Source organism: Anopheles moucheti, chromosome 2 (genome assembly GCF_943734755.1).
Source record: "Anopheles moucheti chromosome 2, idAnoMoucSN_F20_07, whole genome shotgun sequence".
Classification (NCBI taxonomy): domain Eukaryota; kingdom Metazoa; phylum Arthropoda; class Insecta; order Diptera; family Culicidae; genus Anopheles; species Anopheles moucheti.
In genome coordinates this window covers 59,685,520-59,757,608 of record NC_069140.1, presented here as the reverse complement: position 1 = coordinate 59,757,608, position 72,089 = coordinate 59,685,520, and the positions used below count along the sequence as shown (strand labels likewise).

Sequence of the window (72,089 nt, the reverse complement as noted above, 5' to 3'; positions counted from 1 at the left end):
GCATTTTCTGTTGTTTGGTTTGGTGCATGGTTGGATAAGTAACCAGAAAGTTGACCATTGCTAAAAGTATTGATTTGGATTCGAACTACGACCCACAATAAATTAGACCGAGCTCTTTGCACGGTGTGTTTGCATTGGAATGAAGACGAAAATTGCACTATAAAACCAACAACAAAAAACAGACACTCTGACTAAAAACTTATGATAGTTTTCATAACGATTAACAGCAAAGAGAATGATCAATTCAAATTTCTACAGATGGGAGCAATTCTAGAGTCGTTACTGTTTAACAACCAGACTAAGTATTAAATTTATTTCTTTGCTTTCCTTGCTAAGCTCCTGCAAGTGTGTTGAGATTTGCATTTATGTAAAGTACCATTTTCAGTTTCAACAGTAGACTCTTTGGATTTTATTCCACTTAAGCGTGCTTTTGCAATATTATTCACCTTTAGCAGCAGTGAAAACGTTGCTCGGACATCTCTCTGCATTAACTACATGAATCTCTAGTTGTAGTGAAAATACAGATGCAGTTTAAAAATATTCATCATTCGATCTCACAAAGGAGTGACGATAACGATGTCGACATCATCATTTAACGTGCCGAGCAAAAAAAAAAAAAACAGATACCAAGCGCATGATAAAGATTTTTGTCGCACGTTGACAATGTTCAACTTCCGTCGCATTTATGCATCTGAGTATCAACCATTCGCTTGCGCTTTCAAACAACTATTCAGCAATGCAAAGGTGAAGCATCTTGAAACACAGTATCTTGAGGGTAAGTTGGGACATGTGGACTCAAAGACTTGCTTGTTTGTACTTAATTAACTATTATTATCGAGTGAACTTTTAATTGAGCGCGAGAAGTGGAGAAAAAAGAAACCGTAACCATTTAATTTACAATTATTACGAACAATTTGAAAACATGTATTAACCTGCAATCGAGCAATCTGATTCTTATGCCAAATATTCGCGAAATGTTTCATGAGGTGGATGATATTATTGATTATTCTAAAACTTTAATAAAAACGCTGAAATTTGTTCGGTCGCACAGCGTGTCACACATCCACTGTCTATACTGTAGGTTTCCCCAGCGAAAGAATGGTAAGGCCAACGAGCGATTGAATGACCCGCCCATTTTCTGTCGGTTTAATAGGCAGCCATGATTGTAAACACTGTAATTTATTCGTTCCACGAAAGCCTGTGCACAGGCAGTAGCGAGAGAACACGTTCCGAGAGAGCCGTAGCGAAACAGTGAGAGAAATTCCCGCACATTAACATTTGCTTAATCGCATCGATAGGCAGACGCAGAGTATGCGCAGGAAAGCCCTTCTATTTATAAACTATATTGTCATGAATTTATTCAAAACCCCGGAAACACGACGCACTGTTTGCAAAAGTGAGGCAGCAGCATGGCTTTTATAGCTCCATTTATGTAAGCACAAATGGGACAGTTATAGCGATTTTTATTACACACACTGTGATAGTGTGAGTGCTCAGTTTGGTTGTTTCGTGCTAGAAACGTATTTGAGGAGGCTCGTGGCATTGTTATGCTCTCACAGTTTTACGGATTTTACGACTCTTTTATGCGAGATAGAATGGGACATAAAATCACGGGAAGTTTTCATTTGATAGTGGGATCGTGCAGCTTCCTTTTCGACCGAACGACCTTATAGGATCGTCCTCCGGTTGCGAAGGAAATCCAAAAGGCGAATAGCCCAAGAAAGTGAGCAAAAGAGAGCGTAGAAACGGTTCTACACCATGTTTCTAACTGCTTGTGCGCATTTTCTATCCGAACTCGGTCTCTCTGTCGTTCCAATGGGTGGTTACCAATGCGACGAGCCGAGTCACCCACCTTGCTAGCGAGCTCGGACATAACCGAACCTCGATTACTGAAGAGTGTCTGTTTTATTGAGTGTGAAAGAGTCGAGAATTGCCCATTTGCGCGATAAAAATGATGATCACACACTGCCTTAGACTGCCTCCGACAAACGGCTCCAAGCGACTCACTCAACCTCGAGCCTTCTTTTCCTGCGATGAACGCTTCTTTCCACTGCGTGCACGGTGAAAGATTCTGGGACTGTTTTGCTGCCTGCAACGACTTTACTGAACCAACGACCGTAACGAGCGTTAGTGGGATCGAACAAAGGATGAAATAACCTTCCGACGGCACTGAGCACACATTCTTCATTCACTGCCATTTCTCTTTGTCCAATTTTATATAACCGAGCGCGGAGGGGTTCTTTCCGTTCGCTCTGGCTGTTGCAAATGAATTAGAATGGGAATTTTCTATTTGAGATAAGTTTTATTACAAGTGCTTAAAATAATTAATTTCTGTTTCTGTTTACCCGTTTCACTTTCTTGATTATAATCAAGAGGAATCATGAATTAGGTTTCAAACTAAATAACACTCGATTACAGTAATTTTTGCATTCATTACATTTAAAATTTTCAACCAAACCTGTGCCATTTTATTCTAATATTGTTACTACAAGCTTATTCCAGCTGATTAGCAAGAGATATATCTGCTTAGAAACTATTTTTGTTTCTTGCTGCATGAATTGTTGTGTTTTAATGTAGTGAAGGTTGCTTGGATTTGTTTTTTTTTTAATTTACGTGAAATACATTTTTGTTTAATTCGAACATTTTGTGTTACGTTATTCACGCTTTATTCACTTATTCTTCTGACTTATTCACTTCTATTCTTTGATGGTATTATATTTTCGTATAGCGCCTATGAACTATTTACATTAATTATTTTGACAGAATATACAAATCGGTTTGCATTGTTTTCTCTTTTTAATGTTCTATCGCTTGATATTGTTACTGCTTCAGAATACCTTATGTGCTTTGTCGAAGATTAAGCAACAACAGGAATTTTGAGCACGCTAAACAAACATAGTTGTATCAAAACTCTATTAACAAAGTGACATTATCGTTACTGTCGTAATTTTGTAAGTTATTCTAAAATTCTTATTATCCATCATAAGAGTGTCTGTTTGATCAAACTTCATAAATTTGGGTGCATTTTGTTTTCAACCTTGCTTTTCAACTTTTTCTGTTATATAAGATCTAATATCTTCTTGTTGAACCAAACTTACTGTGTCATTTTGGCATGCTTTAACTATTAGAGTTAAAACTATTTGCTTAGCTTCAAACGCTTCAAACATTAAATTCTCGATGTGTCACGTATAGGTGGTTTTAAAATAAGATACGAAAGCAACAACACATGGTTTCCGTTTTAGATTCATTCACCCGTATGCTAAAGTTATGGGTAAATTGTTACCGGATGCACCATTTTCCAAACTTTTTATGTTGGTTTAGTCGTTTTGTACTGCATGACACGAAGTGCTATATTTGTATGCGTGCCAAATGTCTCTGCAGAATCTGGTATGCTGCAAGAGCAGCAGCCTCGTCGGAATAATTTATGAGTGATGATATCATGCGTTATTTAAACACAACTTCTCCTTCTCTGGAAAATTTTACATTTCTCTGCTTTTGTTTGAAAATTGCTTGCATTCTTGCTCAATGAAATGCCAATTGACTTCACTGAAGTATTATGTTTTTGAGGCTAGATCGTGAATTGCTGTATGCTAGTCGATAAATGAATTTTAGTCGATAAATGACAAGATACAACATTGACATTTTCCATTTTGATGCACTTCATATGGAAACAACTTTTCATTATTTGTCGAATTGGCTTCATACTAAAAGTTTAATCACACACCCATATCCTCAAGGTGAGCGAAAATGAGCAGTTTTTTTCTTTTAATTTGGTATCAAATTATAGTACCAATGCAACCAATAAGTATAAAGTTCTTACATTCAAAATAAACCAAGAAATAGAGCACGTATAATCGAAACATTCAACCAAATTGGAATCAATTGACTCAAATAATGCCATCAAGGCAAACAACATTAGGCCAATAAACACGTTTGTCGTAAAGATCATTCGGTCACTGGGACAAATGGGAAGCATACTGATACAAATACAGGACATTGTGCTGAATACGCACAGCAACAGATGAGACTGGCTCGTATATGTTTATTTTTCAGACAAGTGATTAATATTTTAAACAATAATCTTTATCGCATAAATATAAATGAATATAAATGACCCAAAGGTACAGGAGCAAGAATGTTAGTCATCTGTCATGGACTGTTGCAGAGACCAACATTGGGGATTATGCAGTAAAGTAACAAACATGAAAGGTATAGAACTTCTAATGTGCGGATAACATCAAGGGAAATCAAAATTAAACGCAAAGCCGAAAGAGGAACGATGTGCTATACATTGCATGCATTCTTCACCTACGAACTGTTCACTACTTGCTGTTAATTGCATAATCCTTCTTTGTCTGCAATTCAGAATTGACTGTGCAAGACATAGTATACTATTGCAATTCCTATACTATTCTTGAACTTGATTAGATGGTCACAAATAAAAATCATTAAAATCTAAAAATCCATATTTTTAATCGACTAAGATAGTTAAGACTGGTATTTCAAGAGGATTTGATGACTACGTTTCATGAATTAAAGCGGTTTCCTACATCCATGAGGCTTGTAGAATTGCACAATCAATTGGTAGATTAGTTGAGAAGAGCAGAATATAATAACAAAATCATTGTGTAAGAAATGAAAAGCCGAAAAGGGAAATTAAGTACGATAACCTAAACCATCAGCAATGAGTTAACAATTTTGACGTTTCAGTATAATAACAGTTTAATGTTTTCGTGTTATTATATTTTTTTCTTTATTAATCTCATAAAAAATCAAAACATTTTAAATATTGTCGTGGAGGATTATTGTCGCTAAAAGCGTCATACTTACCAAAAAATCGCAAATTGATAACTTTTTCCCACAAGAGTCTGTAACACAGTAAGTCACACATCCTTACATATGAAACTTTATTGTAACACAGTTCGATATAGTTTTTCCGTGACGAAAGGACTGCATTTCTTAGACATACGTTTAATTTGAATTGAGGCATACGTTAAGAAATAGAATTCCACCGTAAATTAGCAAATTTGCACATAGTAAATTAGTAAACGAGCGAACTAAACTCCGCGAACGAGGAAACGTTCAATGTACTCGATGTATTTTGTACAAAATGTATGTAGAAAATGTACAAAATAAATTAAACTTCCACGGGAAATCATGAATTGTAAATCAATTTCTAATTTCAACATTGGGCGGATTCTAAGGCGGATTTTTAGCCTCTGACTCGTCGACAGAAGAAAGTTAGAGTGTTAAAGTGTTTGTAGTCGCCTCTGCGTATGCGTATGAGAAATGGGAGAGAAAGGGGGGCTTTAAGATCGAACTACGATCGCACACTACGATCAGGCCGTCAAGGAGTTGAATGCACCATAGTTGCTATGAAATACGGGTAATTCGTTACGTTATTTTTTGTAAACGCTTTTTCGCCGTAATGTCAAAATCACGTTCAATGGAAACTAGATCTGGGCTATGCATACAAGCTTTGTAAAACATAAAACATTAAAACAAATGTATTGCATTCAACTAGAAGACCATATCGACTATTTTGTACCTCCGTTATTGAAGTTTGTGTTACAAAATAATTCAGCTATGAAGTTTAAAAAACCGCGCATCTCCGAATTCGCACATAAAAGATATCGTTTATATCACGGTATAGTTATTTGAGAAGGTTGTGTATATATGTAGCTAGGTCAGCATAATTTTCAATCGAAAGGAGATATACAAATCAACAAAAATTAAACAAACTACACGTAGCTTTGATGTGTAAATTCCAGCATGCAGTACAGTCAATTCCTTACGGCGTTATCAAGACTGTAATTTTCATGTTTAAAAAGTTTAATGGCCAACAGCTATGGTTTGTAACTGTATATATATTTATTTTTTGACAGTTCCAGTGTTTTACATTTCATGCCATATTTATACTTATTGCCGACAGCGTTTTAAAGAGCTGTTTTTAGAAGCACACACAACAATTCAAAATTTAGACTTAGACACTGCTTCATGTGTAGAACACATTTAATACCTATCTATTTAACTTTGTATTTTTAACAAAAAAACAAGTGGTTGAATCATTGTGTATTTCACATTAATATGGGTTAGGCAGTAGACTAAAAGACCAAATATAATTGATTTCAACGTTAATTTCTATAACGCGAGGAACAATATCGAACGTATATTGTATAGCTCAGTATAGCTCTAAAGCGGTTTGTGGATTGATGCATAGTTTTCTACCAAAAACCGTTGTGAATTAGTCAAAAAGCGGTAGGCGAGTGCTGAACTACACTTTGTCGACCGTTGGTGTAGTTGGTTATGGACCCGATCCGAACCAATCAGTTCATTTTTAACTGCAACGCTCTGCACTAGGCTTGGGACAAGATACTAGAATTTTACAAGCAATGGGTATAGCAATCCACAATCTTATAATAAATTTATAATGTTATTTAAAGCTAAACAGTCGTTAGATATGATATTCGAAAATCAAAATGGATGTTGATGTTAGGTTCAGTAGTTGGGAAGAAAAAATTGGTTCACTCTAATTTATAAACGTTGTATGTAATTGTCCGGTCCGGGGCGGTCCAGTCTCATGATGGTAACGGCGCCGGTTTTCACACGAACGGGCCGGACCAAAACGCTATCCCGACCAATCCCCCGGACGCAAGATTGAATATCCGGCTACATGTAAATAAAGTCACAGAAAGCCAGAAATGGCAGGCCTAGACCTCTTGAGGTTGTTGTGCCCATAAAAAAGAAGAAGGAATATGTAATTGTCCAATGGTCGTGATTCTTACTACAGTCACACAGAGCTGTTGATAAGGACAGGGCAAATTGCTTTCTATCTTATTAAGGGTATAATTAAAAAACATGTGTAACGGATTTTAAACGCCGACCAAATCGTACTATGTGGAATGCATTGTTTTAAATAATATTATTTAGCAATACGGTCGGGAAATGTATATGATATGGTTATTTGATGTTTATTGCAGTCTTAAGTAACTTGAACGTCATGAGGAAATTGAATATATTGTCTGTCATCACAAGAATAATCGAACAATTATTTCAGTTACTTAGATTTTAGTTTAGTACTCAACTAAATAGCACTAAACTAAGTACAGTCTACTACAGCATTTCCAATTCTACTACACTTACCTAATTCGTAATTCCAAACGTAAGAGACCCAATTGTGGGTATAATATGTCAAGAAAGAAATTCAAAACTTCATACAGGGTATTATTGAGTGATGCTATACGTTGTTTGGAAGTCTGAACACGATATGTCTGTAGAACACGAATATATTTTTAGTTCAGTGATTGTTGATGAGAATCCTGAAAATTGCTAGTAATAATTGCTTTTTTTACCATAAGTATTTTTATTACGACTGTACTCTGTTTTCAAGACATTAAAAAAATATTCGTATTGTACTGTGAACATAGATGGCTTTCAGAATTGTACAGTTTCAAGCCAAGTAACGTATGAAGCACATCCAAACTTCGCACACTGCTTGAATTGGATCGCCGAAGTTCAGTTGTAGCAATTATGGACATGAGTAAAAAGTGCCCTTCTTCGAAAAATAGAGAAATTTGTATGTTAAGGGGAATAGATTGTACTTTACCTGTAATAATGGTAAAATGGTTGAAAAACGTTTATATTGAACTGTGGTGTTTGAAAGCAAATTGTTAAGAAATGATATTTTTTAAAATTATTTTACAAATGTTATGAAAAAACTTTATAAGCCTTTAATAAATGTAAATATGACCAATTTTCGTTTTTGGCGAATAAAGCCTGCTATAGCAATAATTAGGAAGCTTTCCCCTAATTATTGTCTATAATAATTTAATTGATTTACAGGATGTGGTAGTGATATAACGTACGTATTTGTCTTGACGGATTGTCAAATGAGAGCATCATGCAAATTCTTGACCAACTATGTAGTATTCCAATACAGGCAGTCCCCGATTTGCGCAAAAACGAAAACAAATAATTGGACATGCTTTCCCTTATCAGATAAACCATTTGTTTTTATTTTATGTAGATCTTCTCTACAAAAAAAAAGATCTTCTATTCTTCCAAAAAAATCAACCAAAACACAGAGTAAATAAAGAACAGAGAAGAAAGTCGACTCTGTAACTTTGAAGTAGAAACAAAATGATTGTGGCAAATGCATCTGTCAATTAGAATATTGCCTTGATGACAGGAAGACAACCTAAAATTCTACCATCCAAGTTAAAAAAAAAGAAATGTAAAAAAATAAAGGTGAACATTGAAATGCTTTCAAATATCCACTTTAATCTTCTGTGGATTACGTAAATGAAACGGTCCTTACACGAAGCTATTGCTGCAGCATCTGCCTTGTTTATGCAGATCTAACGAAAAAAAACTTTGATAAATATCATAAAGTTACATTCACCCTAAACTTGCATATTATTTTATGCCTGATTATTTTCTTGGATTATTAATTCAAAATCAATTATATTGAATTAAAATAAAAACTTAGCATATCCAGTCTTAAATGAACTAAAAATATACTATTCATACATGTCAAATATTGGTTTCAAATTTTTTGGTTACCACTTGCTTGATTAAGTGAATTTTGCATTTTACTTTTTTTCTTTAGTAGTATCAAAAATTCTTATTCTTAACCCCGACAAAATGTGCAACATGCCAATGATGATCGATGTTGCCGTGCTGAAGATAGGAAATAATGGGAAATAAAGAAAAGGTATTAATTTCACGTTTTCTTCAACATCGCCTAATGTCTCAATTGTTGTGTGTGGAGTATCTAAAACCAACACAAAATGTTCGATTGCACATTTTCGATGGGAAAATTAAGGTACGGAGCATTAACACCACATTTGTGTGCTGCACGAACTCTAAACCTAACGGCCACGACGAATCCATGACAGTGAAAAGAGCACTGATGGCCGGCCGCCATCGTCATGAGACACAAGACGCACATGGGTGGGACAGCATGCATGCGATCCGTAATTCCCTAAGTCGACCCTATTTCTTCCGACCGAAAGCGTTGCTTCATTTGCTAGGGTTAATAAATCATTGCTCATGCAAGGAAGGCAAGGGACGGCCATGATGGTTTCCAAAATGCTCAGCAAGCATGCTTCGAAATACTCCATTACACTGCGGTGACGTAAAGCAGAGTGTATGACAGTACATTTACCCGTTCCAAATGCCGAAGATAAAAGGGAATATATCAGTAGAATACGATTTGGATAAAAATGAACCGCTGTCTTCAAAAGGTAGAAAAATACACAAAGGTGCTGGGTCACAATTTTCTTGAAGCAATTTATGGTTTGAGGATGAAAGAAAGACATTGAATTGATTTATTCGGTGCTTTTCTGTACTTTCTTGTCCCACCTTTTTTCTGATTCTTGCTTTATAAATACTCTCCGAGCTTGGATGCCATAGCGGGTACAGATTAAGAATCTTTTAGACAATATTTTATCTTACGTTTCTAATATGGGTCCGGTTTGTTTTGTGCGTCTGTTTTTTTAACTTGAATTTAATATTCCTGTCGGTGGGGATGCTTGTCGTATTTAAATTCACTATTTTGCATTAGTTTGAAAGTAAAATGAAGTTATAGATTGCTGGGTAGTGTTTGATATTTATTTATTTTTCTACATTATAGTTTAGTGTTATATTATTCGCTTACACGTATTTTCAAAAGCTGTCAGGAAAGTGTTGATTACTGCTCAATTTAAAACAGTAATATTATTTGATCGGTTTGATTTGTAATGTTTCTTTTCAATGTTTCTAAACGTGCTTACAGTGCTTCCAGTACTTTATCACATATATATATATGTGTTTACTCGGTACTTGAACTTTCCAATATTTTAACTTTGAACAGTTATTATAACCATAACCTAGCTTTTGAAAATCATTTAAATTGTTTATCAAAGCACAAATCAATGCTGTACATCTTCTTTACACGATTTTTTTTGTTCTCATTAACGTGAACCTTATTGTAATGAAGATGAACTATTTCGGCGGAGTATTATATTTATGTAAGCCTGTCTAGATCGTTCTGAGCAATTACTAATATGCAAGCTGCACCACATATGTTTTAAAAATATGTGTGGGGCTTTTCATGTGTAGGCTACATGTTTATTTTCAATACGGTGTTTTGTTGTTTTCCTATTGTATGAAAGCATTTGTAGAATATGAATATGCTCTATGCTGTAGCCAATAAATATTTGTATAATCACTGGGTATAAATAGCAAACAACTTACAGCAAAGAAGTCATGATTGTCGATTCTGTTAATGAATGACTGCGGTGTCAACTTTATTGCATCAATAGTTAAGATGGTTTTTGGAAATGTTATCGTAATGTAATATAACCTACACTGTGTACTTTGATTGCTATATCATATTTATTATGCATATTATTGAATACAATGGTTTATGATTGGTCCAGATATAATTAAAACGTAACAATGCTAAACAATTATTTATCGATAATAAGCATAGGGGATACAACATCTTCAAAGAACTCAAACAACTTCCTTATTCAGTTTCTTTTTATGGCATAGCTTCATTCATTCATATATAGATGTCTCTACCGTACACAATCCCACGAAGCCAGGTGAACGTATACGCCAATATTGGAAAAGACGAGTATATGAATGGGTGTGTGTTCTTCAAAGGGAAATCGTTTTAACGAATATGGGAGTGTGTGCGTGTTTTGAAGTGTGAAGTTGTTCGGTTGTGTGAGCATACTGGACAATCGGTGTACAAGAGCAGTATCGTTCTTAGTTAGGTTTGTGTCAACACTGTTATGGGTTTATGGCAATATTAAAAAGCCATAAACATTTTAACGATAATCAAAAGCGATATGTGTGCCTGTTATTCACAACAAAGTAGTTGCTGTTTATTTTACCGAACGATTCATAACAGCAGAACTGTAAACTTTTAGTGATTTTATTTTTGTTACTTTTTAATTAAATGTACCGTCCAGGCATCACTTCACTTTACTAGTGCCTAAGAAAATATGTTACGGTTTTATTCGTTATGTTGTGTTATTGTTTAAAATTTGTCTATGCCTTCAATGCAAAGGAGGCACGCGTAGGTGTTGTTTACTTGCACGCACTGCCCAGTATGCACTATGAAACGATCAATGAATGAATGGTTGAGGAAGCGATACAAAACGAAAGACAATAATAAAACAGTTACGAATCATGAATGAAAGTAAAACTGTAGAAAAAAAACAATTTCATTCGTTCAGACTGCCTGAAGACACATCTCTTGGCCCTGCGAGGTTGATTTCCCACATAAAATTAAGCGGTCATAAAAACAAAACTTGCCATAAAACAGTCGTAAAAACGAAATAAAACTCACAGCTAACTGCAACCCATTCGCTGCGCATGATGGTGAAGTGGTGATGTCTTAGCACATTGTTTTGAAGGATCTCTTCACTAAAGGAAATAATTTAAGAAATTGTTACAATGGCACAGATTCATTCAAATTGAATAAGAACCAATTGTCATTGAAAGAAATTGAATGGTTTAGAATGAGATAGGGTGACACTTTTGAGTATTTGAGTAATAACATACCAGTACAAATGAAACTTAGGTTTTAAACAAACGTAAGCGAAACTCTTCTAACTAGCTGTTTATGCTTGAAAAAATGTTTTCCTGAGTATGAAATTTAAGAGTATGTATAATACAATGTAACTATCAATATGCATTAATTACATTCATGCCCTTTGATACTTCGATCGAAGTTTGGGTTAAAGAAGACCTGATGCTTGTTGTACAGATGGTAGCGCAGATGAGTGAGTTTATGATGTGCATCGTTAATAATGTTAGACTAGCAATTAGGGAGGTTTACTTAAATTGGATCATAAAATGGCAATAAAACAACCACCAAGCATCAACCTTGACAGCCGACGAGCGCACCGTTCCATCCTCATTTAAGTACCCTAGAGTTGAGTTTTGTTTGACGACTTTCGGTTCACGAGTTTTATGACTTTTTGGCAGCTCCCGGTGCCAACGATTGTGTTTTTATTTTACGGATCGCTTAAGTGTGACAATAAACGTAGCAGCGGTTTACTGTTACATTGGTCACTCGCGGACATTCTTCCATAAATCGCTGTGAACGAACGCTTTTTTAATGACTCGATAACAAAATTAGTGTCTTTATAGCTCAAACTGCCTGTAAACACTTGTAAATTTGATTTATTGCCTTTCAAAGAAATTCTTGCGGCCACGGGGTTATGGTTATGTGATTTATGGTGGCTTTTGCGGTGCAATAGATAATGTCGGATTTTATGTTAGGCTAGAGATTCCACCACGGTGTAACAACTTCAAGTGGATTGCTCGTTTTTATGCAAATGCATTTGTTGCATTGAATGGTCTATATTTGGAGTTAAAAAATATTGCGAACAAGATTGAACGAAAGAATGTTGGACCTTCGTTTTCAAACATGTATAGATAACGTGAATGGATTGTTTTAAATAAAAAGTTTAAAATATTCAACATTTCCCATTCATACCTCGACATACGAAGCAAAATTGGACACATAACTGAAATTTGGACTGGGTAATAAAGATGCCCTAGTATCATCAATATGGTCAACATTTAAAATGAAAGCTTTGATAAAGAATATTTATTCCAACTTTTCTTTCGTTCGTTGCACTAAGACTGTTGCACTTAGTTCGTATATGTCATGTTTGGTTTTAATTACAACTAAACACATTCTTGATAGTAGTTATGAATATCATTCGGGTTGTATAAACAAAAATCTCCATAATTGTATATTTTGATTCATCCGCACGATTACATGTGTATTGAGTCGAATAGAAAGCGCATAAAAAGTATCAAGTTGAATTGTAGATTTGCTAGGTTGCATAATGGCTCAAGCTGCGTAAAAAGTTTAGCTTAACATGTTGAATCTGTAAACTGGATACTGAAATTGAGTAAAAGTGCGATTCCGTCTATCGCCCAATCGTTTCTTGCATCTAGTGAAACGATATAATACGCTTTGTCAGAATGCTAGATGTCGTCTAAATAATGATGTCGTCGCGTTGTGACGAAGGTAATAAAGCGATTAACTCATGCTTGGCAAGGAAGAGTGCAAATATGAACATCATTCGGCAGCCTAGAGCATCCTAGTGTGTCGTTTACACAACGGTTTGCTAAAGCGATCTAACGACTCCGTCATTTTTAATTGTCGAGGGGCCAAGTGTCGAGTACGCCAGGAGAACCTTACGAAAAAGGGTGCCTATTTTCAACGTTGTCCAGAAAGCGTCCAACCAGTGCAAGTGCGTACGAAACCAGCACGGGAACTCATTTTCTATGTATGACCATTTTATGTAAATTTTCCTGGACAACCCCTAACGGTAAACTACGTCCACTAGCAGTCCGCTGGCAGTCGGGTTGAACCGAACAAACCTGGCGAACAATCGGAACGAATGGACGATAATAATTTTATGATTCGTAATAATAGCAATGGTCACCGTAATAACAATAATATAACAATTATAATCTCACTTCACCGTGCGAGTTTCCACTTTTACTACAGTGTTAAATCTGAGTTATTTGTTACTTCGAGTACGTTAAGGCGATACGTTCGAGACTGCGTTTGGCGATTTTAGTAAGAAAAATGTTATTTCGGATGATTTATCTGTGTCTGCTCTGAGAATATAGGGCAGTGCTGTTTGGTTTTTTTTTCCAAAAAATGATGTGTTGTTACAAGCTTTATGTTTTCATGCATTATTATTTTTTGATAAATGTTTTAATAACTATTTCTTTTATAAAAAATGTAAAAGTAATTTATACAACATTTACATACAACAATATATATGCAATACAAACTGTAATCATCCTGTAACGATGTGAGCGCAATAAAACACCCACTGCACGTTTTGTCAATAAGATAATTTGTAACAACACGACCTAGCTGTTCTTCTGTTCGTTTCGACTGTATATTGAGCAAATCACAGTAGTAATTTAATTTACACATGATAATTTTCTAATAAGTAGGTCGGAGTTAAGGTCGCATTTTCATTCAAGCGGAAAATTTTGCACCTAGAAACATAAAGTTATGAACACTTTCTATTAGTATTAAATGTTGAGCATACGTGAATAAACCTCTCATAAAAGGAACATATCTCATCTTTAATTATTCGTACGTTAATTCGCCAATAATGCAATAGTTGCGAAACATGATAGAGGATTACAGCAGTATCAGCTGTGACCGAACCGTTGTGACTAGTGTGATGAATTGCCAGATTTTTTATGTGATGGTGAAAAAAAACGATTAATATTTCACGCCTTATCACTGTCGACCAGGGAACCAAACAAAACTCCTTTTACACCACAAAGTTGGTTGTATTGCTTGTACACGAGGCATTATTTAGAAACCATACCTAAGTCCAGTAAGCGGAACATCTCTACCAAATGAAGAAAAGGTAATTCATAAATCATATTTCGATTTTTCACCTCATAACTTTTCGTGCAGCATTGCTTTTGTTCTTCTACCGTCTTGCTCAAACTCTGAAGCAAATGCATCTGTGCGCTCTTTTTTATTGGTAGCATTGACTCGTCGCCGTAAAACAGACATGGCAAAACAAAATACATGAGGGCTTTTAGGTAAAGCTAGCTGGCCGGAATCATCCAAGCTGCAATAAATCAAATTTATCAGTGTTTCAAAGCTATAGACGGGCAATACAAGCGCACCGAGAACATCTCGGGAGGCTTGTTACGTAAGATCGGGCATCGTAAAATCACCGGTTGCTGCCGGAACAAGCAAAAGAGAAAGTTTTGAGTCCTTTCTTCTGGATGTGGTGGAAAGACTTCAGCCTTTTGCTGCCAGAGTCCTTAACCGTTTAAGCCCGCCTGGACAGCGTCAACTGGGCAACAGTAATGGGCTTAAAATTGCAAAGATTTTACTCAACACATTCATCGAAACTGTCCATGACGACCTTGCACTTCACTGTAGTGATCACGAGTTTCAATGGAAAACCGATGATGAAGCAGAGACTTATGTAATATTCAGAGCCAGCCATTCAGGTAATTAAAGCCTTCGGTTGAACGCTTCATTGTCGCTCAGGGATGATAATGCAACTCTTTGGTTACCACTTTTCCGTTGCAATGGTAATTGTTTGCTGGTACTTTCCGGAGGGGCAGCGATGGGGTTTGGCACGAAAGTTTGCTACGATTTTTCGAGCATTTCACACGAATCCATTATTGCACACTTTTTTTGGGTTCTGGTCACTACGATGTGCGGAAGCCAAACAGTAATCCAATCGTAAAAGAATGGCAAAGGTTTGTGCGTGTAGTATCGTTTGAAAAAACTTTCGAACACTATTTACAGTGAAGTGGCAAGGAAGTCAGAAAAATGTTCCTATGCGCTCTTAGCCTACGTCTCCCGCCGTCGTCGTCAAAACGTAGTCACCAAAAGATGGATTTTCGTTGAGTTCGGTCAGCAATGGAAATAAACATGAAGAGCATTTTGCCCCCCTCTAACGTTCATTTAGCAAGCGCGCTCTCGCTCTTGCGCTCGTTGTACATCCCGCTTCATGGCACCGAAGTCGACTTCGGCTCTTAACGAAGATAGCACGAACGTTGTTGGGAGAACCGCAGCCATTTGTCTCTTTTTCTCCTGGAATGGCTTTTTAACGAAGATTACCACAAACAAAATGAATCTTGACGGCAAGACAAAATTTTATTCGAATTCGTCGAAAGCGGTTCATTCGAAAAATTTCACCCGTTGAAACAAGGCGCGCTTTTATGTTTATTGTTATTGATATTATTATTGCGTGTTCCCGCGAATTCGTATTGTGGGGGACGTGTGTGATCTCGGGATGGTAAATTTGCCATGATCGATGTGTGTAGCTCAACTCAGTGGAAAATTGTGTAATTTCGTTTAATGCAAACTGACATCATCTGGAAAAGTGGTTAATAGAACGTGCAAAAACAAATATCTTTTTGTGCGATTCGTGAGGCATACTCTCTGACAGTGCAACACATGCCATCGGTTTTTGATAGCCGGATTGAAAGATAGTGATCCTAAAACACACACAATTTACTGCTGCTATACCAGCTCACTAGCGTATACTAGTGCTGGATGTGTTCCGATAGGTTTTATGTATGGTGCAAGTGCATTGCGATAGCATCGAATTAAAACACCCAGTTGCATTGAGCAATTTGCATTAGATCGTACAAAGTATTTACGTCCTATAGGTTGTTACTCGTACATAATACATCGTGGAGAAAGACGTGAAAACAGTATAGATTTCGTTAGTGACAAAGTGCCAATTGTTTTTACGAATAAGAAAAAAACACAAATATCAGATCGTTTGCCTTGTTCTACCGGCGAGATGGTGCATCAACTGGAAAAAAGTGTGTTGTAAAACACGGAACGTAGCGAGTGTATGGAAGCCTGGTTGTAGGAAATCATATTCTTCCGTTGTGGTGAACATTAGGAAAAAGACTCATCTGTTGTAGCAAAAATCGAAGACGACTCCCAGATCGTCTAGCGACGTAGTTTGGGATTTGCATTGGTTTAAACGCACAAGTCTGTCAGTGAACCAACACAACCATGAATTCATACTTCGAACAGACTGGGTTCTATGGACATCCGCACCAGGCAGCGGCCGGTATGATGACGACGACAGGGACACATCACGACCAAACAACGGCTGCAGCGGCAGCGGCATACCGAGGTTTTCCGCTATCGCTCGGAATGTCCCCGTACACGAACCATCACCTGCACCAAACGCGCACGGCCCAAGAGTCACCGTATGATGCCAGCATACAGGCCGCGTGTAAACAGATTTACGAGGGCTCCTACAGTTCCAAAGACTGTGGCACAAAAGGTGGTAGCGGAAATAACGGCACGGACGCAACCAACGGCTACAAAGATGTGTGGAACGCAAACAGTGGCGCAGCTAATGGTGCGGCCACCGGTGCCACCGGTGGTAACGTACCTTCCCAACAAAACAATTCTGTTCCGGTGCGACCTTCGGCATGTACGCCTGATTCACGAGTTGGGGGCTACATCGACGCATCTGGAGGAAGCCCTGTGAGTCGGACTGGTTCGGCTGCTGCCGCAGCTGGTGTAGCCGGATCGTGGAATACCAACCAATGTTCACTAACTGGGTCAACCGGTGGCCAAACTGCTCCTACTACTGGACTACACCAGTCCAATCATACTTTTTATCCCTGGATGGCTATTGCAGGTAAGCTGGAAACATTTTGACGATTGCAGCACTTTTCGTGATGCTGACCATGGATGATTAGTATCGAAACGATATAAATGCAGAAAAAGCAATTGAGGTGTTTTAGTTAGCTTCAAGTTCAATGCACGGGTGCCGGTACTCTCATTAAGCGAGTGACTCTATATGTAGTTAATTAGAACGTACGCTATGAAATATAACAATGTCTTAGAAGAGTTTCCAAAATAAGAGAAAGGTTTTTTGAATTAGCATAAAATACGATAACATTGCTTAAATTGTATGTCATCAGTGATGTTGCTCACTGCAACTTCATTCCTGTGTTTTTATGTGTACTTGTTTAATTAACATCTTTTATATGCAACATATGCATATTTTTGTGTCAAAAAAAAAGATGAATTGTTCAAACAAAATTGTGCGATCAACACTCAAAACAGGCATGAAGCATTATATTCAAATTACAAAGTTTCATGCACAAACTGGGGAAATCGGTTCTGGCTAATCCTTGAAAAAGCCCTAGTGCCCTGTTTTTCATACACATATAATTGGACCCGTTATTAGCTACGATAAACAGTTCAATTTACAAGAACTTAACAAGCTTCACAATCATGGTTAGACGCGTCACACAAATACAGATATCGCGTGAACGCAATGGTTATACGTTTGTGTGCTACAACCACCGCAGCGTGTGCGTAATAAAATAAAGAAGTTTTCTGACATTCTTTGGAGATCGAGCGGCAAAACTTCATCGTGCGAAAGATCGTGTGCGATCTTGTATTCCTTTGCACATCTCGTTCAACCCCCATAGCATTGCACCATAATTTAAGCGTAAATTTATGATCGTGTTGCCAAGTGTTTCGGTGGTATGGTGTTTTGTTCTTGTTGTTGTTTTGGTTTTGGTTTTCCACTGTTATTCAACTATAAATAGTTCAACATCGATGATGGTAATTTTATCAGCAGAAGTCGAACGATGCCGTTAATCAGAATCCAACAACACTTGCAAAATCGCTTGTCATTTACTAACTTAAAACATAAAAATTCCTGCAACATTCACATGCTCAACATTGTTACAAAAACATTTGAGTATTTTTTTAAACATGTAGCTGTAGTAGATGTAGTAACTACTAGCATTATTTTGTAAGTAGTTGGAATTAAATCCCTTAATCTCGAATAAAAGGATAGCTTTGATGATATTGAAAATTTAAAATCTTCAATTAATTATTAAAAGGTAAATTATGTCACCTCTTACCTAAGTTCAAACATTACAAAAGCATTTTAACCTTAATAATACTTCCCGAGTAAGGTTCAAGGCTGACGGTAATGCAATCATTCATTCAAAACCAGAACCAGACAATATACACCAAAACCTTTTCAACCAAATAAAAGTTGGAAGTATCTATGTTCATTAAGAACATGCAAAAAAGTTTTATAAAAATGTCACGAAAAAGCGTTACAACTAATAGGAAGCTGTGCGAATGTTTCCCGAAGATAATGTGCATCATTGCTGGTGGCCTTCGTTATGGTGTGCAAAAATTATAGTGTATATTCTTCAGGCAACACCTAAAGAATGAACCAACAAATTCATGCCTTTTTCTCTTTTGAGGTCTACGAAAAAGAATTGACCGCGTTCGTTCCTCCCGCGTCTTAACCGTGATCGAAGAAAGCGTAAAAACCGTACACACACACACACACAAATTCCCATTGCAGGCGTGAGACATGCAATCTCTGCTTTTAAGAGTCCATCGAGGTTGGTCTTTCATCCGCTGGCATGGGTTGATTGTAATTGACGTAGTTTAATCGCTTAAAGACGTGATTAAATTTTATTAATTTCAAGCTGCGCCGGGTGCCTTGGATTCTTCCACGGGCGAAAGTGTGCATGGTAGGGTTCATTGAAGCGGTTTTCATTCGGTCAGTAGAAAAAGAAAATTGAGCTGTTCCTTGCGATTGAATCGCCGGTTTTGTCTTAGCGGGTCCCTACTCTCTTCACAAGTGTTTCGTTTCAGTTTTGTATGTGTTCATTAATTTGCTTTCGCTTTCGCTTGTACGCATTATTTGAGCAGTATCTTCTCCAAACATACACTACGTTGTATCTTCTTTTCATCATCAGCAAGTTAGTTAGTAGTTAGAATTGGTGAGATACTGTTATCAAGACGTGCAGTTTTATTCCTACACAGTTTCGTTCGGCATTTCAAGTGATGATATTTTTGTCTTAATTGCACAGCCGCCCTGCACAGCGAGAATTCCCCCGTATGTTTGTTTTGTATCTCTGTACATTTGTCGTACGCGTCATCATTAAGAATATTGTTCTCTGTTCTCTGTAGTATCGTGTTTCAAGAACATGTTGGTATATGAGCGGAAGGAAAGAGCATGCGTTCAAATGGATTCATACATTACAACTGAAAGCAGAAGTGAGAGGAAAGCGTCATATGTTAGAAACAACTAACAAAAAAAAAAAAACATCGAGAAGAGAAAACTTCTTTCTCTAACTGGCTACCAATGGTAGATCTGATCGAAAAAGGGAAGAATGGTTGTTCCATCTTCAATCATTTACAGTCTATATGAAAGAAGAAAAAAAACTCTTCAAGCAAATGCGTCGGCGTTAGTGTGTCAAATGAGTGGTGGCGAGCCCTAGAAACGGATACATCACTCGACAGCATTTTATGTACTACTGCTGCAACGAATGCACTCTGTGTGGACCGTAACAGATCTTGCTCGAGATGGAAGTTTTATTTTTCGTTGGTACGTTTTATCGCATCCTTCGTTCTTTGGTTTTGAGAGCAGCTACGGACGACGTTGTAAGAGGCTGCGGGGAAGAGTTGGAAAGCTACTCTTCTTACGCAGCCTGTTATAATAGGAAGAGATAAATTCTAGCAGGATTTCAATCTTCTCTTTTTACAAAGGGGAAAACGGTATCTGCCCTCCTTCTAGGCGCTGTTTGGTAGTTGGAATATAAGAAGCAGGGGCATGGGAGACAAAAAGCCAATGTAGCGATGCAGGAAAACTCATGACGTAAGGTTATGTATGAGTATCTATAAGTTTTCCTTTTTATGATGAAATACAAAATTATGATATTTAGCATCTAAACTGTTTGAGTGAACAAGATGTGATTAGGATTAAAAAAATGTGAAACATTGAAGTTTCGTAATACAGGATTTTTTTGCGAAAAAAGTTCTAGTCTGGATTTCTTAACGTAGAATTATTAACTACATATTGAAGTTCAAATTTTAAAATGGTTTCAACACATTGTCCGAAGGCTTACGGAAAAAACCATTTGAAACTAGGTGCATTGTGAAAAATCTAAATGAAAAAAAAATTGGAAAATAATTCTTATAAGATTTGGCAGATAGTTTAGGTGAGATTTTTCTGATTTGGGTGAGCTGTAGTAAGAAATCGTCATTATAACAGTTTGGTAATCCAATTTAAAACGTGTTTAGTTTTTTATTTTACAAATATCTACTTTACAAATTATTTGCAAAATAATTTGAATTATGCACGATAATTGTAAAACAGTAATAAAAACCATAGCCATAAATACTAAATACTGAATTCCGGAACATTTCGCCCGATGTACTAAAGTGTACTACTATTACAAAAATAAAAATTTCAAAATGTACTGTCATAAAATCAAGCAGTTCTTTTTCAATAAGTCAATAAGTCTTTCATTCCGTTCCAGCTTTCAAATCTTTGTGCGAAATGCTTCATGCTTACATGAAAAATGAAATAATCCGTTTCACAGTGGAAACAATCTTAATTTAGAATGCGTAAAATTTTATGATCAAGTCGATAACACAAAATAATTATTAAAACTATTCTCGCTTTTGGTGCGGGTTCCCGTCTAAAATCCTATCCGGACAAATTCTTGGTACCCAGGACTGACTATCCGGCTACGGGTAAATGTAGTAAAAAATGCCAGAAATGACAGACCTTCTCAAATTGTTGTGCTGATAAAGAAGCCGAAGACTCTCGCATTCTTGATCATTGCAATGAAGTTGTTTTCATGCTGATCAAATGGTAATGTTTATCTTATTGCTTTAATATTTAACAAACATGATTTCTGCATTTTAAGAAAGCTTTTTTCATTTGAGTGGGGATTTGTTTTGACCCTTTTCGCTAGGCATCAGTAACTACAGAAGTTGCTTGAAGTTATCCTAGTAGAAATCATAGTTGTTTTCTTTTTTTAGTTGGCACACAATACAATTAACTTTATAGTAGTCTAAACAACAAAGTTTGGCCATTTTACTACCAAAATATATGACTTCATGTCAGAGTTCTTAATAGCTTATATTTTGCTGTTAGGCGTTTGTTTTGATAACTTTTTTCTCATTATTAAGTGATATACTACATATTTGATAGTTCTAATTTGTGTAAAGCGTAAATGTACAGTAAAACACACCCTTTTTTAAACTTTATGTCAAGATTGCTTTCGTTCATGCTGTAGTTCATAGTTTACGAAGAATAGTATAAAAACATCAGCAGTTGTGGAGCTTTAGTTTAGCTGGCGTTCAACAATAATTAATATTCATAACATGCGTAATCTTCCTCAAAATATCTCAAAACTCTCGCTCGAACATTCCCCATACTTGACAACAATAGAATTCATGTCCCATATACACCGCTCAGATAACGTATGCTTCGGTTTTAACAATACCCTGTTTTAAACCAACATAGGCCTTTTTTCATAACAAAAAAACATACATCATCATTGATCACTTATGAAAACTTAAGTAAACAGAAGAAAAGTATTATTTTTTCAACTTTCATACACGTTTTGGTAAACAAGCAACACATTCATTCACTGGTAGTTTGCTAAACGGAAAACATCTCTCATAATTTAATATAGTTTTTGCCGCACCAAAACAACCGTACGATCTACTTTGCAGTAAAGGAATAGGGGAGCACATGTTCACGAGCAACTTGTTTTTTTACCCTCAGTAGTTTCTCTGCGTGATGGATATGGAAAAATTAATTTCATGAATGAATATTCATGGCACCATTTAAACTTTATAATTGTTTTTGTAACACATAAGCCTAACGCCATCAGTTTCTTCGGTTCGGGACGATTGCTAAGAACCATGAAAATGGCAATATGCCTTTGCAGGTAGCATGAAGCATTGGTTGTCATTTTGTTTGTTCTTTCATTCGACTTCGGTTTTTGGTTGTCTAAGATGCCTGATTGACTTTTATAATGTATGCTTCAACTTTCTTTAGGTATAAATTATCATTGCAAAGTGCATAACATTCTGTCAGTATTTACAGTTTAACATTGTTGTTAAACTCAAGATGAAAATGAACAAACTCAACATAAAAATAATCAATCATGGCTGTGGCGATCATTAGCAAGATGATGATGATGGAGGTGTGTTGCCTTACTGAATTGTGAAGGTGTGATAGGCTCGCAAAAGGGCACTATGATTGGTGTTATTGGAACATGGTTTTAAGATCATGCAGGCTTGCCTCCTCCGATCAGTGCTATACTTTATTCCAATCTCTCGCTCTATCTAAATCACACGCGATATGGCTGTAAAAGTTTGCAATAACGATCAAAACTGAAAGGTACTGCTTAACACATATAACAACCCTAAATTCACATTCACAAGCCTTGTTTCATTTAGAGGTCGGTTTACTCGATGATGACGAATCGGCTCTGAATTAATTGCCCTAATGAATCCACGGGTGGGCGCACTGCGGTATATTGTTGTTACGGTGAGTTTTATGAGACCCCAGGACTTTGTTCTCAACAGCCACTCGACCAAGTCGGATTGAAGGGTGCTGTTATCCAGATACCGTAGCAGCAAAAGAAAACGGTCGCAAAAATGATGCAATAAATCATACCACCAAAAACGGCCACCTTCACGATACGAAACATAGAAGCGGAGAACAGTGCTTCTCTTTTCTTCATCTTTTGCACCCATCGTTTACAGTATTTCAATAAGAGAGAAACACAACTCATTGCTGAACACAATACGCAGACGCATGCATTCCTTTGCATGCAAGATCGAAAATTCCAACAGTCAGGTGGTAAAAACTTTCCTGCACTAGTGAACTATATTTAACGGCTTCCGGTTAAAGGATCGCCTGGCATGCGCAAAGCGCCGATTCGTCCTTGAACAGATAAGGAATTGAATGTGGAGTGAATAGAAACCGGAAAAGGAAGCTCTATTCAGAGGGAATACAAGGAATATTTTGAAGGACAGACGAGGATCCAGCAGTGGTGCCGTGGTACGAATACAAATACTATCACAAAGCACGCAACAGAAATTCGAAATCCGTGCGCACGAGTATAATCATAATCATCTGCACACAAAAAATGTTTTCACGCTTGTGCCATGTGGGAATGCCGAACGGAGCGGAGGGTTTGATGATGGATTGTAACAGAAAGATAACAACACATCATAAAACTTCAAATCGGGAGTTAGCTCTTAACGTTGGTCGCAAGTAAGCAAGAAAAAGATAAAGCAGACAAAGAGATCGAAGGTAAAACATCCTGTTCAACAGCTTTTTAATCGCGCAAAGAAACGAACTTTTTTGCAACGGTTGAATCCTGCTGTTGCAAGATGTGTTCGTGGGATGTTGGAGGTTTGGATGGTGTTGGCGATGCCAATAACAAACTCACACACACTACCAGCGTTTTCACGAAAGCTTCATAATCATTTTGATGCATATAGGCATAACAATCGAGACCAAACCGACTACTGCAACAGACTTCTTGGTTAAGTTTTAAGGTAACCTCGCTCTCTCGCTCTCCTGGCTATTTCTAATCGATCTACCACGCTATTCTTCTTTTACGTCTGTTTAATACCTCGTTCTACAAGATATGGTATTTTGATTTACGATTTGTTTTCATTCAACATTTGCATGCTGTTATGCGCGCGACTGTAGCTTCAACGGTATGTTTGGACATTTGTGTACTTCTATGTTGAAGTTCTTTGTGAAGTGTGCCGGGTGCCAAGATTCGCAACAATATTTCATTTTCGTAATGGAAAGCGTTCACCACGGTTTAACAAAAGTTTAATGATTTCGATGTAATTAAATTAGAAATGCTACTCAATGCTATTCAGCAAAACAATTGAGCAAAACCTGAGCTAAAATGTATTTTGATAAATTCAAGCAAACCTTTTTGCAAAATTTGGCAGTTGTTTCTACTTCAATGTGTAAAGCTTCGATTAAACTGAATAAAATAAACTTAATATTAACTATTAAAAATTGAATTGAAGATTGTTTGTAGGAAACGTAGAAAACATCGGTAAAGTTATCGTATACCTCAATGAGCATTCAAACTAAGAATTAATACTATACTGAAATATTCTCCTCATTCTAAGGTGGCCAATTTGCGAGATAATACTCCAAGCTTATAGGTCACGTGATTGCTAAGCATCATAGAGTATTATCAATTTTATCGGTCTATTACTTCGCGTTTTGTAACCTTGCGCAATCAACCAAAGCCCTTGGTTGGTTGCCGTGCGTTTTCATGTTTAAGAGATGGATAGGAAAATACACGATTCATAGCGACGGAAACAATCGAGGAGAAATTTGTGGAATAATAGTGATGGTAAATAATTCAAGAATGGCTTACAATCATAGTTGCTGTGCAGTTTCAATTATTATAATCTGTATTATAATGCAACATTTCGAGCGTCGTTTTGCAGTCTCTTTAAGGCCGATTTTTAGTTACCTATGAAATTGTCGCTCTCTCTCTCTCTCTCTCTCTCTCTCTCTCTCTCTCTCATATTCTGCCTCTATCTCCGATCACTTTTGCTCTCTTCATGTATCTCCTTCTTACCTTTACACCTTCCCTCTACTTCTTCTCTTTATATCTCTAGCGCTTTAACTCTTATTTCGTTAATATTCACGGTTCTTATGTTGTTTTGTTGAAAGATTACTGCTGATTGAAACACTGCTTCAACTGCTACGCTTATTTCGGAATTAAAACAAGCTAATATTTCTTTTATTGCATTTCAATCGGTATCCTTTTTCAAAGCGTTTATCATTGCCAACCAATCACCCTGCTATACTTTGAAAAAGCATTTATATATCCTACAACAACATTATTATTGAAGGGTGAATAAACGCGAATCACCAGGAAATTATTACATATGTGTAACATGTTGAGACAGTTGTTGACAATGACAAAACATTTCTTTTTATTTGGTGAAAAGCGGTCCAGCCAAATTACAATATTTTTTCATGCATCATAAATTTTCTCCACCAACCTCGAAATGGTATTCGTTTCGTACAAGATGACAGAAAATCGATATGAAATGATATACATGTGAAGATTAATGTCTAAGGCATACCGATTATCGGTTTATTAACATTTGCACATCAATCAATAAAAATGTTTATCAGCAACCATCCAGCGTGCTTGGTACGGTTCTGTGAATGCAACAAAATATGCCAAAATACATCTGAATCAATTAAATTTAGAGATAGAAAGGACACACAATAATACGAGTCTCAAAATCATGAATACAATTGAACTCTGTATTCTTTTCAGATATATAATTGCAAAGTAAAAATCAAACTTTGGAAACAATTATATGGTTTCAGTTGATAGTAATCGATGATATGCATTACACACGTCTTAGCAGATGTCAGTTTCCCAAAACAAAGTGGTAAAATCAGCAGAAGTTTGAAAGAAACGGCATAAATATTAAAAATTCTCACATTAATAAAACTGTGTTCCAATAAATTTCCATCACAACCGCTGATCAGTGACGTGACCACGCTCCACAACGAAGCGTTTGTTGGCGCAAAAAAGAGTTGCCAAAGCGTGCATGAGAGGTGTCAGACTTACAGACAGAAAGAGAACAAAACAGTGGACGAGGGTGCAGCATATGCGAATAAGGGACAGTGTTGCGGCTCGTGCATAATTTTATCCCGGTGATCGGGTGTGGAGCAAGCATTCCTCAACGATGATGGTGTGTAAAAAAAGTAAAGAACAGCAAGGCAAAACTGGTGTATCGGGTAGAGTATGGTTGAGTAATGTATATGTGTGTATAAAGTAAGACACGGTTTCGATCGGAAGCAGCCCAGATAGGGCATTTGCATGGACTGCACACGTTTTTGATTGAAATACATACAGTTTTGTTACGATAGTAAAGGGTGTAATGGAAACAAACTTTTACCAAACAAAATATTGGCTGTGATCAAACCCTCATGTAACTCGTACTATTTACATGTATGGAACATTTAATTTATGGATATATTTACGGATGAAGCTGAGATTCAGATTTGTTTTAAATTTAAAACTTTATTACTAAGCCCGTAACGTAAATTGCCTCAGTCTGGATGTCGAACCCTATCGGTCAATAATCATATGACAAATTAATATTGATTTCACATCAGTTTGTTAATATTGTTCTACCAACTGGTAACGTCCTTGTAGAGAGTTTTTGTGAAACGTAATGGTAATTTGTTTGGTTTTCAATGAGTATTTTTGTGATATGAGCGAAGTACATTAACGGCTTCAATAGTTAAAGCATTTTAGCATATTATGGCAGGTGTTGATGGTGGACTGGTATCAATTCAGCGTACTGTGAATGATGATGATGATAGAGATGATCGCAACTTGTTCCTCGATAAGCCACACAACCAGGGCAATACCAAACAATCTGAAGTATCCTTGTTCGTGTTGTAGGTTTTGACTAATTTTATCTCTTCGTTCATTTGTTATTTTGGACGAGATGTTGCGGTTATTCGCTCTTAGCCGTTCGTTGGGCTTAACTTAGTTTGTTGGATATGAGCCGGTGCTGGCTGATCAGAACCGAAATGTGTAATAGCAACACATCCGATGAGCAGAATGACGAAGAAAAATGTGAAACGGAACACACAGGAGATAAATCAAGAAATATCCATTTGCAAACCAATTCATCCTTCTCAGTTTGATCCCGGATATTTTTCTCTTGCCGGTACTGGCTTTGCCCTGTTCTCTGCGCTTTTTTAAAACCATATTCTGCTACCGCTCCTTCCATCGAACATGCCGTGTTTGCCACGACCGATCGCGAAGCTTGTTTGGGTTGAAAACGAGACCTAAAAAATTTCAGAATATCAAAGAATTGAACATTGATAACCTAACCTCTCGCCAGTGTAAAAAGGAATGAAAATCAAGGAGAGAATCAATACCCAAAGGAAAAAGAAGAGAAAAAAGCTCACAAGTTCTCAGACGTAAACGAGAAGAATCGAGCAAACAGGGTCAAACACGAAGGCGGAAGGAACATACATTTGGAAGGGTGAAGCGTATTCAGCCGGTGATACCATGGGATCAAAACTGTAATTGCTAGTCTGGTATGATTATGATGGCTATGGTGGCAGTTGTACAGTGTTGCCAGTTCGGTAGCATGTGATTCTATAACAATCTTTAAAGATCTATGTGAACGAATGGAAATCTCGCTTATCTCGTTTATTTAGTAAAGCTTAAATAGCTTGAAGTACACTCATCTAATATAATCTAATGCTAGTAAGTTAAATAATGTTATTCAATACTCAGTGCAAATTGCGACTGGGTGTGTTTGTGTCTGTGATTGTGTGTGTCAATACATTTCAGACATTTTTATTCTACTTCTATTGCTTTTTATTTGTTAAAGTCGCCTTTAAATTTTACTTCATGAATTGACAAGATTTTTTTTAAGCAAACAAATTGTATTTATCAATTATGAGTCATTATTTGCAACTTGCTAAATGCATTTTGTTGATTGCCGGTCACATCTTTAATTTCTCATTGGCTAGAGAGGGTCATGTTTTAGAAGTTCCCTATAGTTCATTGCCCATCAAACACCCTAAGAATAATTGCAGTAAGTTCGAGTAATGAATGAGAAGAATTTTTGTCTTCTTATTCTTATTTAATGAAATTAAAGAAACAATTTAACAAAAACAATTTTAGTTGGGAAGATTAAGAAAACAGTATGTTTCAGAACAAAATTGTAAAAATATGTTTAAAAAAACCTTCAACCATACATTGGGTAAAGTTCAAAGAAAGCAGGGTACATAAGACACAAGAATAGAGAGTAACATCGAACAATGGCAAGCTTCAGCTTAGAGATCAATCATATTTATACTTTATGACACTGCGAACGTGTATGTGTGACGGTCAGATAAAACGAAGGTGTGGTATAAGAAAAAGATGCCTACTTTTTATGGGTTTCTTACGTGACAATACAATTAGAGTTTTTTGTTTTCTCTCTTTAAACTATCCTTTTTCCAACACGCATTAGACTCGCTTGGAAGGAATCTCAGTGTGATCTATTGGATGCATTTGCTTAATTACATTATTACCATCACACTCAGGGCACTTTTGTTTTTCATTCTCTTTGAAGGCCAAGCATATTTGTTCACACATTGCGTTAATGGTTGCTTCTATCCTTGACAGTTCGGTCCAATACCATATTGTATGATAATAATAACTGCTACAACTTTTGAGGCTTTACTTAGATTGCTTTATAATGAAGTATTACGCAGATAAATAAAAAAATCTTAATTTAGCATCGAGATTCATGCTAGTCATTCACTCTCTCTCCTTCACTCTCTCGCGAGCGAGTTTTTTCAATATATTATTAGATACTGGTAATAATGCTACACCATTATTTTCTAAAAATATACGCCTTGACTTGGAGCAAGAGATAGAATCTTGCTTTATGAGAAATGAATAGGATTCGTAATTTTTATGAACGGTATTCGTACCATGCTTGCGTTGTTCAATGATTTGGTTGAATTTTTGTCTTCTGCAGCAAGATATTGAAGAGCCATGTTATAATTACAATCTCTTTTCGTGCATGTTCTTCATGACGTGTTTAACCATCAACTTCACGCAATGTTCAACAGTAAATACTAATTATCACATTATCCGGCCGACCGAGCATACAATGAGTTGTAAATCCACCCACATTTTGTAAATTGTTGAGCCACTGAAGCAGTAGTTGTGCGGCAGGTGGGTAGGTAGGTAGATACTACCAGCTCGTAATTTATCATCGATAATACATCGTAATAAACACTTCATTGTGGCTCTACGGTATGAGTATGAGTACATAAACAATTGTATGATACGGTGTTGTGGAGGCAATCTTTTCGACATCTTAGCTCATACTGTCCAGTTTGGTTGGTAAACGCCAATCTTCGTATCCAACCAACACAGACATCTATCATCTCTATGTTTAAACCATGCCCTTGAAAACCCTTGCGGATAAAAAAGCACTCCATGCGAGATGCTTCAGTGACTTCACTATACCTCATGTAAAGCCTTAAATAAACAAATAAACACGAACCTCGTGTCATAGCTCAGCGCATATTCCATTAGAATACCGGGCTGGCAATTGTTGGCGTGCTTCTAAAGGCGTAACTGAATCTGTTGGTCAACCGACCGTCGGAAGATGAGCGTTAATCCGATAAGGCTTATTTATGAATAATTACAACCGGGGTGATGGGTAATCGGCATAATCGTTTTTGGTACTTCCGTTCATAAAACCAACGGCCGTACGATTTACCGTCGGCAAATTTACAACTCTTCTGAGCCCCGACCTCATCATCGTATTCAACAGTGTCCAATAAAGTGCAGTACGTTTGAGCATTTCGGTAATTTTTCCCGCAAGTAATTACGATTTTTTACACGCAAAGCATCCACTGCAAGTGTGCACTTGTTTTCACTATTTAAACGCTATTTTCACTGATATATTTTGCACAGGTTTACTGCCGGTGAACCGAGGGAATGGTAAATAGGGAGAACGGTTTACAACGGCACCGTTTTATTAGGCGTTCGATGATGTGAAGAAATGGTTGGGCTGGTTTGGGAATGGTTTTGCACAGAAATAAATCGAATTGTTTTGAACGAAATGTGCCACAATTGCCTAACGGTTGCTGATGGATATGGTGCGCCCTATTTGGTAGGTTGTAATAAGATGGTAGTTTGCTAAGCTCTAAATCGAAAACCTACGTAAACTAGCCGTGTTCCTGATTGTTCACCTGTAGAGGTAAAAGAGATCGTTCTCTCTTTCACATTCTTGCTTCTCTGTCTGTCGTTGTTTCTAAGTCTCGTTCTTTCATTCGTGGACAACGTTCTGGATGAACAACCATCGGATGGCTTGCGATGTTTTGCGGTAGAGTTTTTGTACTGCTGCTGTTCACACTATTTCATTTTTATTGCACCTTTTCGCTTTCATTCGCTTAGGTTATGTTTTGGGATCGTTATCACTCATTCACACGCAGCAACAGCACCCGCAAAAATCTCCTGGAGATGTTCTCTCAGTGCTGTAGCGTTATTAGAGATGATGGGAAACATTGAGCTGAGCACGTTTGCCTGATGGTATGCGAAATGAGTGCCCTCTGTGTGGCATTTATATACCTGAACAAACAACGTGAAGATTTTAGATCATTTAGATCGGTGTGCAAGATTTATTAGGTAAGCGAAGTTCTTAAACCAATTGAGATAAACAAGTGACAAAATGCGATTACTTTCATTTCTTCTTCACTTTCCTATCACAGCGTTCTTAAAACAAATGAAAATATTATATGACTATAGGAAACAAGTTACCAAAGGCTTTAGAAAGCTTTCGTAAATAATCACTTTGGTTGACCCATAAATGTGTTGTGAATTTGTTGAACACAATTCAAATTAGATCAAGATTAGTAGAGAAATTTGATGTGTGGTGTTTTGCTACTGGGATTTGAATTAGCGTTTTTTTCACTTTCACAATTTGTATGAGAATGTTTCAAACCATGTTTGCGTGTAGGTGGAAAGTAAAACAATCCTAAACCTTTGGGCGACGCAAACAAACTGAGCTAAATTAAAAACTAACGTCATCGTGCTACGAACAAATTACATTAGCACTGTTTTTGTGCGCCTCTACTTCCTGTGTGTCGTTCGCCGTTGATTCGCATAGCACTTTCTGATCATCTAAGGTTTTATTAGATAGCACGGCGCAGAGCTGGGTGCAGTTTTTGTACGTATCACTTGCTTTGGTGGGTTATTCTTTCGTGAAAGAACGACATTGTGTGTACAGAGGTAATAAATAGCGTTGTCTAGGATAATAATTTCTAGCAGCATCCAGCATGCTTCAAGAAGAACCACGCTGCGCTTTAGATGAGGTATGAAAGAAGAGGATATCACGAGCGAGTGCGAATCTATGAAAAGTAGCGGGAAGAGAAAATCAGTAGAAAAGAGCAAAGAACAGTTTTCAGCGGTTCATTTTTTATGAGTCGGAAGTGGAGAATGCTAACACCATTTAACAACACTAAATGATTTAATAACCATGATAGAACACGTGTATAATTTTCTCACATCGTTTACAATTGCCGTGCTGTGGTGGCAAGAATGCAGCGTGCAGAATAAATAGTTGCCGTGCACATTTTCCACGATGCTTTAGAAATAGTTTTTAAACGTACGGCGTCTGTTTGTCGATTATATCGAACGTTGTAAAATAGAAATCTACTAATAATAATTTCATGTTCATATTTCATATTTTCAACGCAAACTTGCAATGACAGATTGGGGTAATAATGATGATGATTTTCAATTTCATTGCAATAAAAATATATTTGAACTGTGTTCTGAGGATAACGTTCCACCTCTTGCTGCAACATGGGGCTGAGCTATCTATTTTCAAATTAGCAAAAGTCATTAGTTATATATCATGAGTCATGAGTTATATATATTATTTATATATATCGATGTAGCCAGTTGGGGACTCGTTTGCTGTCTCAGATTTTTTAAATAAGCCAATTTGTGAATATTTGCAAGCGATCAGCCGTTTCCATATCGATTTGCTAAACTTAAAACAATAATCTTTTAATTAAAACCATAAAATTTTAAGTTTTGAAAATCGCAGGGCATCCGTTTGTTCTGATTGTAGATCTTCATTTTAATATGAAAATATTCGTTCAACCAGATCTATCTGACCACATCGAATTTGGATTGGTTGTATTATTGGAAACAAAACAAAAATCTGTAAATACTACTGCAAAAATGGAATATTCGTTGCAACTAATTTCAAAACAAAACGCAACTGAAACTGAGACAGCTGTAAAGATTGTTCCTAAAACATCGGTACACAATTAGTTGAACACAATTCTTTGCACACAGCAGGGTATTACACTAGAGTGAATCTACTTCCGATCGCCACGGAACTACCCATCAGACAGACATCGTATGGCGACCGGTATGGCGTGAAAGTTGTGAACGGCGCCGAGCTAGTGCCGACAACGCGGTCAATTACAATGCAGCGTAGAAAACATTTTCCATGCGCCTGCTCTCCCGAATATTCTTTTCCATAGGTCTTTCCACTTTAGTTCTCCTTTGATCGTCGCACATTTTCTAGCATGTCTTTTTTTTCTAGTAAACACATGGGTGATTTAGCTGCACCCAACACGGATGTTATGAAAACAGTGAGCTCTCGAGTGTCGCTGTGTGGCGGCATTTCCAATTTGTGTTGAACTTGAGCACTACCACACGGTGCAGCAGCCTCGTGCTAGAAGCACCAGAACGTGGAGGGAAACTTGCATGTTCCTACTCTTCGTTCATTTCATTCGCTTGGAGTAATACCGGTGGCGCCACACTCAATAGTAGAGGTAGCTGGTTCGTGCCACCCTAAAATCCACCCTGGGGAACAACCGTTTCGTACGGGAGAGGTGCTGGGAATGAAATGAAACACGATGAAAAAACAGACAGGGAAACAGTACGTGGTACAGGTGTGGAAAGGTTTGTTTTATTTCCTCCCCAATAAAAGAGGTAACACAGAGAGCCATTCGTTTGATGTAAAATGAAGAACAACAATTAATCCAATTCAGAAAAACGTTTCTGCTGAAGCACTGAGAATCAATTTGATTATAAGTTGACCATAAAAACATATAGCTAATAACATTTTTACGACCACCATAAGCTGTGACGAATGTCCCGGGTTTGTTAGAGTAGACAACAAAAAAAGGAAAAAATTAAAATTCATTCATTCCCCCGAAGTACTGGAAAGGGTGTGCTATGAACAGAGATGTGCGTCGATGTCGGACGGTCGACGTGCGTCATCAAAATGTTTGCTCCATTGTTGTTTGGGCGATTGGGTTAATAGTAGTAGTAACGGACCACATGTACGTAGTAGCTACTGTATGTGGTGACTGCACTCCAGTGTAGCCAGCATCAAGTGCTGACTGGCGAATCGACCAGGTCCGTGGCACGACACATATTCCCACTCCACCTGAGCACAAATTTCTAAGCTGGCATAGAGATGCGGCGAGTAAACAATGTGTGTAGAGCTTCTCAACCGTCAGAATCAAGGGCTCTCAAAACTTGTTTTACACACACTGAAACAAACCAATATAATGTATGCTTCGGTCCCTTCTTTCCTTGAATCATCGCGTTCAACAAGCAAATCATCACGATCATTGGGTCACTCAGTGCCACACTTGATGATGCTGAGAATATAAAATGAGAGCTCTCTTTCGCCCAGCTGATTCTCTCAGAGTTCATCAGCTGATATTCGTGAGTGTAACCATGGATGAAGGACGATGGACTTTCGAACCATGCGGTAATTTAATAGCTGGTATGGCCAATGTTGTTGCTAGAGCTGGAGCCGATTTTTCTCTCATAAACTAGTGTATGGAATGATAAGCTACGAATATGTTACAGCCATCCCTCACTGGTTGAGTTTGTTTTAGTTGGGTTTCAGTTCATATTTTATAGTTCGTACTTCACTAGTTGGGTTACAAGAAATATCATGTTTAATAGGCTATATTAATTGAAATCACATCTTCAAACGTTGGGAATGCAACCCAACTGTTAAGGTACCAACTATCTCGAAACCTAACGAAAACAAACCCAACCAGTAAGGGATGACTGTAGCTAGATTTGCAGACAATTAAAAAAAGTGCATATCATTATCACGAAGCTTAAGAATGAAGCTAAACACATGAAAAATACACGAAGCAAATGCTTTTCGGAAATCGCTAATGAAATAAAAAAAAAATCACAAAGCAAATTTGAAAAATAAAAATTCAGCATACATAACAAAAAAATTGAACTATTTTATGGTATGTTATTCGTTATACATTTAATTTATACGGTTATGTACGTTTCGTAGGCTATTATTATTATTTTTTTTTATGAATCTACAAATGTGCTTAAAGCCACAACAGAGCTAAACATGAGACGCTTTAAATCATAAATACATGACACGACAATGATGTCAAGCGCAATAAGGCGTTTTATCCGATTACATTCATACAATCTTTTGTATATTCCGGTTTCTTAAGCTCCTTTAAAAAATTCAACTTCAGTGTGACATTCGATTTTTCTTGAGATTCTCTTCTGTTCGAATTTCTGAAATGAATGTGTGTGTGTGTTTTTTTTAATCGGTATAACCATACATTCATAATTCAATGGTAATATTGAAGGTTATTCATCTGCTATGTTAGCTTGCAAAATAATGGTTCAGTTTTCAATATGTAAATAATTTTGGTAGAATGCTCGCTTCCATCGACCAAATGGGAAACGGACTAGAATACAGAAGAAGAAACTGAACCGTCTTCAAAACGTCAAACGATAAACAAGTTGACGTGAAGAATTGAAAGAATAAATTATTTGCCTATGCTTTACTCGATATGTTTTTTAACTGCCGATGCTAGTATCCAGTGCAGTGTTAGCATTTGGAGATTAAATGCGGAACATGTGTGTGGTTTGATATACATTGGATATAAATATATATATCCGTCACTAGTAAGTAAGCTTCCTTTCGTTGTTCTACGCACAACAACTAGACTACGTCATATTCTGCACGAAACTCGCTCTAATACTGTATACGGTACTAACACTCCGCTGAAAGCAATGCTTAAGCAATTCAATGGATGTACAAACCAGGTCGATTTCATAATGTCCATGTCCCAATTTAAAAATTCTTCGCGTTTAATGTAAGTTCCAGGGTCTTCCACTACGATTTAAACAATAAATATTAAACATTTATGAGATCAATCCGTCTTTATCGAAAAAAACAGCTTCTCCTACATCAACTAATAGTACATGCATAATGTCCAGTACTACAGATATTTTTTCAACAAATCACACATGAGTTAAAGTGGTATGCAATTCATGTTTTTATTATTATTATTTATAAAGAACGAATAATGTGTCAGGTCGCATTGCTTGTGCCATTGTTGTCATATGTGCTTTAAAGATATATATTATTCGCCATAGCTACACAGTAGTTTGTAATCAAAATCTGGGTTTGTTCAAATCTAAACTTAACACACTTGCACAAGAACAACTATTGAGATGTCAAGTTATCTCCATTATTATCATGCAGCAGGTATGAGGTAAACTGGCATTGAAAGAAGTTGTAGAACTACGGAATGTAGTACGGAATTGATTGGTGGATTGGATAAATGAAGTATACTATTATACTTAACGTTGAACACTTATTTCCACTTAAAACTGCTCTAAACTTTAAATTGCTCAGATGTTATAAGCTTCTTTTTTTGCTTTTCAGGTAAGAGATATTCGGAATCTCTTGCGGGCACACTTCTACCAGACTGGATAGGTAAGTTCCCTTTTATTTTCTTTTATGTTTGTATTTTTTGTTACTTTTTAATATTATTATTATTTGTTGATATGTTTGTTAAACTTCGTTATTTCGTATGACCGATTTGAAATTGTATCGATTTTATTACTTTAATGTTTAGTTTGTAAACAAAAAAATGGGTTGGCAGTCGTTTACGAAAAGAAAAAAAAATCAACGAAAACGCGAATTCTAGATTTATTAGATTTCAATCTCGCTAGGTTTTTCTACAATCATTGTCCATTAATGCGAATGTCCATTAATGTTTAAAAGTGTTTATTTTAATGTCACTAACTTTAGATGACCATTGTTGATAAATTAATACAAAAAATCATTTGGTCATTATTAACCGCATTGCTCTGTCCATACTTTGAATTGGCTTAAGATCATCATCACGTTATCAAGTTTACTTACATGGAGTGACGAATTTCGATAAAATTTTAAACCCTGTAAAATATAATCAAACTTACTAAGAAGGATGGTACATACTCATATGCCTAACACCTCCTTGAAACAGTTTTATTGCTCTACATCTTCGATGTAATACGATTGAACTAACATGTCTGTGCTAGGTCTATGCTCAAGACAGGTCAATGAATCATTTTCCTGCCGTTTATTCGTGAGGTGAATCGTGGGGTTCGGTTAAGGTCAACAAATATTAATTATTTTGATTTGTTCAACAATAGCTATTTATAAGTGTGTATTTTATAACTTATTTTTTGGTTGCATATATGCATCACACATTTATTTACGTGCCTTATGGAATTATTTATTGTAACTCGGATTTTTTTTGTGTATGTTGATTTAGTTTTGACATTCGTTTTAACTTACTAATCCGTTTGGTGTAAGTATGCTGTCCGTCAAGAGGCTACTGCAACTCATAAGTGATATAACCGTAAGTAACAGATAAACATGCGCCAAGTTCCGTATTGCCATTACACATTCTATCTAACACACAAACGAAGGGGGGTTTCGCCGACGGGCATTTCTTAACAAATCGGTTGTGATGCAACATATCATGTTTAAATTAAGAGAAAAATATAAATTTTGCTGTATACGAATTTGTAAAAAAAAGTCCCACGACCAGTAGGGTTACAACTAATATATTGATATTGATTAAAAAAAAACATATACAACAATAGTTATCTCTGCTTCACTGTAAACTATACAGTGCCAAGCGGTAAATCCAACGTCTTATTTTAAATCAAACGCACACGATCACACACCAAACTATATTTATCATTATGTCAGTGGCATACAAACCTATAAAAATGTTGACATTGAAATGGAACGACTGCAAGAACACCTTTTATTCGTTCGATTTCGATATCTCTATTATTTGAAGTTCCGCCCAGAATGGATTTTCACACAACTAGAGCGGGGTTGTTTACAAGAAAAATCAAACGATCGGTACTTCAATCAATATTAAACGGTTTTAAATGTGTGCTCCCTTACCTCAAATGCTGTATGGTCAACGGATGAATCGATAGCAGATATAGAAAAAGCAAAACAAAACAAAACAAGGAACGTGTTTAAAAGCATGCGAAAGAAGTGGGGACTATATTACAGTGATGGATGGAAGGCAGGAACACATAGCGATCACAAAGAGCGTTCGTTGGATTTGTTTATTAAACGAAAGAGGCCTCATGCAGCAACACAAATAGCTTGCTCGTTGAAAAGGCGCCACTCAAAGCACTACGGCAAGAGATATGTGTGTGCGTATGTAAATAAACAACATTGAATCATTTGATAAAAATTACATAACAATGTGCCTGCAATGTTTACGCTACGGATCATGGGGAATCGTAGTGTCTATTATACGGCGTCTAGCGATTCTTCATTGAAAAGTGGCTTTGTTGACACCATACCAAACTGCCGTAGACATATCATATTATTTGAGTTTGCTCGCCCGTTATTTCAAACTGCAGTCTTTAGATCATTTAGATCGGCACGAATGTCGGAATGCTAGTTAATGTTCCAGTGTATAGTATTCCTCCATGATGCTTATAATGTAAACAATGTGATTTTTAGTGATCTGTTTCTTAGATCGATGACTTTTTACTTTACATTATTGAAGCAATCAAACTGCTGGCAGCGCATTTTTATGGGATGCTCCATTAGCCAAACTGTATTTTCTGCAGATGTTCCACAGAAACCAGCCAGCAAAACACATAAAACTAATATTAGACTTATCTTCTCCCATCGGTTCTCATTGATGTTTTCACACAACGGTAAAGAAAGGTGCTTTTGATTTGAACACTGTTGCCATGTTTGATTGCTATTGGTAAAATTGAAACGGAAAAAGGTGTGAGGATTAGTGGGACATAAACATTACGCCTTTATTTATGCATGACAGAATCGATACTTCTGTAGAGCGAACGGCTCTGTTGGCCGCAATATTAAGTTGCAGCAGAATGTGCCGGTTTGCTGGACGCTCAAATGATTGTTTTGCTATCGATCACTTTCATCTTCTGTTTTTAAATTGAGCTTCAGATTTCATCGGAACGTCAAAGGCGGTTTCAACCCCGCCCAACAGACCATGCCAGGCACGATCTGGCAAACATTTCATCAATCAAGAAGGTGTTTATGTTGGAAGATTTTTAACGTGGGAAGCTACTCGACGGATTCCCAACGTAAGTTACAATATGTTTTACAGTGTAGCGGGTGTTTGGTAGGAGCTGTTTTTTCCATTATTGACTAAACCGGTTTATATGCTTATAATAATATCAAGAATAATTCCAACAAGCCTTTATTTTGCTTTCTATTGGAACTTTAAGAGGGAATAAACAGTCAACATGGCATGTCAAAAAGTAAAATGAGTTCTGGCTGCTCTCACAAAAAATGAGCTAATTTTACTGCAGCTATACCAAAACTGGTTACCAGTTTTTATTTCTTTTTTTTTCAACTATCACATAACATATTGCTATTTGATCAAGTAACCCTTCGTTCGGTGGCATGATGGTACCGGCGCCGGTCTTCACACGAACAGACCGGACCAAAATCCCATCCGGACAACTCCCCCGTAGCAAGGATTTACTATCCGGCTACGTGGTGAAATAAGTCGATACGACCAGGCCGTCAACGAAAAAAGTAACGTTCCGTTTTAATGAAACAACATACATTGCTATTATTATTACTGAATGTAACTGTTGTTCTGATAATAATTAATGTATCCTTGACTAATTTCGTTGCTTGAAAAATAAGGTCACTACGAAAGGAAAAAGAACATTAATTTACTTATCATGATATCAAAGACAAAGTATACACTTTCGTTAAGCAGAAAATTTTATTGCGATAGAGTTAACGATTGAGTGATTAAAAAAAATATTGCTGAGAATTTCAGCAAGATTTTTGTTTTATTTCATTTTAATTCATTAATAGTGGCTCTTTGCCGTATTATCAACTGAGGAGAGCACAAATTTCTTAAGGCATTTCCTCCTTGTCTTTTGCCTTATCCTGGATATGCTCAGCTATAATTGTGTGTTGGCAGCAAGATAGTATATTTGAACGTTTTTGATTTATTTTTGTTAATCCAACACAAAACTTATATGTTATTGAACTAGTTTGTGAACATCTCGCCATAAAATATTATCCTAAACAACCGGAGTTATAATACGGAGAAAGCCGTAATAATGGAAATATAAATAAATAAAACGACCGGAGTTGAAAAAGTGGGAAAGACATAGTTACCCAATGGAAATTTCTGATACACGATTATGAAGATGTGCGAAGACGAGGATGAGCAATACGTCATTTTTGTAATCTGTTAGCTGAGCATTCAAAGGGTGTGAATGAAAAATATAAAACGAACCTAGCAATGTAGTGGGGAATGAAAAGGTTCGAATAAATAGCGAAGTAGTCTTTAACCTTCAATAGTGTATTTTCAGATAGTGCGAGTCTTTCAGACCAATAAACTAAGAATGCTTTCTTTCGAAATGCTGATAGTAATTTTTCTTGTATGAAAAAAGTGTTAAACTCCCGGGAAAAGCTAACCTTTCACTGCTTGGAGACGAAAATGTCTTCAAACATTCAATGTGATTCAAGTCTTCAATGTGATTTGTATACTAGATTAAGTTATCCTTCTAAGCAATACGTGATGGCGGATCTTCTTGAATAAAAAATAGTGTTAAACATAAAACAATCTATGAAAACAAATAATATACCTCCTTTTAAAAGAATTAACAGGGCGGCCCGGTGGCATGATGATAGCGGAGCCGGCCTTCATCCGAACGGACCGGACCAAAATCCCATCCGGACCAATCCCCCGTAACAAGGACTGACTATCCGGCTACGTGGTAAAATAAGTCCATATCGGCCAGGCCGTTCTAACGAAAAAAAAAATAAGGATTAGGTTTTGGTTGTCCACCGTTTCATAATCTATATATCATTTGTTTCACTTTCACTAGACTCAATTTTTCGATAAACACGGCACGACTGAAGATGTATGCTATCTAAACATGTCTACATGTAATTATTTCATGACATCAGGACATGGTTACTCATTCTGCAAGACATAGAAGAAGAAGAATGCTCCAACATCTCGTCACGTTTTTGTGCATAAAAGTATGTAGCTTATACACCTGATTGTAGCTAGATACACTTATACTTCCATTTGCAGCAGTATGATTATACGTTCATTACTTAGAGCAAATTCCTAATTCGTCGAAGTAAGTATTAACTGCTGGTGTTACCTTGTATTACATAAGACAAACGGTATATAATAGCCTGCCCGCGTTGAAATAGCACGCGGCCAGCAAAGCATTAAAGATCAATTTGTCATACGTATCAATGTTTTATGACTTGTTATTCTAGACCACTGTATTTCTTGTCAGTTGTGTGGAGCGGCGGTTGAAGCGCTTTGAATTACGCTTAAAATGTTCGTCGCCAGAATCAAAATTTGGCCCCTTTCGCTCGGTACCACATTACGGGCGTAATACTAATAACATCAGCACCAAAAATAATGGCATTAACCACGCCCTAATGTATATTTTATTTATTTCTGAAGCGCACTCTTTCCCACTTCTTCGAAAGCGATTTTTTCTTTCGCTTACCACGCACCGATTTGGAGGCTGAGAGGCATGAATCTTCTCATACGGAACGGCTTCTTGTTTTGTGCTCCTTCAGTTTTGCAGCGAAAATCTTTAGATCTCTCCTTTTCTTCACACTACTTGCAGCACCAAATACATCTTCGTCGTCGGCTTCTTGCTACAATCCCGATCCATTTTTCCTCTTCTTCGCGATACAATCTGTCTCCTCGCTTCGCTCTTGCACATGGCTTCTGAAATTCCAATACTCCTCACAACATCAGCATTTGTGAGCAATGATAGCGGAATGGCAAAGGCAACGGTCACTGATTTATTGCAGTCAGCGACAGAGATTCGAGTCTCGTTGGAGTGGTTTGGATCACGCTATGGGGAGAGTCGTGTGGTGGAGTATGGTTGAAGCGAGATAGATCGTATAAGACCTAGTTTCACGTGTTTACAGACACACACAAGCCGGCGATAACAAAAACGCATCCCTGAAATGGCCGTCGGGAGAAGAAGTTTGGATGATTTATGTGTTGACATAGTTTATTCTTCCTCTTTTCGAATAGGATTGGGGCGAAAAGCAAATCTTTTCCCCATGCTACTGCCCTATGTACCCACTGTCAAGCACTCTGGTAGCGTCATACATCTTTTGCTATCCATTGTCCCAGCTAACCATTGTATCCAGGCTACGTAACATCCATACACGCAAGCCAGCTTCATTTATCCCCGCTAGAAATTTTAGATGAACGAGAATGTTCAGGATTTTCATTCGGGTTTTTTCCTCAATGGTGAATTTCATAATTTTAGATCCGTTTTAGTGCTGATCCGCAACGAAGGTTGTGGATGTGTACCACCAGGACACATGTCTTTCAGGTTGAAATTGGGTGTAATTGTAGGTTGGTCACAAACAATCAGGGTAAGCGTGGGGTGCTAGAAATAGAAGATATTCGTCCACCTCCTCCCAAAAGGAAGTAGGAAATTGTGTCATTGTTCTTTTTGTTCTGTTTTTTCATGCACCGGGACACCATGTTTGATGTTAAAGGTGAACGGCCTGATCATGTTATCGCGCTATTAGCACCTTTCCATATTTTAGTATCGATTATTTTCAGCCATTCTCATTGCGTTGGTGATATATTAAGAAAGATATCTAGACTTTTGCCATTAAAAAAACAATCGTCACTGTGGCCATAAATTGCATTAATGAATTTATATGTGAATGGTTGCAAATATTTTTTTCACTAATATTTTTAAAATTTTAAACAAAAAGCCGTTCGATAAAAGGCATTGAACTTGGATGAGGAATAATTTGTTTAAATTTAGACGTATAATTGCGCATGTGCTGAAATGATTTCTAAACAAAAATATCGTTTTATGAAAATTAAATTGGCATTACAAATAACCTCGAACCTTGAACCTCGGCCAATGAACTGGCATGACTTTGTTGAAGTACTTTTATTATGAGTATGATAAGTTTTTTTTATTGAGTATGAGAAGTTTTTGATTCAGCAAAACCTAAACCTGTTTGTCAATTGTGGTGCGTAATATTTTAAATTAGGTAGTTTATTTTTAGGTAGAACCTATTTTTTATACAGTCAGTAGCTTTGTATTTGTATATTGTTAATGGCACAACAAGTAAGAAATATAACTTAAAGATAATCAATTACCGGGCTGTACGGGTATTGTAATCGATGCAAAAAACTCTGAAATCATTGTTTTCAAGCCATTTCGAACTGTGTGGATCAAGTGAATTTTCGTATTAAATTTTTCAAATATTCGTGAAAAGTACATCCATTTTGTGTTCATTTGAAATTGATTTATCAACTATAATTATATATTAGATTGTTCATTATTCAAGCAAGTGGAATTGAAAAGCGCCAGATTATAATGAGTTCAAAGCCGTCGAACTTATGGAGACCATTTCTCATCGAAGACCATCGTTCGACCATCGTTTGATTGCTTATAAGTTATTGAATAGACTACTCTTCACACTTTTACTGTAAAAATCGTTTTGAAATGTAGCACTTTTGAGAATCATTGAGAATGGGAGCTAAATCCTGTTGGGGTATTCGCATTGAGTTTGGTCGACTGTCATCGTCGACTTCTTTCGTCGATTTCACACGCATACATACAGCTTATATGATTTGGTGTGTAGCAATAAAGCAGTGTGCGTGCGTCAAGTGGAAACCTCACAAAGGTGTGCGTGAAACACATTGGTAAAATCTTTATGGCGTCGTCTGGTTGACGCCGCTGGTTCTGCGAACACGGGAAAGGATTCGAAAATTCACTTATTTGCGACATTCACGTTCAACACTTCACTGGTACAATTACCGTACGCCACGTACAGTCAAAGTACAAGCTGCTCGCGGAAAAATGTTCAATTTTGAAACACACATTTCACACTAAGCACCGTTTCAACTGGAGCACTGCAAACAGTCATCCACAAAACATTGAACTGCAAAAGGCACAAAAACAAACCATAAAACTCTTAACGTATTACACTATGTTCGGCAACGAATGGTGGGGCAAGCCGCCGTTAGAAAGAAAGAGCCTGCACTACTCGGCTGCGTGCTGTGAAAACGTGCAAAAGAAGATGGCAATATTTGCAGCAATGCAATATGGCAGCCGTTTCGTTCAGTTTCACGAAGCTCTATAAACACGCATCCACACACACACATCCAAGCGAGCACCCGCTCCCTGGCACATATACTCACCAGCGGCATAATCGCTTCGATGAGTTTTACGATCTCGAGAGAGCGTTTAGCGGCAAATAAGCACCGTCGTTAAAATTTCGCCTTCATAATTTCTTCGTTGCGGCCGCGAGATAAAAGAAGCAACGTTGGAAGGCACGTTTTGCTGGTCGGAACTAAGCTGTAGAAGACGAATTTCTTATTGAAGACGAATGTGTCGTTTGATTCGTCGAATGCAGCAATCGGTTCCAATAGTTCCCGTGTTTAGTTATGCATTCGGTAGTAAGTTAAACCTACGCTTTATTTAGTCCACGTTATCCTTGCTATCCTTGTTGTTGCTTGAATGCAACCCTAAGCTTAGCGCTGTCCGATGCTCCGAAGCAGTAAAGGTGGAGAATCCGGGAAGCGTATGCGGATAAACGGCGTTTTGGTCGATAATTCTGCAACATTACAGTATGGCTTCAAGTCGAGTGAAAACGTTGCTATGTTTTGTTATACACCGGGAGACAAATAGGGAGGAAAGTATGCCGTAGAACGAAGCAGCGATATCGGAATGGTTTCCTGTGGCTTTACTGCACCGACACAAAGCAGTGATTTCGGGTCGTCTGTTTTATCGCATTTCTAGGAGAGGCCTGCGGAAAATTTCATCATCGTCGTAATTGTACCAATCAAATCAAATTATCCGCATTTTGTGTTGGCTGAAGTTTACATTAATTTTCGATTTCATGGTATTTGGTACCACTTTTTTCACTCAACTGTTAAACGTTGCTTTAAGCTGGAAATATGGCTCCTCAGAGCCAAAGCTTTCACTTCAGTCGGAAAATTGGCAACATAGCGATTTATAAATGCAATATCATCTTGTTTCTTCTTGCAACATCATCAATTGACCACTTTAGAGTTCAATCTATGTTACACAGTTCGTCGATTCGAGGGTGGTCGTGATTATTTTCATACCTTTAAATGAGTTATTTCATCAAACCCTTTTTGTTTTCCCTTTTTTGTTTTGGATTCCGTAGCTATCTGCTATGCCGCTGCAACGATGAGCAAAACGGTTTTCAAATGAATTTCTCAGAACTCCTCTATACGAGAGGATGTTCCGATTGATCGATCCATTGTGATCTTGCTATAGCTTATTTTCGGTGCCTGTAGCTTTGGTTTTTGGGTAGAATGTGGAGTTTATCTTGTTCGTTTTAAGTGGTTTTGTTTGAAGCCAAGCATCAGCATACATGAAGGGGTACAGTTGGTAAGTAGACGTGTTGTTGGTACTCTTTGGTACATTCTTCCGTAGTTCGCAACAAAACCCGTAAGAGATTCGTTAGGTCTATACACAAAATGAATTTTGATTGTGTGCAGGTTTTCTTCGTTGCGTGTCTTATTAATGTTGGATATTGCCAGGGGTTGCATTGTGATTCCTTAAAGGTACCCCTAACGAAAGGTAGTCAGATTCTACGCGACGCACACATTGAGTTAGGACACACCTTTTGATTCTTTCTTTTCGCAACACGATTTTTTCTATGTGTTAGAACTCAGGAATGACAGGGAATGGTTCTTCATTACCAACGCAGCAAAGATCAGTTTTTGTTGAAAATCGTCTTGACGCAGTCGAGGTTTTGCTTCGCTGAATGCACAGCCACACAGCATTAGAAAGCAATACGATCTATCCGAATCAGTGCAAGTGATGTTATATTGCAAGTAATAAAATATTGTACAGTGTGTTATCTTCCGACCTACCATACTTCCTGGAGTGAAAAACACCTTGCAGATTCGGCACACGGTAGGATTCCAAGACGATTGCAACCGGTGTGTATACCCAACAACGAGGGAACGGTTGTAAAACGATTTGACCGACAAGCCATAAAATCGATATTTTATTTTCTTACTGAATGACCAGTGAAAGTTATGTAACATTAGCCAATTGCTGATCATAAATCAATAAACCAAAAAAGCGTATGGTGGTATGATGGCATAGCCAAATTGCACACGTACCGCCAACTGAACTAACGCAAGGCAAATGAAATGGAGTGAATCGAAAGGTGCTTGACGAATGTCTCAGGACGAGAAAGTGTAAAACAAGTCCACTATCGTGAAGTAAAAGATTTATTCAGCGTTGTACGGCGAAACGGTTTTCATTAAAGATAATTCGATCGAAACATATGAAGTTGTCAAAACAATTTATCAATGTGCTCGCGTGCGTGGAGTAAGGTGGTATCATCACTCACTTATAACAATGATTTTCTTTCAAACACCATCGCAAATCTCCATAGTGAAATTTGGTAATATAACGAATTTTAAAGTGTTGATAGATGCTATGTTTAACTTCCAATATGCATCGAAATTTTGCACTGCAATACTATTTGATCTGGTGTATGGTGTTGTTGATTTATATGCCGCACACCAACGTCCGTAATGATTATGATAAAATAAACTTACCGTCCATTAATGCACATTTAATCGAAAGTTATTGTGAGCATCCGTATGCCAAATGTGATGTCTGCGGTACCAGGACCATAATGCAGAAAGCATAAACAACTCGTGAACACACTCCCGAAGAGAGCGAGTACAGCATGTTTCCGGGAAATGGGTAAATTTTTAAGTACAGTGTTGAAAATATCTTTTTAAATTCAAATTATGACGAATCTTTGTCTGACTGGTGGTGAAATCCATGCAGCTCCGATAGATTAATTGAGTTCTAATTAATTAATTGATCAAAGTTGAGGAAATCGCACATAAAACTACGATTCATACGTGGAGAAATCGCACGTGTTCAATAAAACCAAAACAACTTATTGTGTACAACACAAACAAGTGTAGGTAAAAATGGGCGTTAGCATTTCACTATACCTTTAAAATGTAAAATTGTTACCATGTCACATATCCGTAAATTCAGATAACATGGAACTGAAGAAGCGGTCGATAAGGAAATAATTCTGAAAGCTGGAGATGTTCGGTATACGTTCGAAATACGATGCGTTTAAGAATTGGTTTTGATCATAGAGTTTTCTCTTGTGTATCGTGTACATGGACGAGCGGAGGACGGAAAATGGAGAGCAGCAGTGCCAGTTTTCACACGACAGGAGCGGTCCCATCTGAATCAATCTCCCGTACGCACTACTGAATATCCCGCTACGGGTAATTAAAGTCAAAGAAAGCCAGAAATGGCAGGCCTAGACCTCTTGAGATTGTTGTGCCGATAAAAAAATGTGTATATGACATAAAGTATGTCATTGCTAATGTTAATTCAGTATGATTACAATTTAGCAAACTCCCCAATATAGAAAAAAGTTACGAGCATGTTAGTAATTTTATAGACAAAAGTTTTCATTATTATACCGCAATGCCTACGGTTATCAATATGCATAATATACAATATAAGAAGCGCACATGGGTATACACTAAGTATTGAGTATCAACTGATACGAAATTATTTTATTTTATTTTGATTATGGTGGTTTTCCTGGCGACGTAAGTAGTAGTAGATCCAGTGTTTTACACGACATATCCGGTCAAATCGTATCCACAGCGTTTAGTTGTAGGAAAGATTTGTTTATCCCATTTTGTGGCATGTTAGTTCTGGTTTTAACTCGCAGGTGATTCCGCCAAAAAGAAACTCATTTTTTCAAGAGAAACTTATTAAGCATGTGCAAAAATGTACACTTAAGAGAACAAGCGACACTCCCTAATTTCCTCAAATAAAAAAATGTTTGTTCATGTCTTAAAAAAAGTTTCACCCTTTTAAAGTGACATGTCAAGACGGAATTTTAAGACACATTCTAGCTGTTTAAAATATTCAAAAATGCATAGATATATTATCTTTCATAGCATTGTGTTATTTAAAGTTTGCTGTTTTTGGTTGTTTATAGTGGTTTTCATGATACACTGTATGCGTCAATTGTTAAGAGCTTTCATCCTAGACGGTCGACAAACGGAGGAACGACACCCAATCTACGATTCCATCGGTAATCAGTAAGAGAGGAAGCAAAACCCTCCTGTCGTATTTTTTAAGTTGTCTGCATAGAGTGAACGTCCTGGTTGGAACACGAAGACAGTAGCATTAAAATACGACTTTATACTAAAAAACACACACACATCACGATGATAAGCAAAGCGTAACGGCTGCTGTTGGAAGACCAGGAAGAGGTAAACGAAAGGTGATTATCTAAACATTATTCATGTTGTCTGTTTGGTTGCTGCATTTTACCAATTCCATGTCTATGGTGGTTCAATCGTGCAATTCCAACCGCACGAGAAGGTTGTTTTTTATTGTTGGTCATACAAAACGTATTATTCGATCACGAAAGGAGTTCTTTTTGCTGCAGCACCACCTGCAGAAACCTAATGAATGTTTTGTTTGTTTGTTTTTTGTTTTTTGTTGTGTTATTGCAACCAAATAGAACAGCCACAGTAGCGCAGTAAACGCCGAACTAACGTTGAATTATTTCATGTGAATGGGGATTGGACTTCTGTGCGTTTTGTTAAATGCAAAAAGTGCTGAATATTGTGGTGTGGTATGAATACTTTCGTCGCAGTACTATTCCATGGGATTTGAATACATTTAGTTATAAAACGTCAAGGCTAATATGATAAAATTACGATAAAACATGAGGGATCTCTAAAATGAAAAGGAAAAATTAAACATCCATCCATTAAACATCAAGTTGTGTTTGTTATAACCTATTTCTGAATATTTTAAGTGACTCGATTTGATATTAACCAAACTACACAAAAAGGATTTTATGTTAACACGATAAGTCCAGCGCTCAAGAGCTGATTTGAAGTAAAAATCAGCAAAATTTGGGGTTATTTTGTACTGCAACAAAAAACTATAATACGATGTTAACTATTTTATAACTAGAAATTATGTGTTGTTATGTTTTGTTATGTTTCTTCAAATATTTAAATTTCGTACTTTTGTATCGAAAAGGATTGTCAAAACAAACTTTGAACATATCCTATAAAGATTGCTCACAATGAAGTGAACAACGTGAAAAAATTAAATGAAAAATAAAACCATTAAATGCTTTCATGTTCCAAACAGCTTCTTGTAAGAACACTGCGTTACAGGCACATTTATTTGGCTGCTGGTGCAGAATGCAGTCCGTTGGCATTTGCTTGACCACACTCAATTTTTCGTGTTTGCTTCTGTTAGCTACTGCATGACAGAGTGAATGGCATTAAAGAACCTAGCTTCACATAAGCTTCCGCACACCTAGAAAGCACATGCGAGATGCTGACTTGTTCCGCCGTTGCGACGCGGTGATTGTGGCCATCAAATGCTGCAGTGTGCTCTGGTCGTGAGGTATGTGGAATATTTTATGCAATCTGTTTTGCTTGCTTTACCGGTTGTATTTCCTTGTTCTGTTAGAAGCATAGTTTTGTTGCGCTATGCTGTTGTTGCTTGATGCTATGTTACAATAGAATGGCCGCTTTGCTGCAATGAGCTTCGTTAAAGATGTCGATAGCCGATACGCCCAGATGAAAAAAGATTTGAAATTGTGTTTTGTTCTCCAATGTGATCGTCAAGTTAAAGTTTATTGAAAGCAACACTAACTAAAAAATATGTATAAACTTCTTTTTTATAAGTACTGCTCAGGTCAAGTAGAAATCGATTTAGAAGGGGTGAAAGATTATAACCAATTGTAACCGCATGTTATACTCGGTAAAAGATTGTACTGCAAGACATCCTGAGTAGGAAGTCATTGTGTACCGTGTGGGTAATATTTGCTACGGTTTTCAATTTCATTTTGACCGTCCATATGTCTACATCTAACATTGCTGACGATGATAGTTGGAGGAATAATTTCTGATTTATCTGTCCCTATACACGCACTACATCTGCATGCGCAAGGCCTTTCATGCAGATGATTTTGATTGAGAGATTTTAAGTATTATAGTTCTCTAAAAATGTCGAGCAGAAAATAGATAAAGCAACTCTGTATTTCAGCAAAATTTCTAAACCTGTAGGAAGTATTGGAATTGTTATTGGATTTCTTTTCGTCTCATTATTGTAACTTAGTAATATTTTAAAATTGTGTGTTAATAAATCCAACAATAATTATAAACGAGGAAGAAATCTAAGAAAACTAACTAAGGGAAGGATTTCAATAAACTATACGGAATATCAAAGATTTGCTAAATCTTTTCTTTTGGAAACACAAAGGACCGTATTGCTAATTTGCTAAATTTTATCGCTTATATAAAGTGGCTAACATCATTCAAAATTTATAAAATTTGTTGCCCAAAGCGACTAAACAATCGAAATATTTATTCGAATTCACCGCAACATTACTCATGTAGTATTTCGTATTGCATTACCATCTATTCAATGAGACAAGTGGACCCTATGGAAGCAGATAGTGCTGCCATACTTAATACCACCACAATGTGGAATGTGGCTTTTTACGCACCATGGCATAGATCAGAACAACACTCTACGAAGCAGATTGCAGGACCAAATTCTGGATTCGGATCACAAAGAAAACTTACGTAGCTCGATTCCAAAACTGAATTTGCCCCCTTGAAATAAAGTATCATACATTATTCATGAACATGGTTAGTAATGCGCCGATTTTTCTGAACTATTCTTTACTTTGCTAGACGCATGAGACTATTTGTCCCACCAGCCGCGTCATTCCCACACGAATGTGTCTCCGAATGCTACGTCTCGACCGTACGAAGTGAAGAATGTTACAAAGTTCTTCAAAATAGAGAAAGGTTTTTATGATAAGTAGAAGGCATTTTTTACAAGCTCTTTTTTATGCTATCATGCTATGAATGTTGAATGTTCCTAAAACTGAGGCGGTTTTTGCATGTCCTTCAAAGGAAACAAATACTTAACGATTTGGTTAAACGTAAGCCGAAAACAGTAAATAAAGAAGAGGGAGGATTGGCTAAAATGGTTTGAATTCGAAGGTTTTTTTTTTATTTTTTACCATTCATACTGATATATTGCAAAAAGATTAACTGTGCATCTGTCAAGGTTACGTAAAATTGGAAGGATGCAAATTTAAGTCTAACTGAATAGTTGCTATGTGTTGGTTTTAAAAATTGTAAACAAATCCATTAAAAAAAAACGAGTTTTGTTTTGTTAGGTAACAAAACCATTAACCGAACATTTTCATCCACGCTCTTTTATTTAGATTACATTTCCTTGAACTTGAACTTTCTCTTTACGGTACCGTACGGTACCGTAAAAAAGTAAACTTTCTAATTCCTGTCATAAATCAAAATTTATGAAGTAAGAAATGGTGTTTTTTTTACAATACACCGCAGCCGGTGGTCACGTAGATCCTGGTTGTTTTTTCATTCTTTTCTCGATAGTACGGATGCAGGCACATTGGGTTCGGACATCAGTTATAGAACTAATATTTTAACCTACAGATGGAGAGAGAAAAATGATCGATCTTCAAAAGAAAAATCATGTTTTGTTATCTACACTCTGCACAACAGATTTAATATCAGTCTTTTTTTTAATTTAATTTATACCTACGGACGTACCGATTCTTATTTCGTGGCACGTGAACTCATTAGCATTACGCTGAAGCTCTATAGTTTAATACTTGTTCATAAAAAGCACACCCTTCCAATGAAAAAATAGTAGCAGTGTAGCCAATTCTACAAATAAAACAGACCAGTACCCACATAAAATGCCGAAAGCGCATCGGAAAAACGAATAAACAATTGTAATTATAATTCAATCGATTTTTTCTTCCTTGCAACGCCCATTTCTGCCGGCTCTGTCGCCGTTTTGCACCTCCGTCGTTTTGAAATCCTTCATTTACTGCACCTTTTGCCGCCGAATGCGCAAGAATTCAAAGTATTGTTGTGGAATTGGAGAAACATAATCATAAAGTATAATATTTTAATAATATAATTTATAACTCAATATGGCTAATGTGATAACAAACGCATTAAAGCAGGTTTTATTAATTGCTCTCAGTTTTCGGCCCCAGGATTTCCTGGCCACTACACGTGGGTGATATTGGGGACAGTGCCAGCGAGGGTTTAATTCACTTGTCTTTCTCTTTCTAGTCAACAGTTTTTGTATCTCTATCATTCATATGCTCGTATCAGGAGTTAGGCGCCCCGGTGTTTCAGTGCTGTGTTCTCATCGTTTGCTTATCCCTGAGGGTTTAATAGATATATTTTCGATGTTTTCATACACATGCCGGCTCGCATGGTGGATACTTTATCCCTCGGGCACACGGCGCTTTGTGCTGAGCGTGTCGATAGTGGAATTTCGCAATGGGGGGAGATTTGTCCGTCCGGGTGAAATGTGTGGTTTGAGTAGCGTGATAAATATACCACCACGTGCTGTCGGCAATCCATGCATCGGGCCTTCGATGAAAATAGTCACAACTTCAATGGGTTAATGTTTACGCGCTTAGTTTAGTTTGCCTTTCTTGCGTACACTGTAGTACCTCAGCGCGTGCTGGCTTGCCCTGTTTTCATTCGAAAGCAGCAGAATCGATGCTCATCTTCATACTCAGATATTGCTGTAAAATGAAGGGTCACGAATGCTCTTCTCTCATTTTGCGCAAGTTGCAAACAATGAGTGTCCAAAATTCGTTCCGCAGCTTTCTCTTTTTTTTGGACCACAATACTGCATGGATCGAAACTCGCCCGATCGTCCGTTTGTCCACGGTATATTGGATTCGGCTCTTCCGTAACAACATTTATCCCAACTACTGTGTTCTTCCACATGACGATAACAATGGAACATGGGAACGAAACGAGGGAAACGAAATAAGCCACTGTGAGCGTTTGGAGGTAGATGATACATAAATACCAACACTGATAAACTCAAAATGGTTCCATAAATTGTACGGCCTCAGGTTTTTCATTTGCCTGCACCGATGGAGTATAGAGAAATGATTACCTCGCGTTTTACTCGTTGGTGGCCTTCTGACACCAGCAGTCACAATATGGAACCAAAATACTCGTACACACATGATGCTGTATGCCTGCGGGGAACATTCAACATTCGATGGAGATGGAGGCACCATGTGTGAATATGTCACAGTACAAGCTTACCCGGCCGTGTGTGATTTCGTGCTCTCTCGTGCATTCAATTGTGATAGGAAGAAGGATAACGCCCGCTCGCACACTTCGATCCCATTTAAAATCACAACTACAGGGATCGTAAGTCTGTGCCATCTTTTCCCTTCATTGTTCTAGGCAATAGATAAACAATTCCCGCTTAGGTCGTGCGGTGGCGATGCGGAAACAAGATGTGTGAAAAAGCGAGCACAGCAATCTCAAAAAATGATAACCGGAACCAGAACTTTAACCTCTACGTCAGAGAAAGAATTAAAGTTCTAATGGTGAAACGGGTTACCTTTCGGTCACGTCGCAATTATTTGATGTATATTTGTGTTTGAAATGAAAAAAGCGTTTTCGATTTTATCAGGGAGTCAGTCATAATCAGGGAGTTCTTGGGTGAAGAAAAGCTTTACCTAGTTGTCCGCGACAATCCATTTTGCTTTCTTCATATGGAATTAATTTACAAACTATAGCAAATTGTGCGGTTTTTCGTCTCATTTAACACGTAAGATAGAATCATAAAGCATTACATTTGTAAATGCATTTAAGCAAGATATTAAATATACATAGATAATAACAAGAAATGTAATCAAAATCAACGTATTTTGTGGTTATAATCCAAAAGGGTATATTTTTATTTCTAAAAACAATTGCGGTAGCTATTTACAGTATACAATGCAGTTTACAGTGTTCTTTGTTAAGAAATTTTCTACACGCCATGTGAATGTTTCAATGCTGCGCTACTTCAATGTTTATGTTACTACGAATGCAGCAAATTATGATTGTTGTTATGATAAACAGATTGTATATGTTTCTCCTTTTCTTTTCAGGTAAGCGAAAAATTATGCAATATTCATGGATTCCAGTAAGTATAAAAAACTCACTGAACTCTTAGTACATCACAATATTCGCGATCACATTTTTAAGATTCAAATAATGTTGCAGAATTAAACAATTATCACCAATGTTCAGAAATTATTGTAGGAACAATGGAAGTGGATATTTAAGTGCTTTAAAAATCGTTGCACAATAACTCATTGCCGTATTCCGTGCAAAATTTCAAGGATTTTGTCTAGGCCCGAGTAGTTCTACAAGTTATAGTGTTTCGATTTGTCAATAGAGAATCCAATGCCGTTCACGTCAATCATTTCAACTAGTCGAATTAGCTGATTCAAAGCTTATTATAGATTTGGGTCATTTCAGGTCATACTGCGACAAACATGATAACTGATAGAACTTCTCATTGTAACCACCCGACCGTTGTCCTTTAGCACATGTACGGCCAAAAACCAGCGTTAGCTTTTTCACTCCACCAGGGATTGGTCTGATTTTTCACGAGCGATCGAATCAGGTTGTAGCACTGAAAATTTATACCGGTTTATACCTGAAAATTATCAGGTTGTAGCACTGAAAATTTTTATTATTTATATATATTTAATTTCCAAATATGCCTAGAATTTTTCATCCACATGCTACCGGTAACTTTTGTTTATCTTGAGTTAACTCTAAAAAATGTTACAAATGAATGCTTTTGAAAATGCAATTCTTGGAAGATATATTCTTAAATGAAGAGGCACAATTCTACTTTTTGTGGGTGCTCTTCACTACACTACTTTGTTCGGAAATGTATATTCTGAGATGAGAAATATTTAGCCAAATGAGCCAAAATTCATCTTTATACTATCTTCTTTCAAGCTAGATTGAAACAAAACACACGCTGTTGAAGAATAATGTTCTGACAAAGGTAGAAGTTTTCCATTTCAACAAGCAAAAACGCTTCGTAGGAAACAGTTCTCAACCAATAGGAGTTATGTTGAAAACTGAATTTCCGTTTTCTTGGGAGATCAAGCAAAACGCCACTGATGAGGTTACTCGTTAAAGAAGAGATAATATATTCATTTATATACATAAAGTATTAGAGCACAAATGTGCTTTTGAGTTTTTGTAGCAATGCCTTACTCAAGGGGGTGTTGGAGGATATATGGCTCAAACAACTGCTTTCGACTACAATCAGCGCACAGAGAAATCACTTCTTGTGACTGTTTCGAACGGGTGGATTCTGAAGCAATTTATTGTCTGTACTAATATCATTTGGAATACCGAATGAGCTAGAAAGCATTTTGCCTTTTTCTGTGCGTATGTATGTATACGAGAGCGAGGTTATTTCACAACTCCCATTGTATATTGTATTTTAAAATAACTTGTTCTATGCCCAGAAGAAGTAAGAGTTGATAATTTTTCTCAATCTCGCTACAACTTCGATGAAACATTACAAAAATCTTTATTCCAAACTTCTTAAATTCTTAGTACAAAAATTGAATTGGTAATTGAAGTAAGCCTGGTTCTTTCTATCTTATAATACTTTAACCGAGATTTCGAATTTTTTTATTGAAATTACAATAATTAGCACATTGTGATAAACGTTGAAGAATTTGATGGTTGCTGGTTCGCTGGTGGAATAAATGACAACATAAGACAATGTCTGATGGCAACATAAACGTTCTTGAACATAGAAGGAATCGGCAGAGGAGTTAGGTTGCAATGATGATGAAAAATTGAGTCTCACAAAAACGCCCGCAGCAGCGACTGTAATTCTTTGAAGCTGGACAGAAAAGGAAGCATCAAATATGTATGAAAAAGGCCGGGAATCAAATCATTGTTTGTCAGAAAAGGGTTTTTGTTGGCTTGTGCTCATTTTATATGGAGAAAACATGGACGCAAAAAGGTATCCCAGTATTCTCCATTCCTGCTCTTAGTTAAGAAAAGACAGCATTAATGGTGTTTCCCTTGATAACTGGATCGTAATGTCGCGTCTCGACAAAATAATAAAAACAAAACCATACAAAGAACGTTCGAAAACTTGAAACGGGAATCGGGCTCCCTGCAGTTCCATCTTTCTTTTTCCGTCCCAAAAGGTATCTTTAAAATGAGGAACGCGAAAACTCTCGACATACTCTCTGTATGCACCTATGCTTCAAAGACCATCACGCCATCCTTTCCATTTGGTGGACCGCGACAGTAACGATGGCTTCGAATTGCTGGTGCAAAGCATAATTTAAAACTGCAGTCTGTGGACACGGCCAGCTCGGACATCATGTTATGTTTTCTTCAGTTTGCTTTTTTCCTCTGCAGACATGGCACGGCACAGTAAAACCGACTTGTTAACTTGAACTCGTTGGCGATCGAACGATCCAGAGCACGAAAAGAATAAGATGCTGTGCATGAGGGAGCGAGATCCAAAATAACCAGTCGTGAAATGCAATTGCGTTTAATCGAAGCTAAAAGGAAGGGGGTTGAACAGGGATATGATTTTAATTTGAACGCCCTAGGACGTATACTGAACGATTGAGGCCGAAGAATTTCTTTCAATGTGGCATGCCTGTCGAAGAATGGCGTTTTTTTCTTTCGTTTTAAATGTAACCATTTCATGGACAGTCGACGCCACGCACTAGTACCAACGTGGCCAACCTGGAAGCAATGTTGAAGAAAAGACACTTGTTTGCTCCTTGTTTGGTGTGTTACGTGTACACAGCATCGAAACACTTGCCAGCCAAAGGAGGAGTACGTCATGCATGTAGGTAATACGCTGCATCCATCAGGAAGTAGTATTGCCAATGGCAAACGTGCTCCGAGCAAAAGTTTTAATTTGCTTTTAAAGCTAAATTAAATTTAATGTAATTATGCGAATGCGAATCTTGATCGAGGGGAAAGGTACTACAATTATTGCAACTGGCAGTCATTTGACGCCACGGTTTTGCTGATAAAGAATGTTATAATTACTGTTTTATTTGTTGGCTTGCTCGAGAAAACGTTCAATTATTTTTTATTTGCAAAATGCTTTAATAGAAACCGGTAGATCGACTGGCTCCACTTGATATGGTATAGAAAACTGCGTCAACATCGTTGGTGCTCATAACTCTTTTTTGAAGATCACAAAGAAGCGGTCGGAAAAATGAGCCATTGCACCGTTTTTTTCGTATGACCTGCTATATTTGCTCCAATAATCATTGTTATCGTACTTTAATGAGCTGACCATAAGTAATCATGCTGTAGTTTCGTCTTCAGACGAACGACTAATACAAGGAACTGCTAATTTTCGTTGTCAAACCGATATGACACAACAAATATATGATACCAAAAACTGTTACTGAAAAAAATGGAAAATTTTAAGTATAAAAGTTCAATCATCTCTAATGAATCTTTACGAGTGAATCATTGTCGTTCATGGTGATATACAACAACAGACATACTACGTTCTTGACATATGGAACAAACCTGTACGAAAATTTTAAAAGAAATCGAGAGGAAATACATGATGCAAAATACATTTGAATGCAAAATACGCTTGTTTAGTCTTTACTAGCTATAGCTTTACGTAATATATTACTCTCCTGCTCTCCAGACGCATAAAAAGGATGCTGCAATGGCAGATATTTATGATGTTATTATTTTAGGAATTTCTTGGAGATTTATTGCGTTCCTTACTTTATTTGATTACAAAATAGTTCATTCCGGAAACGACCTTCTACTTTAGCAGCCATTCCATTGCATTCACAAACTGCTCAACTCAGCTATATATCTGAAAGCAGTTTGACGGTTTGAGTTGGGGATCGTCGGTCTGTAAGCCGAGAGATAAAATAAAGCAAACGGTAATGAAATTCTGTTCGATAGAAAAAAAATACGAATAAGTAATATGTCCGACTCAGTATGAACCTTAGCCAGTCAAAAGGTCTTTACTTAACGCGAGCGCTGTAGAAATCTGTTACACATGTCATAATGAAGCAGCCAAATAGTATGAATTTGTGATATTTCAGAAATTGTTGATTGCGCCAGAACAAGGAGAGTAACCACTTTGTTTTGTCGTTAAAAGTATATAGCAAGATCCTGAATATCTTGACGCATTACTTCAAAACTACTGCACTGACGAAAGAAGAACCGATTCTCCTTCTGCTCCATATGCTGATGAGTTATTTTTTATGTTCCATGTACTTCCACTAGCATGTAAAGCATAATTCCTTTACCATTAGTTATGTAAGACCTCACTAAAGCGGAAAGATAAACGCTAGCCAACTTCCACTCCATGTTCCATAATGAGTTTTGATTTGAGCTAGACATTTCCTAGGGTAGATTGTTAGCTCCGGTTTTGCCAAATGTTTCAATCATTGTTAATCCTTAAGTATGGGTAACAGAAACTTTATCTTCTATATTATTGCCTAGCACAACTATAGTACTTTGAGCCTTTTATGGGTTCAAAACCGACCGAACATACTTTTAACCTACCTTGGCAATGTTTCGTGACAACCTGTGAAACTCACAGAATAATAGCATACACGATAGAAAATAAGAGAAAGGGAGCGAAAGCTAGAGAGGGAGAAGCTTAGAGAGAGCAAAACAGTGAATATAGAAGGAGATAGAGCGATACATATTCTATTAAAGGCTACAAAAGCATCCATTTATAACATCATTTTTGCTGTATAAGCCCATCATAAATCTCCTCCAAGGCGAAAATCCTCCGCACAATTAAATCCTTTCAAAACTTTCACTGTCCATGTTATCCGGTAATTCTTATCATGTTTTGCTTGGAAACTGTGAGACAGATCGATTCGAAGTTTTATCGTATGTAATGGTAAATATTTTTTTTTACCTAGCTTTCAAAAGCTGTTCTCGCTCACCAGGTTTTGCAGTCCTGTTTTAGATTAATTGCTGAAGTTGTGATTAGCCTTTAACATTTCGAGATCTCTTGTCTAGATTTTGCACTGACAGACTAGTCAGAGGTAAAAACTAGAAAAAGTACCAATTAATCATTGTTGAGCCCTGGGGGTTGAAAGAATAATAGTCTGTATAAGCATGTGCAACGTTCAAATCAAAACAAAAGAACATTGTTATCAGGAATGAAATAGAAATATATCATGTAGAAAGAACGTCACCATAGAAATGGTGAAAGAACATTTTAACAAGTTGTTCCAGCGTTCTTTGTTCTACGAGTTTAAATAGACGTTGCTATTTTGCACATGAGCAACCTTATTCTACCATGGATGTACAAACTTGTGGCTACAAGTCATGTCTAGGAACCGTGCACAGAAAAAGTGTGCTGAAGTATCTAAGCCGATTGTACTCAACCTGAGATTTAGTACAGATAAACCAAAGGTATTTCCGTTTTCTACAAAAGATGGTCTTTCGGCGGTTAACTGAAATGCCTTCGAAACTAAGTTCAGTATTACTCGTGTGCAAAGAACGTGAGTACGCCACGACCATGCGTTCCCTACATGTCAAGCGTTATAATTAAGTTTTGTTAGGCATAATGGACACAAAATTTACGTCTCTACAGCTTTATTATCTGGTATTATCACGGACGAGTGATAGTATATTGGGCAAACTCGCTGGGTGAGAGTAATAAAATATATGGGCTCTGCTGATGCACAACTATAATAGAGACTACACAGGCTACGAGTCAGTACTATACAAATAATGCATACCCTCTGCATGTCTATTCATAGCATTTCGTGTTGGTGTTGGCGGTGCAATGCTGGTATCCTTTTTACATAACTGTAGACACTTCTGCTATGCTTACGTTTTAAAATTGAATGCTTTATTGCAAGAACACAAAGTTACAAAAATATAGCATTTCGCGAATTCAATAGATCGTCGACCATGATGTTCATCCTTAGTTTATGGGGCTGTTCCTAGCTGCATGAATGCTTTTATCCTTCGAGTGTAGCATTCTATTGCTGTAGCTTTTTGATAGCTTGGGAAGGAAAAAATTGTCACACTTTGCCATGAATGGCTTAGAATTCTGGTCGAAGATTGTCATGGAGACAATGAACAAAACGCGTCATAAATCTTAAGATTTGCTTGTGTTGTATCTACCACTCACAGGGCAAATACTAGCATTGCACATTTAGATTCTCCTGGTTGGTCACATAAGGATTTAGAATTTTAATTCTTTGAAATGTACAGTTCATATATCATTCTGTGGTGAGTGCAATGGGATTTGAAGATAATCCTGTGTGTATCGAGAGAGTTTCCAGCTTTCCATGGCGTAACAAAAACAGTCGGAAATTCATCATGGTCAAATAAAAATAACTTATACCAACTTTGGATCTCTGAACGTTTCGCATGCTTTCAACCCCTGTAGTAAGAATTACCGTTTTTATTCCTGGACACAGTAACACTTCTTTAGGAAGTAAAACAACAAAAGAATGCTGTGCATTTGAGACTGTAAAACTGAGTGTCTAACAAAATACGTTTCGAAGTATGTTAAATATAAAGTTATTTTTAACAAAAGACCACTTTTCACCGCAATGCCCACTTTTCCGTAATGCCTAGAATATAACAAAGTAGAAAGTATACACATTCATTTTTTTATGTTTAGTGATTCGTTACAAAATCGGTTTCCACATTTAAGGCTAACTCACACGATTCACAGTTAGATAGCAAGTTAAGGAAATTATGTTTTGTTAAACTGCCTAAGGAATAGTTGTTTGCTTTAATTTAAGCTGTGTTTAAAATAGCAAAAGATTGGAATTATATCTTTTAGACTCTTATCTGTAATCCGACTATGATATCTGTTGAGTATATAGTCAGCAGCAATTTATATAGTTTGAGAAAAGGTGTAGATTGTTTCGTGACTAGTACTCCGTTTCGAAAAGTACAAGACATCGGAAACACGCATTCCTCTGCGTTTGCGTTGGTTATTTGGAAGCGGATCCAATTAAAAAGGTGATTAATTTGAGGCAATAAATCTTAGACCTTCCCCTATCGCAGCCCTATGCTTCTACTGGCCAGTGTGTAACGCGAAGAGAAAGGGGAGAAATAGACAGGACCACCATCGCTTAGATAAAACGAACGAACAAGAAATCGGCACCATCTGTTCTATTAGATTCTGTACCAACGAGTAAAAAAATGGCCGACGAGCAACTGAGAGCAAGCGGTATTTTCTAGTTGTGTAGGGGTTCTACCATAGATTCCAATGATATGAAGCTTGAAGATTGATTTGGTTTTAATTTCACTGTTTATTTGCCATAATGTTTTACTTAGAATATTACTTTTCTTTTAGTTTGTACTATACTTTCGCGCTATTGAGAAAAAACTTGCGCATCGTGTGATTTCTAAACATTTTTTGATATAATGAGCTAATAATTACCTAAAGGAATACAACAAATGAATCACGCCTCTATCCACCAGTTTGAAAAGTATGCGCACCTTCATCGAATTCAAAATTTTTACCTAAAATTGATGGGACATAGTCGAATATTTCAAGCCTTGAACGCACCATAGAAAGGAGTTTGTATCTCAGATAATTTTTAGGGACATTATTGGGGATTTTCATTCGTTTCGGTTGCATGCAACCACAACTAACCCCTCTGCAGTATAATCATCATCGTATATCACATAGAAAGGACGAGCCTTTAACCCAGACTTAAACTTTTGGCCACAGGCTCCATGACAAACACATTGATTCTAGACGTGGCCCGGCAAAGGCTTTTGTATGTTTATTTTATCCTCCATTGCGTTGATGTTGTTTTTCGAAAATAAACCATAAATTCTATACAGAGGCTATAAATCCCGCCGCACACTGTACCTCAACTGGTACCCGCATTCACCGCCCATGGCTTCGCTACCTTTGGCGCACTTCCTGCCCGATTTGGAAGGACGAGCATGGAACATGGAACAGGTTCTTTTCCCTTGTGTTTATAGCCTTCGCTGCCATTGCAACTCTTACCCACGGCCTTCTCTGTCTCTGTTCTTCTGAATTTTCTCGCTTTTTTATTGGTTACTAAAACACCCTATAGATCCTTCTCTAATGTATGGCTTTAACGCCATGCTGAACTCACATGTTACATGCTGCCCTATCAGAAACGCCACGTTACGATCTCGTAACCAATTCGGAACTTTTTTTCAGCACTTGAAAATGCTAAGCCCGCATCCATTCATGATAACGCAGGATGGCCTTTCACGCATAAGATTGTTCTGCGTGTTCCATTGAATGATTTTGGTGCTTACAACGTTCAAACCGATTGCAGGTAGTTTTTGTATACCTCACAAAAAGATCAAAATTAGATTCGAAGCTACGATCTGCAATACCTCGATATTTTCAGAGAAATTATGTACAGTACCATTGTCAATCCTACATTGTAATAAAATAGCATTATGGCAATAGTTAATCAATTGTATAATCTTATATTTATAAGTTTTTTTGCAAGGCGTTTGCTTAATACTTTTGATTTGTGGTGAGACTATCAATCTTGACGATACTAATGATGACTAGACCACTACACTAGACGTTTACATAATTCGAATTTATTGAACAAACATTGTCCATCGTGGTCAACGTAAAGCAAATCGCTCTTTGAGTAAGTAAATTCGTTTGCAAATCAAAACGATTTTCCAGTCTCTGCTCAAGAGCCTTTTTTGCAACCGTGTGATGAAAGGTTGCAGTAAATAGTTAAATAGATCGGGATTTAGTTTATGTTTCTATTGTTTCGTGAATGTTCTTACGTGTGATCTTTGTAGGTTACCTTTGGAGTTTGGTTGTGTGTTTAAGTATCATGCTGGTGGAGTTATCCCCTTAACCACATCGCTAGAAAGGTAGTTTAGAAAAGCTATCGCGCAAATATCGTGCATATTTGAACGGATTGCCAATGCTTCATTGTGTGGTGTTGCCTTTCCTTGCCCTATGAGTATTGCAGAGTTTACCTTCCTTTCAGAAACCACGAACTCGTTTAACAATTGTGCTGCTTGTTTCTTTGTGTGAATTCTAAGGGAATGTAGATTGTAAGTAGGATGAATTTTATTTGCCGGCCATATGAAACGTGTTGCTGTTTCTTTTCACACACGGAGCTGCTACCGTTTAAATTGAACATGTTCGTATTTACCGTTGACCTGTTTTATTTTTCGATGTTTATAGTTGAATGGTTATTCAATGGTGGCTCATAACTGTTTCCGCGAAGAATATGGGTTAGTAATATTGTGTGTGTCACTTAATACTTACTGCAAACTTCGCAAGATCTACGTATTTACGAAAGTGAATAGGCATAGCCCATTCTAGTTATAATGCTATGAATTGTAAATTTGAAATAAATGCGACGCTGGACAGGGTAAGAGCAGTGTTTTAAAATGAAGAAGTAAAATAGGCCATTCACTGTACACAATTTTCGACATCCCTTGTAATCTGATTTGATTGGTTGCGCATCGATTTAACACGATTTTACTCAATCACCATGACACGTACTCTTTATTTTTGCCCTAAGCGACTGGTACAGACAATTAATCACTCTTGAACCGTTCGTGCTATATACACATCCTACGAGTACAGCTTACTATTTTCTACCAACAACAAAATACATATGAACTAGCAACCACAAGAACGATCTGCCTGCCTGGAAGATCATCGACTAAGAAGTGTATCGAATTAAGATCTCGACTTTAGATTACTATGATTATGATTACCAATGGCACGAGTGAACGAGTAGACGGCTATTGTTTATGGATTTCTGCATTGTAGCGCTTCTGAAGAAGGCATAATAGGGTGGTATAGATTCCGCTACCATCATCATGACCGTCATCGCCACCGTCATCATCTAAGATGTACAATCTTGACTCTGTGAAGTGTTGGTTCAAGGCGAGCATATCCTCCTTCAGACAATTTATATTTGCTTTGGCCACAGGTTTTTCAAGATTTACGGCTTTGATTAAAAGCTGCATTATCGATCGATTCTGTTGCATTTACTGCTCGCTTCGACACAAGTTTTTGTTTCTCGCTGCAGAAGAGTTCAGACGCTTTGCAAGGAGCAGGTAGATGACGTGGCATGGAAAATGAAAAGAACTTTTGATTATATCTACCATTATAAACACTTCATTACGATCACTGAAGGCTCCGTTCGCTATCGAACTGGGTGTTCTGGCGCTATCGTCAGTGATAGGGTGAGTAGTCTTCGTTCGTTGCGAACGGACATTCATAGATTCTCATCGGTTCTCGGCATAGTGTGATCATTGTCGGACGCTTTCGTCACGTATCGTTGCGTGCGTGGGGAAAGTGAAGCGGACCGATACGAAAAGGAGGAGATTGATTTAAATGAATGGCCACACACTAGGCTTACTGTGCTATTCGCTGCAATTCGGAACTGCTCTCGATGACCACGCAATATCGTGCCGCAAACAAGTTGTACGTAGTTTCGCTTTTGCACCGGTCATCCGACCGGTATCGGAATCATGAAATATTGGGAATCCATTTTGATTTATGATGTTTGATGGTTTATTAATTGACCAGAGCGTTATGTGAGTTATGTACTAGGATCAAACTGGTTAGCCATACACCAGCGCCAATTGGAGTATCCATTGCCTGTCTATGCATTTATTTGCCATTCCTGCACCAAAATCGGCTTCGATCCCTTTTCGGCGAAGGTGCATCGCTGCTGTGTAAGTTATGGTGCGTATAAACCATCAACAGCTCCTCAGTCACATCCTTGCCTTGCGTCTCGTCGTGAAAATTCATTATTTCTCCTTACTTTATTTATGAACTTTGCCCAGGATATTACGTAATGGACGCATATTTTATTGTATCGGATTAAATTAAACAATGTTCGATCGATAATGAATGGATTTCGATATACTATTACACCATGGCTAGTAACATGGAAATCATCACTTCGCCGTTGTGTTCAGCCGTTCTGAACGCAATGCAGGAGAATGGTGCTGCGAGACGGTCTATATACGCATCAATCTGTGTGAGAAGTTGGGAATTACGGAACTATGGGAAACATGCGGACGAATGGAAACCTGCCCTGTCTCTTTCCAATGTAGGTTGGCCTATCCTGAAGGCACAATTTTATTGAACCAACTACTACAGACTAGCAAAATGGAAGCAAAGGCCAAGACTATGTTGACATTCCTTGTGCTCGTGGTCAATTAAGGGCTTCTGTGTTGTGCATTCGAACCTCCCTCCACATAGGCAAATGCGGAACAGAGTTGTGGCCCCTTGTGGCTTCACTGCTATTGTAATCATTGTTCTGGGACCACGCCAGGATTGAACATTGCTTGGAAAATATCGTCCGCGTCGTGCAGTATCTTTATCTATGTATCTCGAAATCGTTAAATTGAACATGATGCAGTGTTTTTGCACGACTAAATTTTAATGCACATAATTGGGTATACTTCATAGGTACTATTGTGTCGCCTTCTGCTCGGTTTCTTGAGCTCAACTAATAGGCCCTTAACAAGGAGTATATTGAAGTAATCGAAATGTACTCTTACGTTGTTTGTATAACACATTCTTCGGTATGCCGCACATAGTTTAGAAATTAATTGTGTGTTATATTAACTTTTGCAACACTTTCCCATTAAATGATTTCATTAAATTCACAATGTATTCAAACTGTTAGTCATTGATTGAGGAATTTTATTCAACGACGGAAAGATTTCGTTTAATTGAAAACTTATTTTCTCATCGTGAATTTCTCCTTTTACGTACTTCTGCATCTATGTAACAATAGTATTTCACATGTATTTGTAACGTTAACGTTGTTATTTATTGCATAGTGAAACAAGATGTAGGAAGGAGTCAATTTAAGAAAAAGAATCAAGAATCTTTCATATTCAAACGATGCTTATCTTTTACCTACATAGTTCAAGTTATTGTTCCTAGTAGAAAAAAGAAGAACATTATGTATTTAACAACACACTTCCTTCTACGAAGAGATGTTCAGTTTTCTTTTTATCACACAAATATCCGATTCTGCAAAAGTTGTAGTATCATATGTTCAGCTATCGGGGTGTACACATTTTGTTGCAGATTTTGTTTCGTAATCTTCACCCTTGCATCCTCTTCTATAGCATTATTAACATCATTCACGCCCTTCTTCTATGCGTGGGTTTGTTGGCAATTTGAAACCAGTCTCATTTATGAAACATGGCCTGTCCAATCATCTTCGGTCATGTTCTACTGGAACATCTGAAGGAACCGACCCAAAGCAAGAAAAGATTCATAAATCTTGTTTTAACAAGGGCCCCTGTAAATTATGCTATCCCTTTTCTTGTTCTGCATCGCTATCCTAGAATGTTAAATGTGAGTATGCTGGCCAGCTGTGCTTTTGTGGACATAATGACTTGATCCTTTGATTGTGAGAAGAGTTAACAACACTGGTTTCTTTTTGCTGAATGTTTTGGTACTGTTTAAAAAAACATGGAGTACTGTAAAAACTTTCTTTTTTGATGAAATGTTTCCTAAATTGTGTAACATTTCATACTTTTTTCTTTTATAATAGCAAGCTTTGAAATCATGAAGTTATCACTCATATATATGTCCGATTGTGAGATTCAATTATGTTTTATTGGCATGATGATTCGAGCGAAACCCGTTCTGCTGATTTAGCAACTGATTGATACTCATGTGAATCTACGAACGGTGTAAGACATAGAAGGCAAGAACATAAATACAATCCTTCTGGACGAAGAATCGCCCTTGATTTCCCTTGGGATAAGATGAGCGACAAGCGTAGGAAAGAATTATGGGCGTGTTGTTTTCCCTTTTGGCAGCTTTGTGGTGGATGAAAATTTCGAGCAATCGTTATGCCAGGTTTGTGCGAGCGTCTAATTGTCGGGAGCAAATGTTATTGTCGTATTACTTTCTTCTTTTAGACATCTTGGGTATGTTATAAGGTTCATTTGAGCATAGACGTTCCTTTATACATACCTCTCGCTTACCAATAAGTTCATCAGTCCCCATTGAATTAAATTCTCATTCGTTCGCGTATATCATACCCAAAGTAAGCGGCGTGTTGAAGAAGTAGGGTGGTAATATTGCATCAAGATTGTCGCGCTACCCTAGCTAGCTTTACCTAGGAGAAAATGTTCATAATTCACTGGGCGTCCTGCCACGTGTTTTGCAATGGCTGTGTAAGATTTTGTAGTTGGGAGAAGGGAGAGGTAATCCAAGCATTTTCGTACATTTATCAGAGCGAAAGAAGGAACAGTTTATTGACCTTGTTCTTTTCTCAGTTAATGCAAACGCCAGCGAAGCTTTTCTTTCGAAAAGAAGCGGCTGGATGGAAAAGCGTCTGCGCAAATGTTCGTTTTTCATTGTGGCTAGGGGCGACAAAAAGGCTCTAAAAAGGTGTTTTTGGTCCAAAAGAAAAAATGATGAAGTTCTCTGGTGGAGCAAGGAATAAATTTACAACCATCTTTTAAGTAATAAAGCTTGATAAATGTCTGTACCATGGCTTCTTCTTTTCTCTACCGTTTCGTGGGAGGTGCTTACATCGATCTTTAGATTCTTCTACTGTGCACCTTCGTGGCTGTGATCAGTCAGCGTATTAAACCAACGTATAATTTGTTCACTAAATCAATTTACAATTCATACAACTATCAACCCAAACCTTTTAATGTAAGTTTCAAATACGAAAACATCGCAACAGAAAATTATCTGTAAGAAGGTACGTTGCGTAACAATCTTGAAAATAGTTCTCATTACGTTCAAAACGGCAAAGATAACAAATAGAAATTTATTTTTTAATTACAACTAAGACGTTTCTCGTAAAAATTGCTATATATTCCATTAACTTATAAACTGTTCTAACATGCAATGGTGGCTCTAACACAAGAAAATGGTGACTGTTATGGTGGACGTATATGAAATACTTGTTTTAGTATTAGTGTTATGAGTGCAGTCTATCAACAGGTTACATAACTTACTGACTGTTACACATAAGACATAACTTTAATACTTTATACCAACAGAATGCATGTGATTACTTAAATGCGAAGGATTTAAGCTAAAGTAAAGTTAAATACGTACAGTTTTGTACAACAAAAACCGTTCTACGCATTACAATCGTGTCTTGGCTAAAAAGAACTTGTTTAATTCTACAATATAGTATGGCGTTTGGTCGTTTGCTCATGGTTTGATAAAGATTTTTTTCTATTACCAGTTTAAGTAAAATGGTCAAGAAAAGTGGTGCGTATCTTATTAATAAAGGGCTTCGTAGGCATGAAAGGAAAAACACGATTCATTTAACAACGTCACGAGGATAAGACATATGAGTTTTCAGCACACCATTGAGTTGGTTAGCCTGTGCTGTGCAATTTTCTAAAGCGTTGAAAGATACTGCATACAACAAAGAAAAAGGAGTGTGTATAGACAAGTGCATTGGCCAGTGACGAAGACATCTTTGCAAAGAAGAAAGATAACAAGCATTTGCAATACCATGTTTTCGTTGTATCTCCGCTGCACACCCCGGCATCATACTCGGCATCGCTACAAGGAAGGTTTTGTTGAACGACTTCGATTGGAAGTGCCGGTCTCTCGGATTGAACCACAGCGAATGCTTACTCCCGCTGGGATTTTGTTGTATTATTTTTCATCTGATGAGGTATGGGGATTTTATCATGAAGAGGGATGTGTGACTGTTCAGTTTTCATGGTTTTATTTGTCCCAGCGAATCTTTTCGCCACACGTAGAGTCTACTATGTGCTTTCCTTTTCCATTGAAGGTATCTCTGGTTTGATTTTATGTAAGGGCGTTTCACGCTGGAGCTGATCGTGCTATTTTACCAGTCAAGTCATCAGATACTGCAAGATGCGGATACTGTTATATTTCATTATTCCTCGCTATGTTGCCCGTAATCTGCGAAGTCTCATTTTCACCTTGGTTCCATTCGCAAGACGAAGCTGCGCAAGTTTATAAGCAATAATGTATGTTACAGCAGATATTTTCCGATTTCAAAACATAACGCCGAAGATGAGGTATTGTAGCTGCAAGTTTAAAGTGTGGTTAGTTGAATGTTTCCTTAGATGTTTTGACAAAACAGTAAAATGACTGTTGAACCAGTTTGACATTCTTGCGCGACAAATATGCACTATAGTACACTTTTTTTCTAATTTTGAATGCCATAACTCCCAATTCTCACAACTAATCATTCCTTCATTTGGTCATGAGAGATAACCCTAGTCAGCCTTTATTCCAACGAAACTTAACTATGCCAAGATTACAAAGTCCGTAGAAAATGATAAGACAAAGTTGAGCCCCTAATTAAGATAAAAAATAAGCGTCATTCGTTCCAAGGACCAATCTTCGCGTGCTACGGCGTAAGTCAATGGCATTAGGGCTGCATCGATGAATAAACGATGGATATAAATAATTTCGTAGGTTCTAGGTATGGTGAATGTAGATATACGGCCTGGCCGTTCTACTGATAATAAAAAGGTATGGTGAATACAATATGAAGGAAATACGAAGACAGATTTTGAAAGCAGAGCATTTAAATCATCTCGGCTTTGTATAATGAAAAGCCAATCTATCTTCGATCCATACCAAATCCATGTTGCAAATATATTTGCTATTTTTTCACTTATGCAGGTAGCCTGGAGTTAACCGAAATGTTCCCATTTCGGAATTACATGCAATCATCATCTTGCTTACTCATTCATGGCTCATAGTATTATGTGTTTTTAAATTTGAATAAATAACTCCCAACTAGTGATTTATTGAAAAGAACTTTGAGTTTTTGCTTTTCGTTATCGTAAGCTATTTACTCATCAGAGTCTATCAGCATGTGCATATGTGTATTTAGAGTTGTGTGTATTCGTATGCTGATTCTGCACACTAATTTACGAGCACAGTCGCGATCGCGACCCTTGCTTTTTCTCGGGGATGTGTAATGGGAATTCCGGAGTGACTGGGGATTCGAATTCTCCGTGCCCGCTTTCATCATCTTAGGAGGAGCTTCGCAAACCTTGGGAACGGAGGCTGCATGATGATGGCTGACGATTCCATTTTGTATTCTTTTTCTTCGATCTTATTCCGCCCGGCAGTCTTTAAATACTTCTCTTCGCTTAGTCTTTTCCTACGCTGTTCGGCGTTTTGCGTGCTTGCCGCTTTCTTGGATGCTGTTGAAATCGTTATGGAGTACAAGCAGGACTTATCTTTTTTCGTTTCATTTTGCGTCCGTTCCAACTGGTTCGTTTCATCCGCTGAAACGACGATGTCGTAGTACAATCTTTGCTACCCTTAGCTGATCTTTGCTGGTTCCAAGATCTTTCTAAGTTGAGCGTGAACCGCGCAGAAGCGTGTGCGTGTGCGTGTGTGTGTGATCAGGTTCCGTTTCACTTTGTTTCAAGGGTATCAAGACAAAAAAAAACCCATAGCTCAAATGGAAGCTTAAATTATCTCTCTATCTACTTTGGGTTCCTATGTCATGCTGTCAAAGCTGGAAGCCACCGGGTGGTGTTTTTTGGGGCCAAACATTCCGAAATAGACTTGTCTAAGCGAAAAGCTAGTCTTGTTTCTTAATTATAATGTTAAAATCCCTTTCACATTCGGAAGATCGTTGAACACATTTCGGCTCTCGTACCGGGACGTTTTGATGTTCCAACCAACGATATTCAAAAGGAAATCAGATCTATCCACGCATTATTCCGCTATCAAACCCGCAAGTATCTTCATAAAACTATAACAACATTTGTTCAGGCTCTGCAAGCTTATTCTCACACAATCTCACGAAACAATTTAATTTTAGGCGTTGTTTTTGTTTTGCTTTTAAGCTTATTTAAAGAGATACAAGTTATGGTTTCGCATCTGATATACTCGCGTCGGTGTTGATATGATCGAACGTTAACGATGATCGTTTATGTACCGCTGGAAGTATACGAATGTGGACAAAAAGTGGTTGAAAAAACAATCACAAAAATTACAGTGCAATGCAGTGGCATGGCATAGCTGGCAGGCCCTTCCAGAGTTTTGGGTCGATTTCGTTATGATCTGTCCAACCCAATAGCCGGCATTTTGTAGTAAATTCGCCTTTCACCTAAAGTTGATGTTTGGGGCTCAATATTTTCACATGGCGTTGGCGATTCACTTTGCCTCGTTCGATACTGTGCTCATTTTTAGGTCAGTAATTACAGCTTCCCTGTGCGGTAATTTGACTTCATTACTACGTTTATACCAGGCCTGTCGGTTGCTGTCTGCTTTGTGGAGCCACACTCAAACCGACTGTAAACGCTATTACGCTTTGCATTCATTATATTCTCCGCAAGGAAAGAGTAAAAAATATTCCACATTGTCGAGAAATGTAGTATGCAACAACATCGGTCAAAAATACAATCGAGATTTCCAACAACACCAAAAGCAACCACATAGCTGCCACTGCAAAGGGATGATAAAAACGAATTGTACGCTACCCGCGGTTACTGAACACTGGGTAGATCGTTCTAACAGTTCGTTGGCCCCACATTGTGTACGGCAGTAGAATCTCAGGGCAACTTCGAATGCTTGTACATGTCTGGCAGTGGCGGCATTCAAAAAACATTCTGAACAATTTTTTGTTCTTCTTATGTTGGTGCGAGCCTTCGTTTTCCGTGTCCTGCGTTACTGAACACAAGTCACGAGAACTCGTGACGAATGAAACACATACCCTCACAACGTTCAGCCAGGATGGATGGCCAGAAACTGGTTATGCTGCTTTTATTTCTCTTCGTGTATGTTCGCGGGATGTTTGCCCTCAACATAGAAATATATTACACAACAGCTAAACTTGGCACATAATACGTTTCCGCGATCGCGCACTGTAAATCAAACGAAAGATAAAACTATCACCAAAAGTACTTGGTCAACTTTTGGAACCTCGTAGCGTAAACAGATTATTAATAGTTAATTATTTTAGAGAGTTGGTAAAATAGACACTTGAACAAACAGTAATATTCTCTAGATTGCACTCCGAGTTTGATGTCCATTTTCAAATTGTACGTCTATGCTTTCTATTTTCGCCCAGGTGCAAATGGATTACGAAGAAGAGGACGCCAAACCTACACAAGATACCAAACGCTGGAACTGGAGAAGGAGTTCCACACCAACCACTACCTTACCCGTCGACGCCGGATTGAAATGGCACACGCTCTCTGTCTAACCGAGCGACAGATCAAAATTTGGTTTCAGAATCGCCGAATGAAGCTAAAGAAGGAAATTCAAGCCATCAAGGAGCTAAACGAGCAAGAAAAACAAGCCCAGGCACAGAAAGCGGCCGCCGCGGCAGCTGCAGCGGCCGCGTTACATGAGCAAAACTAGGGGTTACACCAACAACACACCAATCACAGTAGTGCTAGTAATTATTTATACTAAAGGGAAGAAATTCCATTTGAATCAGGAAACGCATTAAAACGGCAATTACAAATTGATTATCTGCTCTTCGTGTCATCAAAGTTCGCAGGTAGGCTTAGCAAATCCTTCTTAGTTGGTTGTGCAGCCTCCGAGGCCCCAGCTTATTCTATCATGCAATCCATACACTAAGTTCATCTTTCCTTCTGTGTTCGTTGAAAAAACTGCTCCTAGTGTTCGTCTGCAACAACTTGTGCGTTTGTTGTTCCACTTCCAGGTTGAGCTTGAATTTGTTTCCTTACCGCTTTTACGTTGGTCCATTTGTTTACCTATTCTTGGGTTAACACATTTCATATAACAGCGATTGTGTCTAAAAATTGTGATCAATTAAATTAGCCGGTTTCAGAATTTTCGTTCGTTGTTTCATTTTTGTTTCAGTTGATTGGCATCAACAGTGAATGGTGGTAGTGAAATGGTGAACCTAAAAACGATTGAAATTTATTAGAATCCTCTATGTGAAATAACTCAGCATCTAAATAGGCAGATAT

At 37.4% G+C, this 72,089-nt stretch overlaps 1 protein-coding gene across 1 annotated transcript; it reads left to right on the top strand.

The window, feature by feature from the left end:
- Nucleotides 1-16,546: 16,546 nt before the first annotated feature.
- On the top strand, nucleotides 16,547-71,511 carry LOC128298371 (homeotic protein ultrabithorax-like). Its single transcript, XM_053034123.1, has 3 exons — nucleotides 16,547-17,186; nucleotides 35,636-35,686; nucleotides 71,219-71,511. Exons 1-3 carry the CDS (start codon nucleotides 16,547-16,549, stop codon nucleotides 71,509-71,511), a joined length of 984 nt encoding a protein of 327 aa, XP_052890083.1.
- The last annotated feature ends 578 nt before the right edge of the window (nucleotides 71,512-72,089 follow it).

Coding starts and splice junctions, on each gene's coding strand:
- LOC128298371 (XM_053034123.1), top strand. CDS start 16,547: ATGAATTCATACTTCGAACAGACTGGGTTCTATGGACATCCGCACCAG. Junction 17,187..35,635: donor TCCCTGGATGGCTATTGCAG/GTAAGCTGGAAA, acceptor TTTGCTTTTCAG/GTAAGAGATATTCGGAATCT. Junction 35,687..71,218: donor ACTTCTACCAGACTGGATAG/GTAAGTTCCCTT, acceptor ATTTTCGCCCAG/GTGCAAATGGATTACGAAGA.